The sequence below is a fragment of the Panthera uncia genome (genome assembly GCF_023721935.1).
Source record: "Panthera uncia isolate 11264 chromosome B3 unlocalized genomic scaffold, Puncia_PCG_1.0 HiC_scaffold_1, whole genome shotgun sequence".
Lineage (NCBI taxonomy): Eukaryota > Metazoa > Chordata > Mammalia > Carnivora > Felidae > Panthera > Panthera uncia.
In genome coordinates this window covers 28,353,210-28,424,648 of record NW_026057582.1, presented here as the reverse complement: position 1 = coordinate 28,424,648, position 71,439 = coordinate 28,353,210, and the positions used below count along the sequence as shown (strand labels likewise).

Here is a 71,439-nt window from a genome sequence, read left to right as displayed (position 1 = left end):
AAGAGTAACTAGACAGAAGGTGTTGCCAGAGACTCTTTCGGGGAGTAGCACACGCGATTCTGGCGTCACCTTTCACTCCTTAGATACAAAGTGGAAAAAATTTGCCAATGAAAAATCCGGTATGACCCGAGGCGTTCAGAGTCGTGTCTGCCCCCAAGTCATTGTGAACTTCTCACTGGTGAACCCCCGACAAAATTGGGAGACTTCTGTGGAGCCAGGCTTCCACTGGGCATCCGGGAAGCTCCCGGTGGATGAAAACCCACTAAATCATGAATAGGGGCCTCGTTAGCATACAGAAATCTGGCTAACATCCCAAAGTTGTTTAATCAGGTCAAATAGCTAAAATAGAGGAGGAGGGGTAAAAGGGGGAGAGGAGATGCCAAACTGCCAGTTCTTCAGGGCTGTGCCCTCTCACTTCCTTTCTCAGTGGCAATAAATAAATAAATAGATAGATAAATAAATAAAGTTCCAGAACTTTCAGAGTTCAATTCCATACACTATTAGAGTTACAGAAAAACAGAACAGGGCTGACTGGGTATGTTTGTAAGGCTTGAAATTTTTAACTCCTTTTTTCTGCCTAGTTAATAGCATAGTCAAGTCCTATAGATTGCTTTGTAACTCCTTTGCATGGCATCTTGCCATTTGAAAAAAGTTACCCATTTTTCTAAAATTAAAGTTTGAAAAATCCTTTTCTTACTGATTTGTCAAGGGACTCGTTCAAAAACTAGTTGTTGGCCTGGAATGGGGTTTGACAACCTTAAAAAGCAAACACTGTATTCAACCTGCCCCAAGAACTATGATGAGTTTGAAGTATCAGCCAGAACTCCCACCATCCTCTTTGAGATATCAAAACCGCAGCAATTCAGATTGGAAGACAACAGTGTATTTTAATATATATATATTTAATATATTTATTAATATATTAATATCATATTATATTAATATCATATACGTAATATATGATAAAGGAAGCAGGAAACGTAGAACCTGCTGTGCATGAGGCTTACAATTTTATAAGAGAGGGAAAACAAATTTATATTAAAAATTAAAAAAATATATAGACTCTCAGCATGTATAATCATTTACTGTGTTAAGGCCCAGATGCAGAAACCAGCATAATTCCTAACTACCTGGCACAGCTGAAAATGGCAGGTCAGATCTGTCTTCACTTTGAGAAATTTTAACTCAGAACTTAAACACTTAAGTTGCATTTTATAATGATTAAATTGCAAAAAAATAATGAGGATTTTTTTTAATTTTATTTTTAATGTTTATTTTTGAGAGAGAGAGAGAAAGAGAGACAAAGCATGAACGGGGGAGGGGGAAAAAGAGAGAGGGAGACACAGAATCCGAAGCAGGCTCCAGGCTCTGAACTGTCAGCACAGAGCCCCACATGGGGCTTGAACCCATGAACCGTGAGATCATGACCTGAGCTGAAGTCCAATGCTCAACCGACTGAGCCACCCAGGCACCCCAAAACAAGATATTTTTAAAGTAGGATAGCCTTGCTTTTTATAATCTAATGGAATGTCTTTTTAAGTCTATCAGTGGAGTAACTTTTGAATAAACAGAATTGTTGTGAATTCACCTTTTATAATTCTAAGACATATAAGAGTTATTTTAACTTTGGTTTTTATATTATAGATCAAGATTATTTTCTACAATAAAGTGGGTTCTATCACTTTGCAAATGGCCTGATCATTCAGTGAGGCCAGATTTTCCAAATAGGTCTTAAAATGTACTGATTCCATCCCACAAAAAGGCAGAATGTTCAAAAGCAAGGAAGCTTAAAGTGGACATGTTTATTTTTATTTATTTATTTTTTTTAGTGTTCATTTATTTTTGAGACAGAGACAGACAGAATGTGAGCAGGGGAGGGGCAGAGGGAGAAGAAGACACAGAATCCGAAACAGGCTCCAGGCTCTGAGTGGTCAGCAGAGAGCCTGATGTGGGGCTCGAACCCATGAACTGGGGGACCATGACCTGAGCTAAAGTCGGACGCTTAACAGACTGAGCTACCCAGATGCCCCCTAAAACGGGCATGTTTAAAGGAGACTGGAATCTTGAACAATCTTGGAGAATGTTAAGTTTTACGTTAATTTTGCAAAGAAGTGTGGGCCTTGGAATCCACTTGTAGCTGGGTCATCTTGGGCAAATTTACTTAGCAACTTGAATGTTTCAGTTTCCTCATCTGAAAAATGTCAATAATAATGGAACCTACTTCATAGGGCTCTTTTTCAGGACATATGTCAAGTGCCTGGCACATAGCAAGCTCTCAATTCATGCTGATTATTATTTTTCATAGAGATGTTTAATTATTTGCTGATGGCATAAGGAATGTAGGGAATCTGAATAAAAAGACACAACAAAAGGTAAAATGTCTATCAAGTTTAGTTTTTTAAATTCACTAACTCAAGAAAAATAAGCAAAGAACAACTTTCATAACAAAATAATAGGACTACTTCAGTTAGGAGTCATATAACTACAGAAGCCCCCAAAATGTCTTCTTGCTGATTGTGCTATCAAGACACCTTTAAAATCCCATCTCTAAAGCTCTATAGATATTCTATAGAAATATAGATATAGATATTCTCTATCGATATAGATTTAAATACACTCCATCTTCCCCCTATCCCTTTCTATTTCTTTCTTTCTAATTTTTTTTCTTTTTTTCTTTTTTTAGTATAGTTGCCCACCTCTTTCATCTTGATTTAGCTGGTTGGGTAGCTTAATTTGGAGGTCAGAGTGGGCCTGGAATAACCAATCTCCACCCCACCTGGAGAGTCAAGAGCTATGCTCTCCAACATGGGAGCCATGAGTCGCATGTAGCTACAAAGCACTTGAAATGTGGCTAGTCCAAATGGAGATGGGTGGTAACTGTTAAGTACGTACCAGATTAAATAGTACAAAAAAAAAAAAAGAATGTAAAATAGCTCATTAATGATTTTCGTATTGATTATACATTAAAATGACATTTTTTTTGGATTTACTAGGTTAAGTAAAAAATGTTATTAAAGCTAATCTCACCTGTTTCTTTTTACTTTTTAAATGTGGCTATTAGGAAATCTAAAATTACTTACGTGGCTGGTGTTGTATTTCTATTGTATAGCATTGCTCTAGACAGTGTGTGTGACCAGGGAAAGGAGGAGGAAGGCTTTCTCAATCATGTTAATCCATCTTGTGGAGCCCGTTCTCAAATTCAGCCTTAACATCAGTTAGCAAAACTCCTTGGCCCAGCTCAAGTATGTGTTCAGCGCCACCATCCAAAGGAATATTTGGGGGTGTGGCCAAGGACCCAAGGACCCAAGGACCCAAACCACAAGGGGCACCCAAATCCATTTTCTCTTAAAAAGTTTGAGGGCTGTTTCAGCAGACAACGAGTCAAAACTGTGAGGAGATGCCCATGCAGAAGCAGGGAAGAATGGCATTTCTGTAACAAGTCTTGGCCTTTGCAGCTGACTTTTTTTAAGCACATCAAAATAAGAGAGAGAGAAGGGAAGAAGATGCAGAAATCACCAAGAGCCAAAGAGTTCGTTTGAAAGAGGAAGTGTGCCACAAAAGCTATCCAAAATAAATGCAGTACCTAACAGTCTCTGGGAGCTGAGGAGTTGTAAGTCCTGTGAGAGCTTAAAAAATAAGAACAAACTCACCATCAATCCCTCTATTCATTCATCTGCAGAACAATCGGTCACGGCCTTGGCGGTCGATGGGCCATGCAGGTTCCCTGAGATCCAGAGCTAGCTCTGGTATGTTCTAGACACCAAGCTGAAAAGGGGGTATCAGAACTATCATCTGGTTTTCTCTCCGCTTGGGAATGTGGGTGGGAAGGTCTTACTCCCTTCACAACATCTCAAAGCACAGAAGAAAAAAAGTCAAGTTCTGGGTGTGTGAGATGCTCCTAGGGCCAGACCTCTGAAAGCTCTTATTTCAGAGTAAAGCCAAAGTAGAAACCAATGCTTGCTGCTTCCCACTAATTCAGTTCATTCATTCACTCATCCATTGGAGGCTCTCTTTGAGGGAGGCATTGTGCTAGGCACAGGTGGCGAAATAAAAATAAACCAGACAGGGAAAAAACCCGCAAAAAGCAATTCCCATCCATCTGGAGACAGAATAAAGATAGTAGGCCCAACCCTACAAGCAAGCAGAGTAATTACTTGATGTGACTTAAAAGGGAAAAGCAGCCTGCCCAACCAGGCTCTCCTTTTCCTGGCACGGTGCCCATAATCCCAGTGGATGCATCCTTGGGTGTTTATTGAGTGTATTCACTTCTTTGGGTTTTCAAGGTTTCGTGGTATCGAGATTTTCACAAATTGGTCTAAAACAGGGGAGAAGTGATATATGTCAAAGAACCTTAGTGGAGGGAGAGAGTACTTCCAACATTGCAGGGGAGGGAAAGGCTTCGTGGAGATGGTCACATTTAATTTGGACCTTGGTTGGGTAGACGTTAGAAATGAGCCAAGGAATGAAAAGCTTTTCAGACCCAAACCATAACCTAAGGACAACTAATTCATACAGCAAATATTTGCAAGTTCCCTGCCCTGTGCCACCCTGCCTCCTCTATGCTGGACCTTGGGATACAGAGAGAACGAAGACAGTTCCCACCTTTAAAGGTGAGGGAGGGAGAATGCAGAGCCATGAAGCAGAGGAACAGGGGGCACTGTGGGATTGGATGACGCACACTGACCAGACAGGAAGGTCAGGGTTGTCTTCACAGAAGTGATGCCTGAGCTGAGTCCTGAATGCCCTGTAGGAGGAAAGATGTCCCCACGGAGCGGCAGCATGTATAAAAGCCCTCGGGGAAGTGAGAGAGAGCGTCATGATTTCAGGGGATCCCTTTGGTAGGCAGGTAGTTGCAGGGGTATGGGTGAGACAGAAAAAGCTGGAGAGACAAGCAGTGGGTGCCAATGCTAAGACGTGCAGAGTTTGATCTGGAAGGCAATCAGGCAACACTGAAAGATCTTAAGCTAGAGGTGGAAATGAAGAGGCTGCCTTTTTAGAAAGCGCTTTTCTTCAGCAGTGTGACCATAAATTGGAGGGAAGCTGAGCTGGAGGCCTGGGAACCTGTTAAGCAGCTGTGGCATGGGGGTGAAGATGAGGGGCAGGATCAGGGATTTCTAAGGAAGTAGAACATGCAGAACTTGGTGGCAGGCACGCTGTGGGCTTGAGGGAGGTGGAGGGCCCAGGCTAATGTCTGGTTTCTGGCTTCTGGGAAAGGACACCAGTCAGCTCCAGTTGCCCAGAGAAACATGAAGTCAAAGCCAAGGCCCGAAGACTGGAGGCCAATGAAGCATTGAGACGTTCCATTGTGGGAGGGGGGCTTGCCTTACTAGAATACCTTAGTCCCCCATCCCCTAATTGCCCCCTGAAATTGATATAAATCTCTTCCCCTGGCAGAACAGTGACCTAGGCTGGGATTCTCTCAAGCCCCCCTCCTATGGCTCTTTCCTTGAGCTGAATGGATTCCACCTTGTATCAAGGGCCTCTTCCAAATCCCTTCCTACTAATCCCACCCTTTCTTTCAGGGCATGCTCTGAATCGGCTTAAAGGACTCTCCCTCCCGGGTAGTTGCATCTTAATAGGGGACTCTAGGACACCCCGAAACCTTCACAAGGAGGGGATCAAGACTTCATGAGACACATGGTATACACACACGTGCATGCGCACACATACACACACACACACACACACACACACACACACAGGCACACAGAAGCAATGACTTGATTAGAATCTCATGCACCAGGAAAGACAGCGAATGAGATATGTTGATACAGAAGCTTTCTCCACTCAGATCACACAGAGTAATCACAGTCTACTCTGAGGACCAGCCCAGCTCCCTTTTCTCCCTCGCTAATGCTAGACAATTGTAAGTGCGCCTCGGTTCTTCTTCCTGGTAGAGCCACTGGTTATAGAGCTCTTGCCGTGTCTATTTTTCTACAATAGCTAACTCCTCTCTCTTATACCCTCCTCTACCTGCCAATCCAAGTCCCCCCATGTCCCACCTACATGGACACCGGATCTGAAATTCTGCCGCCAACCAGACAGGAAGGGCAGGGCTGCCTTCATAGCTGCTTCATTGCCTGGCAGCTACTGCATCCTAAATCAAAGCAACTGGCAAGGTCCTCCCACAGAGAAGGACAGCATGGAGCAAAGGGGGAAAAAAATCCCACCACCATGGGGAGGGACTGGAACCACGTTTGGACCAAGACATACATGAACCAATTTCTCTTAAGACTGAGTCCACGTGTAAAGAAATAAATTAACCCCCTTAGGCGTATCCTGGGAAAAGAAACTTCTTTTCATCTGCAAAAGTGGCTGCCCCAAGAGCCCCCCAAAAGGCCTGTCTGTAGGGTATTTCTTTAAGTATGGTGACACTTCCGAGGCACCTGTCTCTCTCACTCACAACATTTATGTGACCTCAGGCTTCTACTCTGTCATTAGGCAGGGCTCATCCAGGAGAAGTCTGAAAGCCAAGCGCAGGAGAACGCGTTAAGTCTGGTTGTTCTGCAGATATTTACGCCACCATATAAAAATAGGTGTCCACAAGCAGGACAGATGGACGGAAGCCACGGGACCTAAAATGTCCCACATTCTGGCAAAGAGGGGGACTGAGTCCTGCTGAATTGCATGCAGCAGGTGTTTTCTATTCTCTGACAACTCTAGGTGGTGAACTCTGGTCTGCCTAGCTGCAAAAGGACAACTCTGTGTTTGTTCCACTCAAGAGGGCAGAGGGAGGTGGTGAGAAAATGTTCCTGAGGTCCACAGAGGGCCCCGAGCAATTTAATACACCTAAGCCTACAGGGGCAGGCACCCTGATGACAACTTCTCCAATGCGGCTTTGGATTCTGGGACAGAGGCACAGCCCAGGAGGGTCTAAGACCTCAAAGAAAACAGTGATAGAGGAACCGAGCAAGGAAATGAGTGAGGCAGACTTCTGGGAGAGGAGACGAAATGGATGCAGTTGGTTCTGGTAAAAGAAGTAAAGTACAAATCCAATGAAATGGGATTATTAAGGTCTAGGCAAGAAATGAAATTTATTTTGGTACCTGGATTCCCAAAGTCACCATATGTTCTCGTCCTCTGTTCTCACCAATCAACTTATTTTATCCCTGTTCAACAGGCAAAAATTTGTATCATCGCCATATTGTAATAGTTGGAACTCCGTGACAATTCTGAAAAACAGGGCTATTTTCTAGACATGAGTGGGCTCAATAACGATGACTCTGAAAGCCATCATGTTTCTAGAATGGCTTTTCATAAAGCTGATATTAAATATTTTAACCTCATCTATTCCATAGCTTGAATGTGAACCTATGCAGATTAAATGGATCTCAAATTCGTCACTTACTACTTTTGGCTTTCGCAGAGTTTTATCCACAGCTATATTAAAATACTTCGTTCCTCAAAAAATTAAAAATAGTAATGCCATATGATCTAGTAATTCCATTACTGGTATTTACCCAAAGAAAATGAAAACACTAATTTGAAAAAGATACACGCCACCCCTATGTTTACTGCAGCACTGTTTACAATAGCCAGGATATGGAAGCAGCCCAAGTGTCCATCGATAGATGAATGGATAAGGAAGATGTGGTGTACACACACACACACACACACACACACACATATACACAATGGAATATTACTGAGCCATTAAAAAAAAGAACAAGATCTTGCTATTTGCAACAACATGGATGGACCTGGAGGGTATTATGCTAAGAGAAATAAGCCAGACAAAGACAAATACTCTATGATTTCACTCATACGCGGAATCTAAAAAACAAAACAAATGAACGGACATAGACTAATACATATGGAGAATAAACTGGTGGTTGCCAAAGGAGAGGTGGCTGAGATGATGAGTAAAATAGATAAGAGAGGGAGAAATACTTATATTTTAGTGTCTCTCATTGTCCATCTCCCTATCCCACGAAATGTGGAAGGCAGGTGTGGTAACTTTAAATCTCCTCAGCCTGGCCCAGGGCCTAGCAGATGGTTAATAAGTGGTAGATGAAAGAATAAATAAAAACATAAATAACTACATAGTGATTTAAAAAAAAAAAACCCTCTACTTCACACTCACTAGGATGACTAGAATCAAAAAGGCAAGTGACACCAAGTGTTGACAAGGATGTGGAGAAATCAGAACCTTCACCCAGTGTCGGTGGGATTATAAAATAGTCCAACTGCTTTGGAAAATAATCTGGCAATTCTGCAAACAATTAAGCCTAAGTTACCACATGACCCAGCAATTCCACTCCCAGGTATATATCTAAGAAGAGTAAAAACATACGTCCACACAGAAATTTGTACGTGAATGTTCACAGTGGCCTTATTCCTAATGGCCAAAAGTGGAAACACTTAAATATCCATCAACAGATGAATGGACAAATAGGCAAATGTGGTATATGCAGACCATAGAATATTATTCGGCCATAAAAAAGAATGAAGGACAGATAGGTGCCACAACGTACATGAATCCTGAAAACACCACATTAAGCAAAAAAAAAAAAAAAAAAAAAAAGCCAGACACAAAAGGCCACCTACTATATTATTCTATTCCTGTGAAAATCCAGAATAGGGAAATCCATAGAGACAGAAAGTAGATTAGTGGCTACTTAGGGCTGGATGTGAGGGTAGGTATAGGGAGAAAGGAGGTGACAGCTAAAGGGTCCAGGAATTCTTCTGGAGGTGATGAAAGTATTCCAGAACTGACTGTGGGGATGACTGCACATAAGCTGTCAATGTACTGAAACCCGCTCAGTCATACACCTTGAATGGGTGAATTGTATGGTATGTAAACTATATCTTAATAAAGCTGTTTTTGAAATATCTCCACTCATAATAAATGCCAAGCTAACTTGCTAATCCAGACATTTCTACAGTCATTTTCTCCTTGAGAACTGCAGGAGACATGTTGAAATCCTAGACTACAGGAGGAAATTCAATTTCCAACTTGGTGATTCTATATTCATGTTAGCCTCTTGTTTCATACCAAGTAACACAGAAATTCCTTGCCCTGAAAAACTCAAAATGTGAAAGCTATAACTATGACCAAACAAATGAGCTCATTGACAGAGATTCTGAAAGCCTTCAGGTTTCTAGGAAGTCTTTCGATAAAGTCAAAGCTAAGTGTTTTAATCTCGCATATTCGCCACTCTGGGGTGATTCCTAAAGTGAACTCTCATAATAAAAGGGCTGAACAGAGAAACTGCTTTACCTAAGGACCAAAGCGACTCTTATCTCAACTTTGGCTTCTTTTTAATTCTGAAATATAATGGGGGTAGGAGAGGCAATATCATCCAAATTGAGGTCCATTTTCATGTTTATATTGTCGTTAGCTAGTTTTTATCATGCATTGTGAATTTTGGTTAAACTTTCCCATGGTAAAACCAACGAGCATGACAAGGACAAGGAAGGATACAAGCGGAAACTGATGACAATACCAAAGAGGATGAAGGTCTGAGTAAGAAGGGCAGTACAGAACAAAGCAAATCAGAAAATCTCAGAACTGGATCCTGGCTTGACTATTTACAAAGTACACCATCCCCCCCCCCCACTTAATCCTGATCCTCAGTTTATTCATCCGCAAAATGGGGAGATTGGTACCAGCTTCTAAGGGTTGTTGTGAGGAATAGATGTGACAGTGCAAGTGGCATAAAGGAAAAGCAACTGACACATAGTGAGCACTTGAGAAATACTCCTCCCTTCTCCCGAGATAGAGGATGGAAGACTGAGTACTGGTTGGTGCTTAAGAGGTACAAAAAAAGGAAAGAACAGAAGATCTGGAATGGAGGAGTTAGGTGGAGTCCGGAGTTAAGAGAATGTGCTCCGTTAAATCAGCTGAAGCCAGAAAATCCTGGGCCAAAATGGGAGGCCCCTTGACTGTACCCAAGGGGAAAGGGCATTGGATGAAATAGCGAAATGAGAGCCGAATTGGCCTGTCGGTAAATTCTTTGAATTTATACAGGAGTCCCTCCCTCCAAGAATTTCTTTTTGGAATATCATGGAACTAGACGTGGGGTATGGTAGACAGCAACAGGATGTGATTAAATGTCACATTCAGGGTGTGCCGTTACTAACAAATTATTCACTGTTAACAGGGATATTTCCAAAGTCCGGATTTTAAGGAAACGAACGTCTAGTCCACATTAGAATCTCTCCTTCATTTGACATCCCATTAGGAGGAGAATGGCGTCGTGCAACCGTTCTTTACTGAAAAGAGTAAAACCAAAGTCTTGAAATAGTGCACAAAATCTAAGTATCCAAATTTGTTACTGGCAATTGGCCGCCCTCTAGCGTCAGCCAGTGGAGAAGGCACCTTCGAAAGCCATAAAACAGGGAAACCCTGCAGGGTTCCAGCTCTGGAAGAAACTGCCAAACACAGCAATGTTCACATGGATACCTCGAAGGCAAAGAAAAAGAAAAAAATGAAAACGCAACAGTATGACACAATTGAGTCCTTTTTTCGTGACGTTCTGGAACATAGTAGAATTCACAAGATTTTGCTGAATGAGTGAATGGCATTAGGTCCATGGCAAAGAGTCCTGGATTAATGCCACACCAGGGCATTTACATGTAATGAATACACCACCTGTCTAACTGATGCAGCAATGGAAAACTTGACCGTTTGATTTTAGGATACTTTCTGAGTGATACAGTTGAGTAAGAAGTACAGCTGGGTCACCTGGTTGAAATTAAGGAAACTGCTCCACTGGGTCAACCAAAATGTGCTTGTCATAAAAACAAGTCGTCCTTTCCTCTCTAAGCTCTGGTGAGTCCATCTGCAGAGTGGGGAACATGGTTTGCCTCTGAGAAAAGATTACCCATGATCCCACATACTGTTAGAGCAGTAAAACGTACTTGATTTATTTATCACCCATGCTGAGTCAGGTGGAAAAAACATGCTCAGTTCTATAGCCAAAGCTGTTTTGGCATCAGATCTGTTATTACACTGAGAGGAGAAGAAAAAATTAACCACACAGACTTACCTCAAATTGCTTGCCAGTCCAGTTTCTTTTGTTATTGTTATGCAGTTACTTATATTCAGTATATTCGACATAATATGCAGCAACTATTTCCCAGGCTATGCCAACGTAGCCCAAAAGGATTGCAAGTCTTAAGAGAGGTTTAAAAAAAAAAAAAAAGGCCCTAGCATGCAACGATCCACTTTGATCAAAGTGCCTGGATTTCTGGGAAAGCCAGCAATGTTATTGGGACCTGCATTCCCCCTACTTGGAAAGACATGCCCTGTACAATTCCAATGCAAATGTATGATATGGCACCATGCTATTTTCTTCGCTTACAAAATCTGCAACACCTTCTGTTTCTTCCTAGGCGAATGGCAGCCTATTATACCTACATATTGTATCTACAGCCTGTATTTATGTCCCCTGAATGGTCGATTACTTGAAATGGAACATCCACGCAGAACTGCCTGAGATGCTGTTTTACAGACCAAGCCTGCCCTGCCTTTTGGAAAATCCCCAAAAGCCCTACCTAATGACCATTGATGCTTCCGATGAATATTTGGCCTAGAAGTCACAGACAGATTTATGCCTCAGACACTCTGGTGAGAGGTGCCCAGAGCACAGGCTATGAAAACTCAAATGATCATTCCCCATGTGCTTTCTAGGACCAAGAGGATAAAGGGAGACCAGATGCCTTAAGTGCCTCAAGGGCACATGGTATCCCGGGAAGGGGGTATAAATACCTGGTCCCCAGATAAAATCCCTTAGGAGAGGGTGCCAAAGAGGCTGGCACTTACTCGACATTTCCAAAAGTGAGGCAGACAGGTGAGCATTGGGAGTAAAAATTCAGGCTACCACTGGCCACCACATTTAACTGGTTACTATTTTAAGTAAGGACTACAAGGAACGAGGTCAGAGAGGGGCAGAGTCCTCCAGCATCCGCTCTGCACTCATACAATTGTCATTAGGCACCAGGGTGCTTTTCAAATGTGGGAGCCCTGCAGGGGGGTTCTTTTTCTGGCTCACAGCTAATGCAGAGGAATGAGGCCTTCTCTTCTCCAACCTTCTTTTCAGGGCTCCTGACCTTCCCACACCAGGAGTGCTCTCCCAGTGGGTGGGTCAAAATAGCTTATCCAGAGCTCAGGGAGGGCGAAGGAGACAGAAAGAGTATGGCATTCGAAGACTTTGCCGTCAGAGCTATAGAGGTCATACAGGTGGTGGGACATTTTAACAAGATGAAACGAAACACCAACCCCAAAAGCAAAACTCCTTAACTCATCCTCATCACATGATGCTTTAAAGGGTTCTTTTTTTAATTATTAGGAAAAGACATCCTTGGCGAAAACTGCTGGATATCCCAATAAAGCTGTACTTTCTCTGTGTCCTGTCCCAAGCCGAGAATGAGCCACACCTGATTTTATTGAAAAACACGTTTGTTTTTAAAAATCAAAAGTATTGTTAATATCCTATTAAATCACTAAGTGTCATTAGAAGGTGACTATAAGTGACTGTTGATTTAATTCTACCATCAAAATAGAATACAGTGCCCTCAGGTTCACAGTGTTGGGTGAAGTATCATACACAAAGTAATTCATACAGCATGTCAGAATCTTACACCACATCAATGCCTTATATTATAAGCCATTCCCAAAACAAAACAAGTGCTTCCTATGTAAGCAGTCGAGCCCAACCGATGAGAAAAGATTAATGACAGCAATAGTGATAATAATAATAAAAGCAACACTTAGATAGCACTTCCCAAGAGCAGGCACCATTCTAAAGCATTTTCTCCATCTTAGCCCATTTAAACACACTCTCAGCACCCCCATTTTACAGGCAGGAAAGATTGCCCTCACTTTCTCGGTTTGTAAAGGAACGATTGGGTAAAAGTGAACCCATACTAACTAGCAGCCTCGACTTAAAACTAGGTCAACACCCATTTCCTATTCTCTAAACTCCAGTGCAAATAACTCTCCTCTCAAGTCCAAAATGCAAAAATGAATTTCACCCCCAAAAGCTGGGTTTATAATATCACATAATGCTATTTTCATTAGCCATCTGAAAAATAAGGAGCAGACCTCCTTCTCAAATGGCTAAAACCATACCCTTCAAGGCAGCGGGCAACAACACTAAGCCAGTGCCCCCAGCTGCTGGAGAGGCCTGCCCACCTTTTACTTAAACTGCTCTTTCCCCTCCCGTGGCCCTCCCATCCACACCATGTCCTCCTATGAAGAAAAACCAAACACCAAAATATCAAACGTCTACTCAAAGTTTTTAAAAGTTTACAAAAGGCAGCAAATAATTCTGCTGACACAGTGAAACCATCAAAAAGATGTGCCGTAACATATATATGGGCAACTTTAAGCGTTTTCCCAACTGCCCCGTAATTTGTGATGAGGGTAATACTTCAGAGCAACAGACATTCACTTGGTTCATTCTTTTGCATCGCTTTTTCAAGTTGAGTCCCCTCGAGCCAGCTATAAATAAGAATGTGTGTATTACTGAGGCATATTAGTATTAGGAGTTTGGGGTTTATTTGGTTTTTGCTGTTATTTCATTTTCAAAATGAAAATAAGTTCATCTTCTTCCTGGATATAAAAATAACACATGTCCATTTTAAAGAATCAGAACAGTACACAAAGAAACAATCGTGAAAATGAAAGTCTCCTGAAATCTCACCATCCTAACCAGTAACACTATGTACACACATAGTCACTCACACTTATGCACAGATATTTCCACAATCTTACATGAATGGGATTATATCACACCTGCTGTTTTTATCATGGACAACTCTTCTCTTCTTTTCCTCTCTCCCCCTAACATTAACTAGAGTGTGTCCGTGTAGATTTCCCTTTGTTATCATACACATATGCATATACAGATACATATTCATAGACACCCACATATATAGGGAGGCTTTTTGTTCTGCTTTTTACCATAATGGAATCATATTACACTCATTTTGCATCTTGCTTTTCTGACTCACCAATATCTCATGGAAATCTCTCTCAGACATCTGGTAAGGCTATAATTCATTTCATTTAATAGCCATGTAATATTCTATGGAGTAATATATTTTAATTTTTCAGCCATTCCCTGATTAATGGCCATACACCATGTTTCCAGTTCTTGGCAGCTACAAACAGTCCTGCAATAAACATTCTTGCACACATGTCCTTACAAATTAGCTCTTTTATTTTTATGGAATAGATTCCTAGGAGTAGGATTCTAGGGTCAAGGGGAATATGTATTTTTAATTTTAATAGATAGTGCCAGATTGCCTTCCAAAAAGGCTGAAACGCTTTACAGCTCCAATATGTGAGAGCACACTTCCCCCCACAACACTGTTGGCAACAGGTATTACAGCTCTTTTTAAGTTTTTGCCAGTGTGATGGCGTAGAAAGCAATATTTCGTCATGAACTTGCATTTCTCCGAATCTGAACTACGGCATGCATTGTGCAATATGTGCATAGTTCGTTGGGGCTGAAATCCAGCCCTCAAATGGCTTGCAAAACCAAGCATCTTGGCTGCGTTCAGTGCAGAGGAAGGACCTTTTCTAGTTTATAGGAAGGTGCTGCCAACGGCCCTGTCCTGACCTCAAGAAACTGGAGGATCTTTCTGTGTGGCAGTTGTACGGCAGGATATTTGGACTTGCTCTTCTGTGAATTTTCTCTTTATAATCAATTGCCCATTTTTCTATGGCATTATTTAATATTTTTCTTGTTAACTTACAAGAATTGAAATTTGTAAGGATAATTTTATAGAAATTAATTCTTTGACTAACCATTTCCATTACACAGATGGTAGCTAGTATTTGTCCCTTAACTTTACTTATGGCACCATTTAGGATATGAAATTTTTTTTCATCTTTTTATTTCCTTTTAATTTTTTTTAATATTTACTTATTTTTGAGAGAGAGAGTGTGCATGGGGGAGGGCAGAGAGAACGGGTACAGAAGATCCAAAGCAGACTCTGCACTGACAGCAGTGAGCCCAATGCTGGGCTCAAACTCTCGCACTGGGAGATGTGACCTGAGCTGAAAGTGGCCCTGATTTCTTCCATCTTCAAATCAAATATATTTATCTTTTCCTTTATAACCTCTGGGCATCAAGTCTTATTTTAAAAGACCTCTTCCATCCTTAGAAAACACATGTAGTCTTCTAAATTATCTTGTAACATATATATTTTATTTTTTTACAATTATCTTTTTTTCCATCGGTAATTGACTTATGCATATGAAGTAAGATAGGAACCCAAATTTACTTTCTTCCAGCAGGATAACCAATTGAACTCACATCATTTTATTTATTTATTTTTAAGATTTTTTTTTTTCCTTAAGTAAACCGTATGCCAAGCATGGGGCTTGGACAGGGTACAGGAGATGAAGAGGCACATACTCCACAGACTGAACCACTCAGGTGCCCCAAACCCACATCATTTTAAAAAGTATTTCATCCGGGGTTCCTGGGTGGCTCAGTTGGTTAAACAGAGGACTCTTATTTTAGGCTCAGGTCATGATCTCACGGTTCATGGGCTCCAGCCCCACGTCGGGCTCTGCGCTGATAGCACGGAGCCTGCTTGGGATTCTCTCCCTCTCTCTCTGCCCCTCACCCCACTCATGCTCTCTCTCTCTCTCAAAATAAATAAATAAACTTAAAATAAATAAATAAATTACAAGTATTTCAACCTCTGGGGCACCTGGGTGGCTCAGTCTGTCAAGCGTCCGACTCTTAATCTCAGCTCAGGTGTTGATCTCACCTCAGGCCTTGACCTCAGGGTCATGAGCTCAAGTCTGGCATTGAGTTCCATGGTGGGTGTGGAGCCTACTTTAAAAAAAAAAAGTGTTTCATCCTCTCTCTCTACTGAATTCAAATACTTCCTTTATTATATATTAATCTCTCATATGGTCCGGTTCTAGAACCTCAATTTTCTTCCACTCTTCTAATGATTCCTAGACCAATATCAATGCCTACACCAATAAGTTCTTATATCTGATATTCTTTTTTCCCATGGTATGTCAGTTATTCTTTGTATAAAGTTGAAAGTTATTTTATCTCATTCAGAAAAAACCTATGAGCATCCTAAGTGGAATTGTATTAAATGTGTATATTATTTTGTGGAGAATTGAAATTTTAAATATCACCTCCATATCCAAGAACATGATAGGACTTTGCATTTATTCAGATCTTCATTTGTGTTTTTATCATAATATTTTGTAGTTTTCTTTTCTTTTTTTCTCCTTTTTTTTTCTTTTTTTCTTTTTAATTTTTTTTTTAACGTTTTATTTATTTTTGAGACAGAGAGAGACAGAGCATGAACGGGGGAGGGGCAGAGAGAGAGGGAGACGCAGAATCGGAAGCAGGCTCCAGGCTCTGAGCCATCAGCCCAGAGCCCGACGCGGGGCTCGAACTCATGGACCGCGAGATCGTGACCTGAGCTGAAGTCGGCCGCTTAACCGACTGAGCCACCCAGGCGCCCCTTGTAGTTTTCTTTATATAAGTTCTGTGTCTTGTTAAATTTCTAAATTTCTAAATATCTAAGTATTTCATTATTTTTATCGTTGTTACAAATGCAATACTCTTTTTCCATTTCCACTTTCTTTTAAGATTTTATTTTTAAGTAATCTACCCACAACATAGGGTTCTAACTCACAAACCCTGAGATCAAGAGTCACTTGCTCTACCAACTGAGCCAGCCAAGCACCCTGATCTTTAAACTTACTTAAATTCCATTCCCGTTACCAAATTATCTTATTAATTCTTGTACCTTTTTTTTTAATAGAGGCTGTCAGTTTTTCTAGGTATGTAATCATATCATCAGGAAAACAACAATAGCTTTTCTGTTGTTGTCCAATTTGCCAGTCAAATTATAATAGTGATTTTAATGGAAATTATTTCCACATTTCACCATACAGGACATTATTTGCTTTTAGTTTTTGGTACATAGCCTTTGACATATTTGTTTCACTCTGTTACTATTTTCTTAGGGTTTTTATTAGGAATGAAATCAATTTTATCAAATGCATTTTTAGCATCTATTATAGGATTACATAGTTTTTCCTATTATCTAAATCATGAATTTTATTGAAAAGTCCTGATACGGAATCACCTCAAGAAAGCCTTCCTGGTCCTGGTATATCAGGAGTGGGTACTTTCATTGTTTTGTTGTTGTTTTGTTTGTTTATGTATGTGTGTGTATCCTTGATAAACTAGGTTCTTTTTGCTAGATTCTACTTGCTGGTATCTTATTTAGAGTCCCTGCAAATATACATTCATTAGTGAGATTGGTCTATAATTTTCTTTTGTACTACCTTTATCAGGTTTGGGTTGTAAAATGATGCTGGTTGTAAAACAATTTGAAAGGTTTTGATTTTTTCCTGCAGCTTGGAATATACTAAATAACTTTAGAATCATCCATTCTCTAAAGGTGAGATAAAAATCAGCTTTGAATCTACCTGGTCCTCTTTTTTAATGGTAGATTTTGAATCATCTTTCTGATTTCTTCAGGGGTAAGTCATCTGTTCTGCTTTTTCATTTCTTCTTGGGTCAAATTTGATAGTAGTTTAATAAGATATCACCCATTTTCTCTGGGACTTCCAATTTGCTGCCATAGAGTTATATGTTGCAGTCTATCAAAAGTCCTTAGTCTTTTTCTGTTTGGTACTATGATCATGTTTCCCCTCTCATTTCTAAACTAGTCTATTTTTGCTTTCTTTTTTTTTCCCCCCTTCAAGCCCCTCAAACCAAATGTATACAAGAAATGGATACATCATTATAAACCACATTCAACACTATATTTTTCTAAAGATAAATAAGTGCATATGATATGAAACTTAAAAGGTAAAAAAAAAAAAAAAAATCCAGTAGAAAGTAATTCTTCCTGGTCTTGTCCTCTGGCCATTCAGCAGCCCTCCTAAGACACAACCACTGTAGGGTGGCTCTTTTTCTCACTTCTTGAGATGAATGCTTATCCTACTAATTTTCCATCTTTCTTCATTTTTAACACTTACGTATAAATTTTCCTCTAAAAGCTGCTTTAGCTGCATCCTGGGATTTTAATGTGTTTGTTTTTTACATTATTAATTCAACTTTTGAATCTAATGTCCACTGTAATCTCTTCCTAACCCATATTTTAAAACGTACTTTTCATTTAAGTTATAGATACATTCTTTTTCTCAATTATTTACTCTTTCCTAACCTGTAGTAGGATAATACTTGCCCAGTGACTTTAGACTTGACCATGTGGCTTTCTTGGGCCAACAGATGTACATCTACTGTACATCTGAGCAGATGTACAGACCGTTCCTGACTTACAATGGTTAGACTTACATTTTTTCTACTTTACAGTAGTGCAAAAGTCACACACATTCAGTAGAAACTGTACTTCAAATTTTGAATTTTTATCTTTTCCCAGGTTAGCAATACGTGTAGGATTCTCTCTCATGGTGCTGGGCAACGGCAACCAGCCTCAGCTTCCAGGCAACCATGGTCACGAGGGTAAACAACTGATATGCCAACAACCATTCTGAACCCATACGACCATTCTGTTCGCCACTTCCAGTACAACATTCCAATAAATTACATGAGATATTTAACACTTCATTATAAAGTTGGCTTTGTGTTGGATGATTTTGCCCAATTGTGTGCTAACAAAGTGTTCTGAGCACATGTAAGGTAGGCTAGGCTGAGCTCTGGTGTTCAGTAGGTTAAATGTGTTTTCAACTTACAATGGGTTTGTTGGGACATAACCTCACCGTAAGCCTAGGGAGATGTATATGTTACATTACAGCAGAGTTTGATTGTGTGGCTTGGCTAGTGACTTCAGCCACAAGAAAGTCAAGTCACACATGGAGGTTGTCCTTCCTTCCTGTTACTAGAATAAAAAGATACAGAAAAGAGACACGAAGCAAACCTAAGGCTTGGAGCAGAGCTGTAACAGGGACAACATTAACATGAATGAGAAATTGTTGTAGGGCAAGCAGAGTCTGAGGTTGTTTATTTACAGGATACCCCAACTAAAGGTAACGAATGCAATTACATATGCAAGGAGATTTATTTTCTAGTGATCTTTTGTTATTGATTTCTGGTGTAATTGCCTCTATTTTTCCAACCATTTGAAGTTTGTCAAGAATTGCTTTATAGCCAAATATATACCCAAGTTTTATAAATAGTAAAGAATATGAATATGAAAAGAATATGTATTCTGCAGTCATTGGATGTAGTGGTTTATTTACTAATATACCCAGTAAATTACATTTGCTCATCATGTTGTTCAAATTTTCCACATGCTGACCAAAGTTTGTCTGCTTATCCTATCAGTTATTGAGAGCCATATATTAAAATAGCCAATTATTGGGGCGCCTGGGTGGCTCAGTCAGTTGAGCGACAACTCTTGATATTGGCTCAGGTCATGGTCTTGAAGTTCATGGGATGGAGCCCCGTATTGAGCTCTGTGCTGACAGCACAGAGCCTTCTTGGGATTCTCTCTCTCTCTCTCTCTCTCTCTCTGGCCCTCCCACACACTCCCTCTCTCTGTCTGTCTCTCTCTCTCAAAATAAATAAACATTTTTTAAAAATAAAGTAGCCAATTATTTTGGTTTTGCCCATTTCTCTTTGCAGTTCTCTCCATTTTTGTTTTATACATTCTATGCCTTAATTATCAGGTGATTCAAAGGTAGATTCATCAATTACTCTGGTAAATTGAATCACATAACTCTGGTAATCATTACAAAGTATTTTATTTCTAGTTATGGTTTTTGTCTTAAAATCCATTTTGTTCTATACAAACACACCCACACAAGTATCTCTACTAGCTCACATGGGGTTTTTACTCTCCTCCGACTCTCAAACCTTTTGTATCCTTATGTTTTAGATGTGTCTCTTATAAGTAGCAGATAGTTGGGTTTCATTTTGTTTTTTTTTAATCTGGTCCACTAATCATTGTCTTTTAACCTAAGCACTTAGTCCATATACAGTTAATGTAAATTCTGATATATTTGGATTAACATCTATTATATTACTGTTATGTACTTTCTTCTTTTTTTATTTAACTCCAGTATAATTAACATACAGGGTTATATTAATTTCAGGTGTACAATATAATGATTTGACAATTCTATACATTAGGCAGTGCTCATTACGATAAGAGCACTCTTTTTTCAAATTTTTTTATTTTTGAGAGAAAGAGAGATAGAGTGTGTGTGCAAGCAGGGAAGGGACAGAGAGAGAGGGAGACACAGAATTTGAAGCCGGTCCCAGGCTCTGAGCTGTGAGCACAGAGCCTGATGCAGGACTTGAATTCAAGAACCTCGAGATCAAGACCTGAGCTGAAGTCAGACACTTAACTGACTGAGCCACTCAGGGGCCCCACGATAAGAGTACTCTTAATCCCCATCACTGATTTCACCCATCCTCTACCCACATCCCTTCTAGTAACCATTAGTTTGTTCTCTATAGTTAAGACTCTGTTTTTTTTATTTGTCTTTTTTTTCTTTTGGTTTTTGTTTCTCATTTGTTTTGTTTCTCAAATTCCACATCTGAGTGAAATTATATGTTCCATATATATATATATATATATATATATATATATATTCTTTTTTCTTTTTTTCCTTCTTCTGGACTGACTGAGCATTTCTTATCATTTAATTTTCTTACGCTCTTTAAGAGTGTAAGAAGCAGGTTATATACTATTGTTTAAGGTATATATTATTTTTCTATTCTTTAAGGTTATATATTATTTTTCTTTAAGGTTATATATTATTTTTCTATTCTTTTACTTTTAGCGTGCTACACATTAAAAATTACAATATGCATCTTGATTTGTCAAAATCTAATATAATCAGTAGAATTAAATTACAATATGCATCTTGACTTGCCAAAATCTAATATAATCATTATATGTATATTTTTCCCAGAGAATTCAATATTTCTCCCAACTTATATGTTATTATTGACATGTGGTTTTTTTTAACTTTTTATTTTTAAGTAATCTCCACACCCAACGTACGTCTTGAACTCACAACCCCAAGATCAAGAGTAGCATGCTTTACCAACTAAGCCACCCAGGTGCTCCAAACTGTATTTTATTTTAAAACTCGGGGCACCTGGGTGGCTCAGTCAGTTAAGCATCCAACTTCAGCTCAGGTCATGATCTTACAGTTCCTGGGTTTAAGCCCCACATCAGGTGTTCTGCCATAAGGGCAGAGCCTGCTTGGGATCCTCTGTCTCCCTGTCTGTCTTCCCCTTCCCTGCTCACGTGCACACACATGCACTCTCTCTCAAAAATAAATTTTAAGAAAACAACATTAAAATTCTACAGTTCATGTTTTTCTAGATTACCCATTTATTTGCCCTTTTCTTTATTCCTTCCTTTATTTCAAACCTTTCACATGAGATCATTTTCATTTTGTCTAAAAAAATAAAATGTGCTTTAGAATTTCCTTTAGTGAGTCCATGGATAATAAACTCTCTCAGTTTTTGTTTATCAAAAAAGAGAGAAAGAGAAGAGGTTTGTTTTAATTTTATCCCCATTTTTTTGTCCAGATACTTTGTAAGTTAGAAATTATTGTAAACAGGGGTGCCTGGGTGGCTCAGTTGCTTAAGCAGTCAACTCTTGGTTTTGGCTCCGGGCATGATCTCCCAGTTCATGGGTTCAAATCCCACGACTGTTAGTGTAGAACCTGATTCTCTCTCTCTCTCCCTGCCCGTCCCCAGCTTGTGCTCTCTCTCTCTCTCTCTCTCTCTCTCTCAAAATAAATAAATAAACTTAAAAAAAGAAAGAACTGTAAACATAAATAAGTTTACAAAACTAGAATGAAAAAACTCTTGTTTTCTTGAACCATTTGGAAATAAGTGGCCGACATGATGCCCTATTCACACTTAAACACTTTAATGCATAATCCTTACCAACAAGGACATTCTCTTACATAATCAAAATACAAACATGAAAATCAAGAAATTAACATTCTCCATTACCACCATCTAATCTAGAGAACCACTCAAGTTTTGCCAATTGTTCCAATAATATCCTCTGGAAAACTAGAAGATGCAAATCAGATGACATGTTGCATTAAATTGTCAGTCTCTTTAGTCTTCTGCAATCTGGAATAGCTCCTCAGACTTCCCTTGTCTTCCAGGACCCTGAACTTTTTGAAGATTACAGGACAATTATTTTGTAAAATGTAGACTGTCCCTCGATATGGGTTTGCCTGATATTCCCTCACGGTTAGATTCAGATTCTGTGTTTTTGGCAGGAGTACCACAAAAGTGATGCTATTTTCTTCTTGTTGCCTATCAGATGGTACCCAATCAAGATTTGTGTCATTACTGGTGGTATGAACTCTGGTTACTTGATTAAGGTGGTACCTGCCAGATTTCTCTACTGTATAATTACTCTTTCTCTCCTGGTCATTAATAAGTATTTTTAGGAACCATCTTAATATTGTATATTTGTCCTCACCTCATCAAACATTTGCCCTTTGGTTCCATCATCCATTAATATTTCTTTGCTGAATTAATTATGATGATGACGGTTGCCAAATTGTGATGTTTCTCACTCCATCATCTCTACTCATTGGCACTGTCCTGTAAGAAAAACTTTTCTTCTCTCTTCATTTGCTTATTCATTTAGTTATATCAGTATGGGCCCAATGATTCCTACTTATTCAGTGGGTTAGAATCCATTAATACCATCATTTATTTGGGCACCCAAGTTAGTCCCAGATTTGGCCAATAGGAGCCCCTTCGAATTGGATATTCTAGACTCATCTCAGACGTTCTCTGCCCTAACCCGGGAGTCAGCCATTTGTAAAAAATTAAATTTAAAAAAAAAATTGGTCCCTTTTACTAGAAAATAGTATTTAAGAGCCAAGATCTGAACTTCAGGTATGCTTATTGTTATTAAGTTGTTGCTGCTCCTGGGCACTGTCAGTAGTCAAAGCTAGGGAATACACACACACACACACACACACACACACACACACATTTACATATGTATTCGTTTTTCTTTCTATTGAAAATCATGATTCACTGTAATACCTCGATTCCAATCTAGTTTTCTATCTTTCTGTATTGCTAGCTTCCTTCCTTGACAGTGAGAACGCTGTCTCCTATTACTCTTTCTTTCTTTCTCTTTCTTTCTTTCTTTCTCTTTCTTTCTTTTTTTGATGAAGTTATGGGCTGAACTGTCTCCCCAAAATCCATATGTTAAAGTTCTGAACCCTCCAGTAGCTCAGAATGTGACTGTATTTATGGATAGAGAGCCTTTAATGAGGTGATTAAGTGAAAATGAGGCCATTAGAGTGGCCCCTAATCCAACCTGACTGGGGTCCCTATAAGAGGAAATTTGAGGGCACCTGGGTGGCTCAGTCGGTTAAGCATCCAATTCTTGATTTCAGCTCAGGTCATGATCTCACGGTTGTGGGATTGAGCCCCCATGTCAGGCTCCTCGCTGGGCACCGAGCTTGCTTAAGATTCTCTCCCTCTCCCTCTGCCTCCCTTTCCCTCTCTCTCTCAAAAAAAAATTTAAAAAATTAAAAAGAGGAAATTTGGACACACAGAGAAACACCAAGAATGTGCACAGAGGAAAGACTGTATGAGGACACAGTGAGAGGGTGGCCATCTGCAAGCTAAGGAGAGAAGCCTCAGGAGAAACTAACCCTGCCAACGCTTTAATCTTGGACTTCTAGACCCTAGAACTGTGAGAAATAAATTTCTGTTGTTTAAAGCTACCCTGTCTGTAGCATTTTGTTATGGCAGCCACAGCAAACTAATGCAAATCAATTGCCCTTCCTCCCGCCCTCTTCCACCCAATATGTAATCAGTCTCCTATCACTGCTCCTCACATACTCCCAGCCCACCCCTCAGCCAAGAAGCTATCCTCCCTACCCCACTCAGGCTCCAACACCCCATACTGGGCTGACCCTGCTGCCACTAACATCACTAACATCGCTCCCCCATGTATATGGCCCATCTCACCCTACCTAGGCTGATTCCCCATGATGGACCATCCCAGCCTCTGCTGTACCCTCTCCCCCATACTGGTGCCCTCCTCGCTCCACTCAGGCTTTGCCACCTGAGGCCACTGACGTCCTCATCATGTGGATGTTTACCTTGCTTAGTCTTACCCACTGACTTTTGGACTAAATCTCACCTTTATTCTTGCAAGATATTTTTACCTTTTCCAGGCCAGCTTTCTCTGGGCATCAATGTCAACTAGAAGAACAGATGAGGCTGGATGAGGCTGCAAGGATGTGTCCAATTTATTATATATGTTGCCTAGACCTGAGTCAGCAGGACAGACCTGCAGAAATCAAAAAGGCCTCAAGCACACAGACCTGGCTTGATAGTTATACAGTATAAAAGCCTCTCTTCCTTCTGGTCCCGCTCCTGACGCTACCCAGGTTCCTACCTGGCACCTCCCTCAGGGTGGTCTGACAGTCCTGGTTCCCTCCACTGTGATGTTATTATAATCAGGGGACCTGGACGCTTCCTCTCTCTTGGGTGCTGATGATGCCAGGTGACAGTGAGGAGATCCAAATCTTTCTTCATTTTCCTTCAACTTTTATAGAAAGAGAAGCTTAAACTCTGGGGGTCTGCTTTTTTTTTTTTTTGTGAGGCCTCTTTTCCTATGATTTTAAGTTACATCTACCCATTTCTAAAACATTATTAGACCTTTTATATTTTATTTTACAGCTCATCAGAATGGGCATGAGCCTGCAGAGATTTGTGTCAAGAACAATCAGATTGCAGAGAGTAGCAGAGCTGAGAGATGACAGAGCTCCCAAGAGGTAGAGAGAAAGTCACCTGGGTTCCCGACATTCCAGTTTCTAATTCCAGTGCCTCCTTCCCATAGATACCACGACCACCCCCAGAATTCTTCCACCAACACCTACTTTGGCTTGTGCTAGCCTGATTGGGACTCCGGGGCTTTGCACAAAGAAGCGGGTCTAGGACTTTCATTTATCTGCAAATCTCAGTCCATCCAGCCAAAGACATCCCCATGTAAAACCAGCACCTACAAATGCTTTGTGCTGGAGGGTCCAGCCTGCCTTAAGTGAATTCTGAGAAGCGCCTATTTCTGTAGCAATCTCTTGCTCATATAAATCCAGCATTCTCTGCCAACCAACTAGCCGTGCACAATCTCCGTGTTTGTAGAGGCTGGTTTAGTGAGGGAACCAATGGATTTTTGTCACAACATATATTCTGTGTAGATTGCACCGTGAAGGGCCCTATTCATTCTGAAGATCTCTCCGACGGCTCAGCCAATCCACAGCGCCTACAATGCATATTTATGGAGCACCGGAGAGTGCAGTCTCAGACAAGGAAACCAACTCAGAGCTTGTCCCTTAATAGGGCATCGCTCAGGTTGCTACCCCTTTAGGCAGTGCGCTTTCATTTGTGCTACCATATTACCTTAACTTACTCAAAATTTCGGAAACCTGAAAAATGACTCTAAATCGCAGACCCCAGTTCCCTTATCTCACTCATTTTTATTCCTCTTGGAATTTATGTCCTGACTTCACAAGTCTAAGAGTGATTGCTCTGGCTGCCTGCACCGTACGACCTGCTGGGGGCTGGAAGCCCCAGCTGTGCTTTCTCTGCCGCTCACCCTTCCCCTGGCAATAAACAGAACTCTATTAGGGCTTCCCTAACGGCTCCTGAAGCAATGGGCAACGCTGTAAGCTCATTAATAGTGGCACTATCACCGTGGGGCTGGAGGGAACAAATGTTTATTCGGTTCCAGAAAATGAGCCAACCCCACCATTAGACAATGCCCACGGAGGCGAGGTGAGAAGAAGCAATTTATAGAAAGGGAAGCTTATTTTGCAAGATGAAGTGGTTGAAGCTGTTGCAGCAGAAGCCCACCGTGGCTGACACTGAGCTTTGGAGGCAGGAGCTGCGCCTCTGGAGGGGGGAGCGGGTAGGAAATCACACCCATGCCTCAGACTGGGAAGACAGATCCCTGGACAATCTCCCTCAGCAATTCTCCTTTGCCTTCCCGGCTTTTTCTCAAGGAGATCCAGCTAAGCTGCTGAGATCCCCACTGTGGAGAAGAAGAGTTTTTTGGTTGGGGGGTGAGGGTAGGGTTTGCATTACGTTTCACTGAGCTCTCAAGTGCTCATTGTGGGTCAGGCGTTGTTCTAAGTGCTTTGTATGATACAAGTGCATTTAATCCTCACACTGAAGTAGATCTCTTTGATATCCTCCTTTTTCAGTTGGGGAAACTGAGGCTCAGAGAGATATGCCCAGGGTCCCACAGCTAAATTGTTAATGGAACAGGAATTTGGACTCAAGCCAGCTGGTTCCATAGCACACAGTCTTAACCTCTAGGCTGTATTTCAAGTGATGGCTAATCATAATAGGCAGCATTCATAAAGCATCTTCCTTCCAATACACAAAACACCTTCAAGTATGTTGTCACACTTATCCATAGTGTAATACTTTTCTAATCTGGAAAGGTGGGGTCTAGGTAGTCAAGTAAGGCACAGAACAAAGAAGAACTTAATTTTGCGAAAGCCTGTGGCTTTCGGTATGGATTCATCTGAGAAATGGAGGCTGAAGAGGTCCCTTACTTTAGCCTTCTTGGGTTATCTGATTTTCTACATGCGTGATCCCAGAAAACAAACAAAAGCTAATCCAGTCCCTTATGTCCTCTCCTGAGGATGGGAACAACATGACCATCTGATTTTTTAAAAGCCACTCCAGGCACATGCATGCACAGGTTTCTTGATGAAACTGGTTCTGCTGCTTCGAGTCTTCCTGTAGTCTCCTAAGGCTACACTGAAGCCAGTTCTCCCCTACTCCCTTCCTCACATCCCCTGAAGGCAATCCCTCCATCAGTGTTAAACACAAATTCAAGTGCAGAAGAAACCAGGAATGCAGTTTGGAACAAAGGCATGCCTCGATTTTTTTTTTCTTGCTCTTACTCTGCAGGATCTTTTTTCTCTTCTCTCAGTCTATATTTTCTTATGTCTACAAAGCTGTTGTCACTGATAAAGCCAGTCATGGGAAACAACGTGATTCCTTTTAATATCCTTCCAGCTTGCCAAGGAAATGAGCGATGCTGACAGAAGCTATGGCACAGAATACTCTTCCCGCAGGTCCCTTCTCATTCTCCAACCCAGGCCACCCTGGGAAGACCCCAGGCTTGCAAATGCTTAGCAGGGCGGGAGAGGAGTTTTAGAAACTATTTGAAGAATCCTCTAGATGGAAGCACAATTCTTGGCACAAGTAGACAGGGTAATAAAAGAAGGTGGAAAAAGTAAGCAACGGCTTGTGTTTCCAAAAAAGAGCACCATCGACTCCTAATGACTGAGATCCCTCCCTGGGGGGAGGAGAGTAGAGAAATGCACAGCTGAGGATGAAGCTTCATGAAGGAAATACAGTCCGTATGGGAAAAAAGCCCAAAATGGAATTACTTGGATAAACTGGATGCCTGGGGAGGCGGGGGGTAGAGTCACGACAGTATGCAGACCACCCACTTTATTTTTTTTTTGAAGGTTTTATTTATTATTTTTAAAATATAATTTATTGTCAAATTAGCTAACATACAATGGACACAGTGTGCTCTTGGCTTCGGGAGTAGATTCCCATGATTCATCACTTACATACAATACCCAGTGCTCATCTCAACAAGTGTCCTACTCAATGCCACCCTTTTTTTTTTTTTTAAGGTTTATTCATTTTTCAGAGACAGAAAGACAGAGCGTGAGCTGGGGAGGGGCAGAGAGAGAGGGAGACACAGAATCTGAAACAGACTCCAGGCTCTGAGCTGTCAGCACAGAGCCCAACGCGGGGCCCAAACTCACAAGACGGTGAGATCATGACCTGAGCTGAAGTTGGACGCTCAAACGACTGAGCCACCCAGACGCCCCATCAATGCCACCCCCTTTAAAACACAGCACAAAAAAATAAATAAATAAATAAATAAATAAATAAATAAATAATAAAAAAATAAAACGCAGCACAAGCTACTTAGCCCTCAGGTCTGGGGCAGGACAAGAAATGAATCCATTCTGCACTCAATTCCAGAAAGACAAGCCTGGTTAACGTTTTCCTTTTTTAAGTGATCAGAGTGAGTTTTTGAAAATCATATTGTGTAAGAATACACACCGACCCGAAAAAAAATAGCTCACAAAAACTGTTTAAACAAAAAGAGTCATTTTCTTAAAGAGCCCTTTCCTGGAATACCATGTAGCTCAGAGGGTTCAAGAGACTTGAATGATGGAAATATTAACAAAGGTGGAAGCAGGGTAAAGAGAAACAAGACCATTGGGGCACCCACCCACTAGCCGACAGTGAGAAGCTATTACTACCAGAGGGCTTGAAAGGACAAGAAGAAGATATGCAATTTCTGGAGCCTAGTGAGAGCTGAAGCCCAAGGAGGGGCCACTGCTGGAAAATACATCCCAAAGCAGGGAGATTTCTCTCTCCTTCGCCCACCTATCTCCTACTGGTTGAACTCCATCAGAAAGCAGGCAGTAGAGAAGCCAAATTGATGCATTGTGTAGGTATGCATGGAGCAGGGCAAATAACGTTGGAGAATGGTACATAAAGAGAATAACCCACACATCACCAATCCACAGTAGCACCCCAGTCCCTTCTTATCACTTTATCCTGTTTTATTCTTTCATTGCACTTACCATTACCTGTTTTATCTTTATGTCTTTGTTCCTCCTGCGCCACCATTAGAACGTAAGCTCCTTGAAAGCAAGGATTTTTGTCTGTCCAAAACTATATCCCCACATGGAATGTTGGAGCCCAAGAGTGAGGAAGGCATCCTCCTTGGAGGGGGGTGGAGAGTATATCCCAGCACGGGTTCTCAGAGCCTGTGTGGGGTTAGGAGGGCATCGGCACTGGGAAAGGAATGGTGGCAGAGAATCCTGTATGTATGGCTATATCCAAAAGAGTTGATCAAATAAGTAAGTAAGTTAAAGATAATTCACTGTTAAGAAGATACAAATATGGAAAGGGAGAAAACTTGTATGAGCCCTGCAATGATGGGTTGGAGTTGGAGGCACTGGTATTAATTCATGGTTTTCGACATAGGTAGATAGATAGATAGATAGATAGATATGGAAGTAAATACAGACGTAAATGTGTGTGTGTGTTTGTGTGTGCACTGTGTGTGGAAGTGTGTGGGTGTATATTCCCAACTGTGACCCTGAGTGGGCCCTACAACAGGGACACCCTAATAACAAGTATGCATAGCGCTCAGATCTTGGCTTCTAAGTAACACTGTCCACTAAATGGTACTAGGAGTTCTTAGAGAAATAACTCATTTTAGGCCTGGGGCAGGGAAAAGTATCAGACGAGCCTGCAACATCTTTTGCCAGAAAAGAATGACCAAAGAATAATGAGGACATGTCAAAAGGACACAGAGAGGTCAGTTGGAAGAGTTTCTACTACCAAACTGGGACTATTTTAGCATAAAAATAAGTAATGATGAGAATGGATTTAACCCACGAAGTAATGTTAGGAAACTCTGAGTCCATTAATTAAAATAGATTAATTAATTGAATGCTTGATAAAGAATAGGACATTTACATAGACTCGCAAATACCAAATTACAAAAAAAAAAAAAAAAAAAAGTAACCTTGTACTATGGTTATGTCAGTAAGATGTTACCATTGGGGAAATTATATGAAGGTTACAGGGACTTCTTTATATTATTTTTGCAACTTCCTGTGAGTCTATAATTATTTCAAAATTTAAAATAACCTTTAATTTTATTTTTTTAATGTTTATTAATTTTTTTTATTTTTTTTTAACGTTTATTTATTTTTGAGAAAGAGAGACAGAGCATGAACGGGGGAGGGTCAGAGAGAGGGAGACACAGAATCTGAAACAGGCTCCAGGCTCCGAGCTGTCGGCACCGAGCCCGACGCGGGGCTCGAACTCACGGACCGCAAGATCATGACCTGAGCTGAAGTCGGCCGCTTAACTGACTGAGCCACCCAGGCGCCCCAATGTTTATTAATTTTTGACAGAGACAGAGACAGAGTACAAGCAGGGCAAGGGGCAGAGAGAGAGGGAGACACAGAATTTGAGGCAGGCTCCAGGCTCTCGAGCTGTCAGCACAACGCCTGATGTGGGGCTCGAACTCACGGACCGTGAGATCATGACCTAAGCCAAAGTTGGATGCTTAACCAACTGAGCAACCCAGGTGCCCCGAACTTTTTTTTAATGTTTATTTATTTTTGAGAGAGAGAGAGAGAGACGGAGTGTGAGCAGGGAAGGGGCAGAGAGAGAGGGAAACACAAAATCTGAAGCAGGCTCCAGGCTCTGAGCTGTCACCATACAGCCCGACGTGAGGCTTGAACTCATGGACCACGAGATCGTGACCTAAGCCAAAGTAGGACATTGAACTGACTTTAGGTGTCCCTAAAATAAATTTTAATTTCAAAAAGAGAGTAACTTTACATTAGAGAAGCCTGTCTGACATTACTTTAATCAAGAAGTGAAAGTTAACATCATCCATAATGGGACAAATCAAAATTATGTCCCACCTTACAGGATGCAATGAGAATACAGTGTCACCTCTATGCTTTCCTTGTTGAAGATACAGTCTGAATCTAATCCTGGAAAACATAAGACACATCCAAAATGAGGGCCCAAATTGAGGGACATTCTACAAATTAACTGGCCTGCCATCATCAAAAGCATCAAGGTCATGAAAATTAAAGATTGAGGAATTGTTCTAGACCAAAGGAGATTTGAGACATGACTAAATACAGCATGTGATTCTGAACTGGATCCTTTTGCCATAAAGAAAATTATTGGGACGATGGGTGATTCTTGAGTGGGGCCAAGGATTGGGTGGTAGCAGTATAAAAATATTAATTTCCTGATTTTGATGGTTAAATTGTGGTTACAGTATAACCAATATATACATATTTTAATATATACATATTGGTTATACTGTAGAAAATACAAACTAAGAATATTCCAGTGGGAAATTTCTCTGTATTATAGTTGGAATTTTCTATTAGTTCATGATTGTTTCAAAAAGAAGTTTTTAATTATTAAAAAAATACAACTACATCCCCATTACCTAGAACAGGCATAGCATTCCCAGTACTCAATAAATATTTGAACAAATTAATGAACTATTAAACAACTTCAACAAATGCATGCTTAGAAATAAAGATATTGAAATATTAACCGTAGTTTTTTTTCAAGGAATGGATTTATCATAGGTCATTTGGGGCCTTTATTTTTTTTAATTTTTTTTTTTTTAACGTTTATTTATTTTTGAGACAGAGAGAGACAGAGCATGAACGGGCGAGGGGCAGAGAGAGAGGGAGACACAGAATCGGAAACAGGCTCCAGGCTCTGAGCCATCAGCCCAGAGCCTGACGCGGGGCTCGAACTCATGGACCGCGAGATCGTGACCTGAGCCGAAGTCGGACGCTTAACCGACTGAGCCACCCAGGCGCCCCGGGGCCTTTTTTTTTTTTAAACTTTGTGCTTTTCTGTTTCTTAAATGTTTGCATCAAGTGTGTATTATTGTTGAATTGGTCAAGCTGTTCACTAGCTAAGAATGACATTTTAGAAGCACCACGAGTCTTGTCCTTGAGTTTGGGGGTTCCAACGTTTGATATTACCAGTTACTTGGACCAGATCCTTAGAAACTGCTTCAGTCCATCCAAGTACATAGAATACCAATTTTTTATTATTACTGGGATATATAACTTCCTAGTATCTAGAATATTCTTGCCCATTACCCAAAGCTCCCTCCCTTCTAGAATCATGTTTCCTGGGTAGTAAAAGCAGTCATCAGCAGTTTGGTGAATATAATGGTACAAAGAGGGTTGGAGAGTCTTGTAGAAAATGTAATTCACATTAGGGAAAGGACTGGAGAGTTACTCTGGATGCAGATTTCCAGTGAATAAACACTGAATAAACATAAACTACTGAATAAATATTGACAAATTCTGACTACAAGGATACTTTTTCTGTGCTTGTGGTGGACTGCTATCACTTAATTGATGTGTTAATTTCTGTTTCTCCTGTATTGATTATATTTTCCATTAGTGTGTCCATGATGGGATTTGACGGGTATTCTAGTTCCTTTAGCAAGGCATTTACATTTTTTTTTTTAAGAGAGCAAGCAGGGGAGAGGGGCAAAGAGAGAAGGGTGGGGGAATCCCATGCTCAGTGCAAAGCCCGACTCAGGGCTCAATCCCATGACCCTGAGATCATGACAGGTTGCTCGGCCACCCAGGCACCCCTACATATCACCTCTTAAAATTAGTAACTTTGGCAGTTGGTTGCTGTACGTAATGTTCATTTAACACTTAAATTTTATATATTTTTTAAATGTTTATTTATTAATTTTGAGAGAGAGAAGCAGCACACGTGTGTGAGCTGGGGAGGGGCAGAGGGAGAGGGAGAAAGAGAATCCCAAGCAGGCTCTGTACTGTCAGCACAGAGCCTGACATGTGGCTCGATTTCACCAACCGTGGGATCATGACCTGAGTCGAAATCAAGAGGCAGATGCTTAACTGACTGAGTCACCCAAGTGCCCCATAAATTTTATATTTCAATAGGCACTATATTCATATGATCAAAATTCAAAAGGCACAATGAGACTTTTGGTCATCCCTGTCTCCTAACCATCCAGGTCCCCTCCCTAGAGGTAAGTGGTATCAGTTTCCTATCTATCATTCCAGGGAGATATACATGCATACACACATACACATTTTTAACTGTATATAATACTTTACATACTGTTCTTCACCTTGCTTTTTTCACCAAGTATCTATCTTGGGGGTATTTTTTTTTTAAGTTTATTTATTTATTTTGTGAGACAGAACAAGCAAGGCAGGCACAGAGAGACAGAATCCCAAGCAGACTCTGCATTCACAGTGGGCAGGGGCTTCAACCCACGAACTGTGAGATCATGACCTGAGCAGAAATCAAGAGTCAGACACTGAACTGACTAAGCCACTCAGGGGTCCCTACCCTGGGGGTAATTTTATGTCAGTATACAAAAGAACCTTTCTTTTTATTTTTTTAGTGCATAGTATTCCACTATGAATGCACCATCATTTATTTAACTAGTCTCCTACTAAAAGACATTAAGATGCCTTCCAAACTTTTGCTATTACACAATATTCCATGTACCTAAGTCATTTTGCACATAAGCAAATATATTCTTTGGATCAATTCTCAGCAGTGCAATTGCTGGGTCAAAGGTATATGCATTTTTTATTTTGATAATACTGATATGTTGCCAAATTGACTCCCTTAGAGGTTGTAGGAGAGCCTCACTGAGCATTAACTTCTGGATTTTGCCAATCTGGTTATGAAAAGGTTATGTCAGAGGAGTTTTAAACTACATTTCCCTTATATTGAGTGACACTGAGGATCCTTTCATGTTTTCTTCCTTTTCTGTATATGGCCACTGTTTTTTTTTGTTTTGTTTTGTTTTTAACTTATCTATTTATTTTGATAGGGAGGTGGGGAAAGAGAGAGAGCAACAGGGGAGGGACAGAGAGAGGGAGAGCAGTCAGGAGAGGGGCAGAGAGAGAGAGACCAATCAGGGGAGAGGCAGAGAGAGAGAGACAGAGAGAGACAGAGAGAGAAAGAGAATATTAAGCAGGCTCCACTGCAGAGCCGACTTGGGGCTCAATCTCCCAAACCGTGAGATCATGACCTAAGCTGAAATCAAGAGTTGGATACTTAACCAGCTGAGCCACCCAGGCACCCCACTGCTCATTTTTTCCATTGAGTTTATTTGTAGTACTTTATATATTAAGAAAATCACTTCTCTGTATTAGGAATTATACGTATTTTACATCAAACTGGAGTGCTGTAACTTTCAATAGTTTTGAAATAGTTCCAGAGCACTAACTCTGAAACCAGACTGCCTGAGTTTAAATCCTGGCTCTGCCACTTACTGTGTGACCTTGAGCAAGTTACTTAACCTCTCTATGACTCAATTGATCAGTGAACTAGTGTTGTTAATCGTACCTACCCCACAGGGCTGTTGCAATGAGAAGAATGAATCTATGGAAAGGGCTTAGAAAATATGTGGCATGACAAGGACTATATAAGTATGTTTCTTCCTTTAATGTCAAATTGAATGTTATTAATTTTAAAAAAAAATTTTTTAACATTTACTTCTGAGAGACACAGCATGAGTGGGGGAGGGGCAGAGAGCGAGGGAGACACAGAATCCGAAGCAGGCTCCAGGCTCCGAGCTGTCAGCACAGAGCCTGACGCGGGGCTCGAACTCACGGACCGTGAGATCATGACCTGAGCCGAAGTCGGATGCTTCACTGACCAAGCCACCCAGGCGCCCCAAATGCTATTCCTTTTAGATGCCATTTCAGAGAAAAACTTGTGCCTGCCTTGGCTTCAAATTCTGGAGATAAAATGGAAAAAAAAAAAAAAAAAGGAATTGTTTTTACTTTTGATGGTAACATGCACCATCCAGATACCCAGCCTTCCTCAGAACAGAGGGTGCTCAATCCATGGGCACGTAGGCCAAGCAGTCACCACATCTACTCCTCCTAATAACCCTCTTCAGTAAGGGATCATCGTCACTTTGTGAGGTAACTGAGGTTCACAGACAGCCAAATGACTTGCCCAAGACCAAGCTCCCTTTCAGCCTTGATTTGCAAATGTTCTTTGATCGTTCCGTGGTGCGCCTGTAGCAGATCCCCAAGGCAGAACCAGCTCTCTGGCCGGCTGGCTGCCATTCACTCAGCTCCAGCCCCAAAGCCAACTCCTTCCTGCCATCCTCCAGCAACCCTAGCTCTTCCGGCTTGAAATCCCATTTGACTCCTCCCACAGAATTCATCAAGCCTCGCAGATGCTTCCTACTGGGAAATGTGTCTCCCATCTACCCTCATTTCCATCCCAGCTGCCACCACTCTGGCTCAGCCCTGACTACCTTTCACAGGAACTGTTGCTGCAGTAAAGCTCCTCAAGAGCCTCCCCGCCGACGTCCACAATCTTTTCCTCTCCAGTCTCTTCTGCTGTGCTGCCCTGATCTCTCCGAAGCCCAGCGTCAGTCCTGACCTGCCCCATTCTCAAACCTTCGGACCCCTCGGCCCTGTCCATTCCCTAACATTTGGCCCAACCTATCTGGCTGGTTTTGCTTCCCAGACTCCCCTCCCATGCAGCCAAACGAATTCCTGTTCCTTGAACAGGCTTCCAGTCAGGTTTGTTCAGTTTAGAGTTTTTCTCTCTGCCTTCTCTTGTGGGCCACTCAAGCTTCACAAAGCTGTCCTTTATTGTGACTCTACTCACTTCTCATTCCCCTCGCCACCTCTCCCCTGCTCCACACCCTGCATTTGTTTGTAAACTCCTTGAGAGCAGAAATTCTACCTTATTATGGATTGAAATGCTTTCACATAGAGATACAACTGATAAACCACACAACCCATTTCCTAATTGGTCCAGCCACGCATAGGGGCCTGGGTTAAAAAGGCACATAGTGTGCCAGGCCTGCTAGGGAAAACGACCAACCCTGACCTATTTGTTTAATTTCTTTTTCTTTTTTCAAGCCTGGCCTATTTGGACCCAGATCTTCTCACAGAACCGTCCCTTCTGGCCAAGTGCCCATCACAGGTTTCTAGAAGTTCTGATAGCTGTCAGTTGATACCTGGTACAGAAACAGCATACACAGAACATTCTAGAAATATTGGTATGAACAAACTTTGCGCTGGAGAGAACATCGGAACAGCAGATCAACTTCATTGTTTCATGCAGGCACAAAAGGGTAAAAGACTCGTCCTAGGTCACACAGCAAAGCGGGAAAACAGAACTAGACCTAGGAGCGAGATTCCTAGTGGCAGTTCAGGCCACGCTCCTCTGCACCTTAGAGCCATCTAGGAACAGCAGCCTCAGCCACCTGAGGTCACTGCCCAAGAAGTCACCACCCGTTCCTTTTTCTCCCTCATCTAAGAGACTCCTTTCCCCTTCCCTCAACAAAATCTTTCCTCCTCCCCAAGTCCCAGCTTTGAAGGTAGTAGTCCCGAGCGGCGAGAGGATTTCTCCGGGCTGGACCCATCGGCTTCGGGGAGACAAGGTACCCCTTGGCTGGGTTACCCCGTGGCTGGGTTAGGTACCCACCTATTCCGAGGATGCAGCCTCGGAACTTCCGGGGTCAGAACTCACCCTCCTACCCTGCCCGGCCCCGCCCCAAACGCGTCCGGCCCCGCCCCAGACTCGCCGGCAGACACGCGGCCTCTACGCCAGGCCCGGGCGAAGCCGAACCCCCAATCTCCGCCCCCTCCAAGATCCACCCTATTGGCGTAGACAGTCAGAAGCCACGTCCAATAAGAAGGAAGGGGCGGCCGCCTAGTCCTATCCGCTGCGACAACACAAAAACGGACGCCACTAAGTGGCGGACGCTATACCTGGGTCTTTCCGGGTCCTTCCACGCTTAGCCCGTACTGGTGCCGGTCCTGGGCCCGAGAGAGATCCAGAAGGGACGCTCTAAGAAGTAAGTGTCTGCCGACGAGCGTGACCTTTGGCGTCGGTCCGGGGGCCGCTGCTGCTCCCCTCACAGAGCTCGGGATGGGATGGGCCGCGGGGGAAGGCCGGAGAAAGGGGCGGGGAGCAGCCGAGCACGTGGAACGCCGGCCCGGCCGAGGCGTGGGTGGGTGGGGGGCTGGGCCGGCGAACTACCGTGCGCGGGCTTCGTGGGCGGGCACAGCTGGGCTCGTCTCGTCTGGTAGGTTCTTCTGCTCTGAACACCGGGTGGGGGGGGGGGGCCGCGAGTGTCGCCGCTCTGCGTCGGTCGCGAAGGAGCGTTTTTTTTTTAAGCGCTGTTGCTGAAGGTGGCGCCCGACACCTGCCACTAGGCTGGACCGCGGACCCTTGGTGGCGGTTTTCCTGAAAGTTGAGGTTGCGTGCACGCTGAGCGCTTAACGGAGTGCTAGGCATTGTGCCAGCTATTTTCCAAGCCTTAAGTAAGTTTCCACCCCCACCAGCCCAGTGAGGTGGGCAGGACTACCTTTGTCAGACGCAGTAAGAGGCCTAGTGCGGTTTCGCTCGCCCAGGCTGACTACTGAACTAGTGAATGGTGGAGCCCCGGGTTGAACCCAAGCTTTCCGAGCTAACCTCCGCACCGAGTTGCGTGTTAGCGGGAGAGCCACCTTTCCCTGTTCTCAGGGTCCTGGAAGCCTCATCGCACCCCGCCCCCCCGTTGACCTCAGTGATACCCCTTTTCCCCCAGGTGGGCGTGGGGTAGTCTACACACCTTGTCCTGTGAACCAAACAGCAAGCAGGAAAGAAAACCGGGACAACTTCCTGGGGGAAACAAAATTCCAAAACCCCAAAGTCTGGCTTTAAATAACAATGGAAATTAGAGTTGGAGTGGTGTTCTGTGGGTGACCAAGCCCAGGGGCCTGACCAGCGGGGGTGGGATTCCTTTTCCACCACTCAGTGTGTCCTGCTGGGTCAGATACTTAGCCTAAGCCTCAGTTTCCTCATTGGTAAAATAGTTAAAAAAAAAAAAACTCAAGGTGGGCTTGGCAAGCTCCTAGTAGAGGCCATTTTGTATTCTGATTTACAAACCGTTCAGCATTAGCATTTTCCACATTACAATCCAGAGTCTCTATAACCTTAATTACCCTGTTAGAGTTTTAGGATGTTTCTCACTTTTAAATATCATCCTGATGCGTAGTAAATCTTTGTTTTTGAGATATAATTCACATATCATAAAATCCACTATTTTAAAGGGTACAGCTGGGTGGGTTTTGTAGTATATGTAGAAGGTCGTGCGACTATCCCCATGATCTTATTGCAGAACATTTTCATCACCCCAGAAAGAAACCTTGGCCCCATGCAGCCCAGGCGCCTCAAAGGGGCCTCGTTGGGCTCCAGGCCGAATGCTGAGGCCCAGCTGCCAGGGCCTCCCAACCTGAGGTCTCCAGTGGGGGAGATGGAGCCTGTACCCCATGCTGAATTTTAGCCCTGGGCTGGAGCAAGGAGAATCATGCCTGCTCCCAGTGTGCAGGAAGAGTAGAGGCCCGGGGCAGCCCCACAATCCCACATGGTGTGGAGTTGATCCCACATGGTATGGAGTTGAGCAGGAGCTGTCTTGGGGGAGGGGGAGTGCCAGTTATCAGGAAAACTGGGATATTCCAGCCGTAGGCCTTTTGGAGAGCTGTGCCAAATCTTGGCCGCTCCTTTGGAGAGAACTGCCTGACTGTGAGGCAAAGCCGACCTCCAGGTGAGATCCTCCATCAGGCCTCTACAGAGACCCTAGATTTTGAAGCAGGGCCCGAAAAACTCAAGAACTTGCCCAACTCCTGGATTATCCACAAGTGGAGATTCAGACTTGGAGCCAAAGGAGGTGAACCTTTGAAAGCTTATGCAGCCAAGGCAAAAATGAAATGAGATGACTTTACAGCAACTGTTAACAGCAAGGAATGGGGAAGCTAAGCGGAATTAGAAAGGACAAGTCCGCAAAACCATCTGTTGGGTATGTTGTTTCACAGGCAGAACCCAATTACAGACAGCTAGAGTGGGTGCTATCCAAACAGCTTTCATCTGGAGAAACCTATTGGCAGTTCTGAAAACCAAAAAGTCAAGGATACCAAGACTGTATTTCAGTTCTATCACTACTGAATTCTATTTCACCTCAAAGCGTTACAGATATACACTGCTGCCTACCAAAATACGGCAAAGGTTAATGAGGAAGGTTTATAGGTTTTTCAGAAGTTCTAGGTATCCACCAGATTATCCACCTCATTTAGATAATGTGAGAACATAACCCAACGATCTATCTCAGCCAGTACCTCAGGAAACTAAGAGGGCAGCTTTGGTTCCCTGTGAGGCCAACTGCTCCATCCCTGGGAATCCCAAGGGAGCTTGGCAAATCAAAAGCACACCTCCTGACTAGGTTTGCCAACACTGTTTCGGAACTAATTGGGATAAACTCATGGCAAGAGAAGCCGGTAATAAGAGACAAGGGTTTGGAAAAAAGGGAGAATTTTATTTCCGTGCCGGCAACCAGAGGAGGTGGCAGGCTCCAGCCTTAACTGACGTCCCAGCCTGCAAGATGGACACCTGTAGTTTTATAGGGAGAGGTTCAGGAGGGTGTGTGCAAAAGAGCAGACAGGATGTGATCACAATGGGTGGGTATGTGTATAGCAAGTGATCGTGGCCCGGGGAGGGAATGTTTGGGATGTGGTCTTCGGCGTTCTGTTGCTGTCAGGACTTTGCTGGCCTGGCGGTTGCAATGTTCTGGTCACTGCAAAACATCTTCATCAGTGCCTCAAGAAAGTATAATAAGAAAGAAAAACAGTAGGTTTCAGAGCATGAGTTAGGTGGTCCTGTCTATTTCTGGTTTTATGTGTTGGGGTTTATAGTGCTCGCTGACAGCAGATTAAGAGTTCCTTTTCAGAGATTGCTGTCAGCTAAGTGTATTTGGAAGGGGACAGGTATCTACCTGTTGACTGAGAGAGGATCAACAAGCAGATGATTTGAAATGTTACAGAAGAAGAAAATTAATTTTCTTACACTTTTTTCCATTTTTATCTTAAAATGACTCAGAATCCAGGATTACAATAGTACCCCTTGTCTGGGGGGACCCATTCCAACACCCCCAGTGGATGCCTGAAACCATGGATGGTACTGAAACCTGTATATACTATGTTTTTCCTGTACATACATACCTGTGATAAAGTTTAGTTCCTAAATTAGGCATAGTAAGAGGTGAACAACAACTAATGATAAAGTGAACAATTACAACAGTGTACTGTGATAAAAGTTAATGTGAACATGGTCTGTCTGAAAATTTCTTATTTTATGGTATTCATCCTTTTTATGATGATGTGATGATAAAATGCCTGTGAGATGAATCAACATGTAGGCGTTGTGACACAATAGGCTGTTACTGATCTTCTGAAGATCTAACCAGAGGAAGATCCTCTGCTTCTGGATCTGATGGAGGATAACCAAAGCTGGGGAAAGTGAAACCGTGGGCCTGGGGGTCTGCTGTACTGAATTGTAAAACTTTATACTGGCCTGCCATGTTAAACCTCAGAATGAAATGCTGCTGGAAATAGGGGGGGAAATTAAGTTTGTGCTGACCTAAAATGGAGGTTTTAAAAAATATTACATACCCCCAGTCATTTTAACCTCTTACCTTGTGATAATGAGTGGGTTTTTTTGTATCATTACCTTCCTCTTTTTTTTTTTTTTTTTTTTAAGATTATGGATTTCAAAGTGTTTCATATTGCACTGTTCCTAGTCAAGAGTGCTATAGTAAGTAGATAACAGAAACCAAAAGATCTACCAATTCCAGTTAGCTTCTTTTAGGTCGACTCCAGAAAAGGATCCTATCTAGTTGTTCTGAATAAAAAATTCTATCTCATGAAACATTAAGTAAAAAGACCAAGTTTTTTTTTTAAACTTACTGAAACATGAAGTCTCATCATTCACTCTGTATATTTACCTTTCAATAGGTGTGTAACCAAACAGAATAAAGGAAATATGACACTAGTGTATCAGTGTTTTACAAATGCACAAGCATAAATTTTAATTTAAATGAAAGTCACATTCAACCTGATTCTGGTTTTAAAACAAACAAAACTGCTGTCATAGTAAAGTATTATATATGATACCATAGCTTTTGTTACCAAAGCTAATAATTTGGTGGAATGTTGCCTATGAAAACATAAACAGGTACACATGGGACATCATAAATCATTTAAAATTCTTGTTTTTGTTTTTTAATGTTTATTTTGAGAGAGAGCGCTCAGAAGGGGGGGTAGAGAAAAAGAATCCCAAGCAGACTCCACACCAGCAGTGCAGAGCCCAACTGGGGGCTCAATCTCATAACCGTGAGGTCATGACCTGAGCTGAAATCAAGAGTCAGTCCCTTAACCAACTGAGCCACCAAGACACCCATCATTTAAAATTCTATAAAAATTTACTAAGTCAGCACCTAGATAAAGGGTGTAACAGTGACTCTTATTCCTAAAAATATAAAACAATGTAATCAGAGTCTTTATCAACTAACCTGGAATGACTGAGAAAAGCAATTACTCATAACAGAAAAATAGACTCCCCAAGAAGCTTCTTTTATAAAGAACCTTGTAAGGGAGGAAATCTTTGTACCAGTGAGTCACTCCCCATTCTCTGCCTTCTCTTCCCCTACTCCAGGCCCCCTGGAAACCACCTCTTCCTTCCCCTCTCTCCTCCCTTTCTCTTTGTATCTGGATTTGCCTATTCTGGAGATTTCCTATACATTGATTCATACAAAATGTGGCCTTTTCTGTCTGGCTTCTTTCACTTAATGTTTTCGAGGTTCATCCACATTGTAGCAGGCATCCATACCTCACTCTTTTCATGGTTGAACTCTGTCCTGTGGATGTGGTGTATTTTGTTTATCTGTTCATCAGTTGAATGAGATTTGGGTTGTTTCTACTTTGGGACATTAACAAATACTGCTGTGAATGTTACCGTCCAAATTTTTGCATAGATACAGGTTTTCATTTCTGCTGGGTTTTGCTGAGTCATGTGGTAATGGTTGAAACTTTTGACAAACTCCCAGACTATTTTTCCAAAGTGGCTGCAGCATTTTGCTTTCCACCAGCAATGTTTGAGGTTTCTCCACATCCTCACCAATACTTGTAGTTACCTGTTATGTTTTTTTTTTATTGTAGCCATCCTGATAAGCATGAAGTGCTAAGTGGTTTTGATTTACATCTACTTAGTGACTAATGATGTTGAACATCTTTTCATGTTCTAAGTGGCCATTTGTATGTCTAATTTTTTTGCTCATTATTTCATTGGGTTATTTTTCCTCTTAAGTTGTTTATATATTCTGGATAGCTAGATCCTTATCAAATATATGATTTAAAAATAATTTCCTTCCATTTTGTGAGTTGTCTTATTACTTTGGGGGGGGGGGTTCACTTAATAGTGCCCTTTGCACTAAAGTTTTTGATTTTGATGAAGTCCAATTTATTTTTTTCTTATGCTTCAGGTGTTGTATCTAGGAAACCATTATTCCATGATCATGATGATTTATACCTTTATTTTCTTCAGAGTTTTATAGTTTTAAATATTGAATCCATTAGAGTCAATTTTTATGTATAATGTGAAATAGAGATCCAAATTCATTCTTTTGCAGGTGAATATCCAGCAGTCATAGCAGTTGAAAAGATTATTCTTTCCCTCATTGAATAGTCTTGGCACCTTTTTCAAAAATCAGTTGGGAGATGCATGGCTGGATTAGTCAGTAGAGCATGAGACTCTTATTAATCTCAGCGTCTTCCAATCCGTGACATGGATGTTTTTCCATTTATTTAGATCCTCTTTAATTTCTTTGAGTGTTTTATAGTTTCAATGTACAAGTTATACACTTAACCTTATTATATGTATTTCTAAGTATTCTTTTTGATATTATTGTAAATGGAATTGTTTTCTTTAGTTTCAATTTTCAGATTGTTTATTGCTAGTATGGGATTACAACTCCTTTTTTTTTTTAATATCTTGTATCTTGCAAACTTGCTTAACTCATTTTTCACCCCTAATAGTTTTTTTGTGTAGTCTTTAGGATTTTTTTTTTTTTTACATAAGATCATGTCATCTGCAAATACAAATAGTTTTACTTCTTTTCCTGCTTGGATGCCTTTTATTTCTTTTTCTTGCCGAATTGCCCCTGACTAGAACTTCCAGTACATTGTTGAATAGAAATGGTGAGAATGGACATCCTTGTCTTGTTCCTTATCTTCGGGGAAAACTTGCACTCTTTTCACCATGAAGTATGATGTTAGCTTTGAGTGTTTGTTTTAAGTAGGCTCCACACCCATGTGGGGCTTGAACTCACAACCCTGAGATCAAGAATCCCGTGCCCTAATGGCTGAGCCAGCCAGGCACCCCAGCTTTGGGTATTTTGTGGATGCCCTATATCAAGTTGAGGAAGTTATAACCTTTCTATGTCTAGTTTTTAATCATGAGAGGCATTCTGCATCTATTGAGATAATCGCATGGAGTTTTCCCCTCCATTTATTCTGTTAATATGCTGTAGTACATGATTGATTTTCCTATGTTGAATCAAACTTATATTCCTGGGATAAATCCTGCTTGCTCATCATGTATAATCCTTTTTATATGCTTCTGGATTTGATTTGCTAGCATTTTGTTGAGGATTTGTGTGTCTGTGTCATAAGGTATATGCATATAATAATTTTGGTAAGTATTGCCCAATCACTTTCCAAAAGTAAATCATGTTTCTTTGAAATTAACGTTGTTCTAACAGAATAATGGTCTCTTAGAAATTATTTTTCTTGGGGCGCTTGGGTGGCTCAGCTGGTTAAGCATCCAACTTCGGCTCAGGCCATGATCGCACAGTTCATGAGTTCGAGCCTGGCATCAGGCTCTGCTGACAGCTCAGAGCCTGGAGCCTGCTTCAGATTCTGTGTCTCCCTCTCTCTCTGCTCCTCCCCCCGGCTCGAGCTCTGTCTCTTTCTCAAAAACAAATAAAACATTTAAAAAATTTTTAAAGGGGGGCGCCTGAGTGGCTCGGTCAGTTAAGCATCTGACTTCAGCTCAAGTCATGATCTCACGGTCCATAGGTTCAAGCCCCACATCGGGCTTTCTGTTGTCAGTGCAGAGCCTGGTTCAGATTCTGTGTCTCCCTCTCTTCTCTGCTCTTCCCCTGCCCTCTCTCTCTCAAAAATAAATAGATGTTTAAAAAAATAATATTAAATATTAATATTTAATATTAATATTTTTAAAAGAAATTATTTTTTTTCTTCAAGTACTTACAAGATTCTCTGAAAGGCAAAGCCAAGCCCAGCCTTCCACAACACATCTTGCTTAATGCCTGTCTGGCAAAGCAGCTGCAAAGAAGCTGGGATTCAGCATTTTCATCTAGCAAATTGTTGGTGAGCACTTCTATCAAGAATAGTTTCTCGGGACACTTGGGTGGCTCAGTCATACAGGCATCCGACTCTTGATTTCGGCTCAGGTCATGATCTCACAGTAGGTTCAAGCTCCACACGGGGTTCTGTGCTGACAGCATGAACCTGCTTGGGATTTTCTCTCTCCTCTCTCTGCCCCTCCCCTGCCCATGCTCAGTCTCACAAAACAAAACAACCAGCCTTTAAAAAAAAAAAAAAAAAAAAAGTTTCTCTACTTCAGCTCTATTTGGAGCTGGGTTAATTCATTGTAGGGGACTATCCTGTGTATTGTAAGATGGTTAACAGCATCTCTGACTTCTCACTAACTGGTAATGTCATCCACCTCCATCACTGCCCCTCCCCTCAAGTTGTGACAAACAAAACTGTCTCCAGACATTGCCAAAAGTCCCTGGTAAATAAAATTGTCCTCAGTTAAGAAACACTGATCTAAAAACTGATAAATGTGAATTTTCTATTACTATCCAATAAACTATCTCTAACTTTGAATTCAGATCTTCACTGTATATTTTGCTTTGGATCTACATTTGTCTCAGTCTGTGTCCTCACATGTTGATGACTCTCAAATCTGTATCTTTAGCCTTGTTTCCTCTCTGGATTCCCAGACGCTTTTTACAGCTGCCTGCCTCTGTTCTGCTGGCATCTTGAATTTGGTGTGTACAAAACGAGTCTCATTGTCTTCTCTCCCGCAAACTGCTCTTCTTCCTTTCTTCTTGGTCTCCCAGGTCAGGACCCTACCAGTTAGTCACTTACTGGTTCCTCACTCCTCTGTCTCCACCTGTCACATGAAGTTCACCTGAGTCTGTCTAAATTCAAGATCCTCTGTCCCAAGTGTCACTTCCATAGCCGGTGAGTTCATCTCATCTGGTTTGCTGCAGCAGTCCTTAACTTCCAGCTTATTCTCTGCGCTGCCTGTATAGTGCCCTTTCCAACATGGATGTCTAATCATAGCAGAGGCCTCATGGGCTGGCCCTGCCTGCCTTTCCAGCCTCATCCCTCAACCACTTGTACTTTAGGCTCTGGCCATAGCAAACTGCTTGCTGCAGGCTCCTCACCCCCTTGCCTGACACTCCAACCGCAACTCAGACTGTCTCTCCCCTCTAGCCCTTCCACTCAGAGCAATGACTCTCTTCTTTTTTGCTACACCTGGAGAGACCTGAGTCTTCACTTTTGAGGCACTGCGGGAACCGGTTCATACATCTACGTCCCTAGTGATCAACTAGTGTCTTGAGAATGGAAACCACAGTTTATTTCTCTCTGCCTGCTCCCCAGGGCTCAGTGGGTTCTCTGTAAATCTGTGTTGAATAGCAAATGAAAGTGCCTAGAGCAGAAAGGGGCTACCTGGGATTTTAAAGTAGCTGCAGGGTTGTTTTGGTGTTTGTTTAGTTCAGTGAACATTTACTGAGAACCGGCTAGGTCATAGGTGCTAGGAACAGAGGAAGGAACAAGGCAGGATCTTTGCTTAGAAAATTCACATCACAATTCACATCACATTTAACATGAGATGGGAGTACAAAGTTCGGTACAGAGTGATAAGGACAAGTGTAATGCATAAAGTGGATACTGAGAGTGAACTAGATCTGTATTTGGGAAGATTCTCCCCACCCCTGAAATAGGCTTCTTAAAAGTACAAAAAGATCCCTTTTCACCGTACTCTAATCCTTTCTGTGTTTAGTCTACTTCTATTTGTTGTGACTTTTTAAAATGACTTTGGCTTGGGGCGCCTGGGTGGCTCAGTCAGTTAAGCATCCAACTCTTGATTTCAGCTCAGGTCATCATCTCACAGTTTGTGAGATCGAGCCCAGCGTTGGGCGCCATGCTGACAGTGTGGAGCCTTCTTGGGATTCTCACTCTTTCTCTGCCCTTCTCTCCTCCCCCCCCCCCCCCGCCCAAAATAAATAAATGAACTTGAAAAAAATAAAATGACTTTGGCTTGATGTTGCTTATCAGATTGGTTGATGTTGTCAGCCTCTCATTCTGTTGCAGAACCTGAACCTGTATTTGTGTGAGGTGATGGTGTAGAAATATTCCAAAATCAGCACTCACTAGTTATTATTTACTGTGTCCTCGTCATTTTGTGCCCTTCTTTTGAGAATAAGGTTGCAGGTAGGCCATGCTCCTGCCTCCTGATCTGAAGCCTTTGACTTAACCATTACTGTGTTCTTCCCTGGAGTCATGCATTATTTCATAATTAAAGCAAACTGGGGTCATATGTATAGAATGTGCAGTCTACAGAAATTTTTATCCTTTTATGTCAGTATGGCATCTTTTTCTTCTGTTTTTTGGGGTTTTTTTAATGTTTATTTTTGAGAGAGAAAGAAGAGAGAGTGTGAGCAGGGGAAGGGCAGAGAGAGGGAGACACAGAATCTGAAGCAGCTCCAGACTCTGAGCTGTCAGCAAGAGCCCAACTTGGGACTCAAACTCATGAACCGCGAGCGAGATCATGACCTGAGCCAAAGTTGAATGCTTAACCAACTGAACCACCCAGGCGCCCCTCTTCTCATCAATTTTCTTAACACTAGTCCTACCTATTTCCCTTTGTCTGCACAGTGCCTCTTAGCTTGTAACTTAACTAGTTAGTAAATACAACTCTATTCTTAAACGAAGATTAGGAAAATTGATCCTTAGGGAGACCCATATGTGTGGTGTCCAGGAGCCATGAAAATGGGTTGCTTAGGAAGATGAATAAAGTTGTTACACTGTTGAACAGAGGTGAAGGCGGCGGTAGTGATATTATTTACAGAGAAGAGAAAAAGGGATAGGTAAAAGCAGAGGGGGAGCTAGGGAGAGATCTTGGGCTCTGAGCCTATTGAGTCTGCTGTCACTTTGGAAGGAGGAGGTGGTGGTGGAAGAAGTGGATGCTCAGGAGGGATGTTAGGGCTTGGAGATGAATCTGTGTTGGCAGGTGAGATGATAGAAGTATGAAGAGGATCTAGGACAGAACAGTAGAAAACCCACTTATGGGGAAACCAGAAAAGGCTGAATTTGACAAGAGGAAAACCAAGAGAAAGATATTCCAGAAGCCAAAGAAAGAGTGAAGCTTCATGGCATCACATGGTAGGAATGGACTAAAAAGAGCCCACTGGCTTTGGCAAGTAGGACCTCACAGGAGCGTCTCGGCAGAAAGGCGAGGGAGGCGGCCTGACTGTAGTGGGCTGAGGAGTGACTGGGAAACCAACAGGTGGGATGTGTGCACATAGACCACGTGCTCAGAATACGCCTCTTCCTTTTGGGTCGGAGAGGGAGCTCATACAAATGAAAAACCTGGCCGTGTTCGCGAGCCGAGAGAAGGACGGGAAATTGATTGAACATGCGTGGGAACGGGTGGCCGCAGAGTCTGAGGAATGTGAGCATCAGCCAGGTGGTGTGGGTTTGCCAGGAAGAGGCCCAGGGACGCCTGTTTCTCCAAGACCAGAGAGAAAACTGTTAGAAGTATGAAAGGCAGATGTTTGTGGAAGGAAGGGAGAGAAGTTGGGGTGTTCGTTCCTGGCCACATCTCTCTTCTCTGTGAGGCAGGGACCTATGCTAGCAAGTAAGGGCCGGAAGAAAGTGGGAAGAGTGTGAGGACAGTGGCAACACCCTGCGTTGTCGAGAGTGACTCCAACTGGGTTAATTCATACTGTCCCAGCAGAGGATGACAATTTAAGACAAAATAAGACATTTATGATGAGTCCACATCCGCAGGGCTACAGACTTTGCTTCACTAGTGCTCCATTCTGACACAGGACTGGAGAGCGTCTGGTGAAAGTAATCCGGGTTATGGGATGACCCAGTGGGGGAGGCAGACTGACTGTCTGAAGCAAGCAAACTGAGGACTTTGTTATAGAATTCGCAAAATGATTGGGTAAGTACTAGACCAGAAGTCCAGACTTTTGGTGCTCTGATGGTAATAAGCATTCCCCACTCGGAAGTATAAGTTGGAAAATAGAGGCAAATAGATTTCTAGCCTATTCTTTGGCTGCATTCAGCCCTCGAAATGTTTTTCTAATTTTGTTATGGCATTTGAATATGGTTTTAAAGTATATTCAGTAAAAAAAAAAAAAAGTATTCGGTAAGATGTCATCATTGTCTCCCATGGGTTGGAGGTGGGGGGAACCACCAGGTGTTGGAAAAGCATGAAACTCAGAGCAGCTGGTCCCTGTACCACAGTTTGATCTTTTTAAGACCTCTTACTGTGATTCCCAGTGTTGAAACTTGTGATTCAAGTGCTGGTTTCAGGCTATATAAGATTTGAAAAAGTCACTTGAAATATGGCAATACGTGTCATTAAGAAGTGTTTTTATTTCATTTTTATTTTTGAAAATGCATGTGCACACCTGTCCCCTTAACAGCTAGCATACTTCAGGAAGTTAAAACCTTTATACGGCATGTTGAGAAGTCCCACACACTAGCTCTCCTTTAGTTATTTCACAGTTTTCCCTGCTCAGTGCTGGAATTGTGTAGGAGAAAGTGTTCACTGTCAACTGTTCTCTATGAATAGGGATGTGTGTGGATTGAAAGAAAAATTATATGCTCTGGTGTTACCTGGTAAAGAAAAGAAAGAAGAATAACCTAAGAATTTCCATGCCAGCCTCAACTGCCATCTAAAGTAATTGTGAGAATCTGTCATCACCTCACACAGTGACCCAGGGAACCAGAGGTTGGCAGATTGGCAGGCCAGGTGTTAACTGTGAGGTAGGAGAACTGTAGCCAAAGAAGTGGCTTCAGGAGCATGGGATTTTTTCGGTATCTCCTATAAAGGAGGCAGCCTTTATAGGCGAGGCTTGGTGTGTTGGCTCTGGTGAGAACCCATTTTGAGCCATCCTTTTGCCTAGCTCTGAGCATGAAGGAACTATCAAGAAGCAAGAAGGCGCCTTGGGTGGTCAAGCGTCAACTCTTGATATCAGCTCAGGTCATGATGCAGAGCCTGCTTGGGATTCTCTCTCCCTCTCTGTCTGCACCTCCCCTGCTTGCTCACATGCACTATCTCTCTTAAAACTAAACATTAAAAAAAAAAAAAAAGGCAAACGGGCGCCCGGGTGGCTCAGTTGATTAAGTGTCTGACTGTGGCTCATGTCATGATCTCACGGTTCGTGACTTCAGGCCCCGCGTCGGGCTCTGGTGCTGACAGCTCCGAGCCTGGAGGCTGTTTCAGATTCTGTGTCTCCCTCTCTCTGCCCCTCCCCTGCTCTCACTCTTGTCTCTCTTTCTCAAAAATAAATAAAACATTAAAAAAATATTTTTGTTTAAAACAAACAGAGAAGTGGGGCGCCTGGGTGGCTCAGTCGGTTAAGCGTCTGACTTCAGCTCAGGTCATGATCTCACAGTCCGTGAGTTCGAGCCCCGTGTCGGGTTCTGGGCTGATGGCTCAGAGCCTGGAGCCTGTTTCAGATTCTGTGTCTCCCTCTCTCTCTGCCCCTCCCCTGTTCATGCTCTGTCTCTCTCTGTCTCAAAAATAAATAAAGGTTAAAACAAACAGAGAAGTGCATACACACACATATTTGTATGTAAACTTTTTTTTTTCTCTTTTAGGAGCAGAAATGCATAAAAACAACAGGCAGAATAGAAGACGTGTGCGAAGGGGCCACCAGCAGAACCCTTGGTTCAGACAACACGTTTCTGACGAGAGGCAAGTGCTGCTGCCCAGTGCCACCCCAGCACGTGCAGCCTGTCCGTGAGCGGGAGTCACAGGGTTCTCATCAAAAGGCAGGGTCTGAGCCAGGGCCCAGTGCCACTGCTGCAGGTCAGCCTGCCCACCACCGATTGAGTAGTTAAGAGATATGGCCGGACTCTTTTCTTCTGAGAGTGACCATGACCTCTGTACAGAGTATTAGCCAGAGGCTTAGAAGGAGACCTTAACAGATAGAACTCGAGAGCCATTTTTCTGTTTTGCAGTCTTTTTCTCTCTCTCTCTTTTTTTCTAGCCAATGAAAATAGCTTCCCGGAGACCTAATTTCATTTAGCCTAAGTCCTTAGAAAGGCTAAATATGTAATATTGTATATAATAAACACAAAAAGGTGTAAAGAATAATACAATGAATGTCATGTACCCACTACCTAGTTTAGAAAGTAAAACTTAGTCTGTACTCAAAGTCCCCAGCGTAAAACATGTTCCATTCTCAACTTATTTTTCTTATGGCCAGAAGTCCTGTTGGCCTTGAGCTGTGGGGAGTGTCTTATCCTGCTGTAGGTGGGCATCTTGTTCTGGGACTGGACTGTGTTTCTTTCATGCAGAAATCTTTCCACAGCCCCCTCCTCACCAGAGAAAGCCTGCATGCCAATTTCAAAATTCTGCCGTACTTCAGACCTCCTTCTAACCTGGACAGGTGTCTTAACTACAGGGTCAGAAGATGCCAGATACCAAGAAGCTTCTCTAGAAGAGATTAACCTAAACAGTAATAAAAACCACCAAAGTGTTGTGAAAAGAACAAGGGCTTTGGAATCAGAAGGTCTAGGTTTGACACTCTGCTTTTTCCTATGTGAATTTGGGCAAGTTACTTCACTCTGAGTCACCCTTGGACAAGAGAGCTAGTACAAGGTTTGCAATACTGTTATGTAAAGCCTCTGATGGGCTTCCTGCCTCTGAGCAGGCCCTTCATACATGGTGGGCCTCATTAGGTGCAGGATAAAATCGGTGACTCTGAGCCAGAATCCCAGACTTGACCCATATTGTGGAAAGATCAGGACGGTGCCCAGTGTTTGTATGTTTTGTAAGGAGAGCTATGGATATTTTGGGGGCCCCGGGCCTTTGCACAAGAGTCCAATGTGCAGCGAAATGTGATCTGTGCAAAAAGAGCACTACTCTTCCTGGCAGGTACTGTGGAAACACGCCAGGCAGCCACCTTTTGGGCTCCATAGACAGAATGGAACAGCATTCCTTGGACTAGAAATGTAGACGTTTGTCATGATGCTTAATCCTTCTCTTGATGCTTAATCCTTCTCTTGCGGCAGCCAGATGAGCTGCCTCAGAAAGGTCCAGGCCATAAAAAGGGAGAGCAAATGATTTTCTCTGAAATGGCATAGTTAGAATTCACAGACAGAAGAGAAAGTTCTTTCATTCCTTCAGCCTAGTGATTCAGTTTGTATTCCTTTGAGGGATAGGCAGGAAGTTCTTGATTGTAAAGTGGATTTTGTCAGGATTCTAAAATTAGGTGTTTTGCTGTATCGTTATATCCTTCAGCCTGTAATTGCCACAGAAGCTGCTTGTAGTTTTGCAAATCAGGTGTTTAAACCATGGCTCTATCCCAGTATTAACTGAGCAAATCACCTCTGTGCCCTGAACCCCGGTTTCTCCATCTGTAAGCTTGTGTAGCTAGGTAAAATTTAAACCCTTTGTACTGCCGAATCCAATAAAGAATGAAATGCACCTGGCCTTGTAACTGCTGTTGAGCTGACAGATGAGCCCAGCTGGTAACATTCTCATTGGCAAAGATTTCTGTTCCCCTTTTCATTTGGAAATTTTGAAAAGATCTCACAAAATGTTCACATGAGGAGACAAGGAAAGGGAATTACTGTGACCCGTGTCCTGTTAAGGATGAGGAACCAAAACCTTGCCCTGACTTCTGTATATTTGTAGTAGGTAACACTGCTTTCCAGGAAAAGAGAGGTCAGAGCTCCCCAGGCAATCAGAAGAATCAGAGGGTTGAAATGAAGGCCATGGAACTGCCTTGACTGACCCCAGCAGGATCCCACAGTCAGAGAATGACTGGGACTCAAGCTCCTCACTGCAAGTTATTGTGACTGTGTGTCAACAGGTGTAACACAGTGGCACAGCAAAGCCCACAGGATTCTGGCCGTGCCGATGATGACGAGGCCCCATCGACCTCATCTGGCACAGCTGGGAGTTCTTCCGCGCCAGGTGAGGCGTCTGCTGGATGGTAGACCTCCTGTGTCCCTGCCTGTAGAAAAGATGAAACCTCATCCTGCCTCATCATCTGGTTCTGTTTTGGCTGCGCTTCTTAGCCATGTGTGTCTGCGCTTGCATGTGGGTGAACTCCGTGTGTGTCAACAGCGCCCGTTCCCGGCTTGGAGGAAATTCTGGAGCAAATTAAAACACTGACTAAACATCCTGACTGTGTCAGGAATGGGGATTCTGAGGCAAATGGCTCCGCCAGTGCAGGACCGAAATGGGCATCGGACGGGGAGTGACAATGTTAGCCCACCTCCTGCCCCTCAGAAAAGACAGGCATCTGTAAGGGGTGGTGTGGACAGATCACTGGGTTCCTTCATAGGTAGGTCAGTGCAGTGTCTAAGTGGATTTCATTTCTTTTTGACTAAAGATCTTCCAGGGTATTACTTTGACCCGGAAAAGAAGCGCTACTTCCGCTTGCTCCCCGGACATAACAATTGCAACCCCCTCACAAAGGAGAGCATCCGGCACAAGGAGATGGAAAGCAAAAGGCTGCAGCTGCTGGAGGAAGAAGACAAGCAGAAAAAGGTGGGCTCCACACTCGTGATGGCCACATCCATCCACTGCTGATAGGAGGTGCCGAGCAGCTGCCTCTGTAACACTTAGCATGGTGCACTTCAGGGAATGTGACATCAACCTTCCACCATAGTAATCTGATGAAGCGAGTAAGAAGGCAAGAAATCTCCCACCCCCCTTTTCTTATCTGCAAAGTTTCATCAGTGATTCTCACATCTTGTCCTTTCTCAGAAGAATCTTGGGAAGTGGCATGAAATGGTTTCAGTACTTGTATATTTTAAATAGAAAACCGAGGGATATGGTTTGGATATGAGGAGTTCCTGCATCCCTTCTGGGGATTACATCCCAGCACATTTCAGTGGTTTATGGGGGCCCCCGGGTCACTAGTAGTCGAACAGAAAGCAGACATGAGTGACCAGTGCCATTCTTGTGTTCACTAGTGGGGTGGCTTCATCTCCCCAGGCATAAATTGATGGGGAGTCTGGACGTGGGCACCAAACCAAATTCCTAGCTCACACGTTCTTTCTTGTGATGGACTTTTCCTCTTGCCAAGAAGAGGAGACTATTAGAACTTTATGCATATAGTTTCTGCCAACTTAGTACGCTTGCTTTTTCATTACATCCTGTGGAACTGAAAACATTCTCCATTATCCCATAACATAAAACTTCATTACTCTTCTCTTCTCTTTTAATTTAGAAAATAGCCAGGATGGGCTTTAATGCATCTTCATTGCTCCAAAAAAACAAGCTGGGTTTTCTCAATGCCACCAGTTATTGCCGGTAAGACAATGCCTCGTTGTTAAGTTTCCTTCGTGAATATTCTTTTCCTATTTCTTATTTCCATGGTCCAAGAAGTCAGTCAGGAGGGAGTACATAACCACTCTGTAAGGAGTCTTCACAGTTGGGAGAGGGGGGCTCAGCTCACAGCCTGCCTTCTGCTGCTAAAACCAGCCCTGAGTGAAGCATTCTCTCTGTAGAGCAAGGGAAGTGGCTCATGTAGGAAGCCAAAGAGAGAGAGGGGATCTAGGCAGAGATACTGAGCAGAAATTTCTCAAGATGTTTCCTCTGTGTTACTTGAAATCATTTTTAGTGTAATAGGAGGCCCTATAGCTTCATTCCCATGAGATTTCTGCTCCCTTCTCCTCTTCCAGCAAGTTGTCACCCAAAATAGAGCATTAAACAGATGTATGTGTTCTAAACTTTATACACTTGTAATGTCTGATATAATTCTAACCAAAACTCTTGTGAGCTAGGTTGATATTTCCCCCAGTTTCCAGAAGAGACTGAGGCTTAGAGTTGATTGACTGGCTCAAGGTAAAGCTAGAAAGGGTGGAATTGTCTGACTCCCAACATCTGAGCTCCTAACCCCTACATTCTGCTGTCTCCCTGCTGTGCACGGAACTCATGTTATGAAGAAACAGCTTGAGTTTGAGTGCCTTATAGCACTTACCGTGGAACAAGGCCCCCTTCAGGGAAGGCCAGCCATGCAGGAGGTATCTGCCAAGTCGGGTCGGGTATGCCTCTCCAAATTTCCCTCCTGAGAGGGAAAGGAATTAAAGGTCTAGGTAGAAATACCTCTGTTCACCCTAAAACATGCTTTGTTCTTAGTGGGGTTGCGGCCATGATGTGGAGAGAGAAGGGGGTCCATACCTGGTTCTTGCTAGCTGGGTGCTCTTTGGCCTGCTGTTTCTTGCATTTTTCAGGCAAATTCTTTTTGTCTCAAGAAAGAGTTGTACTAGATGATCCAAGAAAGAGTTGTACGAGATGATCCAAAGACAGATTGGTCTAATTCATCTTCCTTTGACCCTGTGAACGGGCCACCCATTTCTTGGCCTTAGTTTTCCTAAGAGTTCTACAATTGAGGTTATTTAGGACCCTACTCAACTCCATTGCTGAGAATTACTTCGGAGGAGAAGTGGCTGACTAGGGGAGGCGGTCTCCAGGGTGTGGGCCAGGGCAGAGGCTCTGAGTCTGCTTCACGGGTGTCTTGTTACGACATCCATGCCCTCCCCGTCCCTCTTTCCCTCTGCAGTTTAGCTCATGAGCTGCGAGTGAGCTGCATGCAGAGGAAAAAGGTCCAGATTCAGAGCTCGGATCCCTCCGCTTTGGCAAGCGACCGATTTAACCTCATACTGGTGAGTGGGAGGGAGCGCCCTGCGGGTGCCAGAGGTATAGCTGCTGTCCCCGGACACTGCATGGCTTAACATTGGCTTTCATTGGGGCTAGCCGTGCGGAAGCCAGTGCCACAAAAGCAAGTGGTGTCCTCTTGGTTTTATGGTACTAACCAGTGCCTACTGGCTACCTGCTGGCAGGCGCTGAGCTGGCAGGGCAGGCTGTGCCGACCATCGTCACCCCCACTACAGCTCTTGTCATCTAATCTGAGAGCCTCAGCCCACCCCACATTGAGAACTGTCACAACGTAATTTTCCCTTTGGTGTGTTGTCTGCAAATTGAAAAGGTACACAGTGGACCAGGGGCTTCTAATCCTTTCTATACTGGGCATAATCTGGTGGTCAGACCTGAAGCACCAGTATCCTTTAGTAGCGACTATGTGTTATTCCCTTGCTTGCTGGCTCTGACCTCAGTGGCAGGGTCCTATAGGGTCTGTGCTCCTGGACCTGCACGTCCAGCACAGCTCTGTCACGTCCTTTACAGGGAGCAGAGCATCTTCTCTGCTTTAGGTTAGACCTGGGCTGGAAGCCAAGGTTAAGGCCAGAGATTGCTGGAACCTAGGGTTCAGGGAAATGTTGGCAGAGGACCGAGAGTCCACTGCAAACAGAAGGCGATACACCACTGAGTTAGACCAGAAGCTTGAGGCCACAGGAGATCATGGCCTGTCCTGTAAGCCCTGTCCTTCCTGGAGGCCAGGAGACAGCTGAGAATTCGAGAAGGACACAAAATAGAGAACCTCAGCCTGGTGGTCTGCTGAAAGGACTGGAATCTGAAGCGACAGTGCCCACCCTTGAGGTCTTGCCCCAGGAGACCTCAACAGGAGAGCCCTTCTGCAAGGGGTATTCCAGGACTTGTATTCTCTCCTGGCTTTACTCTCCTGTGTGTTTGGGGGCACAGTTTGACCTGAATCGCTGGAAAACTTTCTTGCAGTACTTTCCCCTCAGAAGCTCCTTCCCTGGGGTTCTTCCATAAAACTGGGTGGTGATGCCTGTGCTGTTGAGTATGGCCTGAGCCCCTGGTCCTCCTACTTCATCTCACACAAGGCTGGCACTAGTGCCCAGATCTTCCCAGTCACCCAGGGTTAGACGTGACTGGCTGGCTGTGTGACCAGAGTATTGGGAAGGGAGCTTTGCCACCCAGAGATCAGCTTTTCAGATCTGATTCCAGTCTCTGTCATGATTCTTCAGGAAACTGTGCTTTCCAAGTAAATTTGCAAAGTGAATACAGTTTCACCAACATCCAAACCCATGTATGTGTGTATGTTGTATTTATAAGTATACATAAAACACTTAAATATGTAGGGTTTTGCTTTGAAATAGTTATTAACTACATTAAAAAATTTTTTTAATTTGTTTTAATGTTTATTTTTGATAGGGAGACAGAGCGTGAGCAGGGGAGGGGCAGAGACAGAGGGAGACACAGAATCGGAAGCAGGCTCCAGGCTCCGAGCTGTCAGCCCAGAGCCCAACGCAGGACTCAAACTCACAAACCGCGAGATCATGACCTGAGCCAAAGTCAGATGCTTAACCGACTGAGCCACCCAGGTGCCCCTAAAAATTTTTTTTTTATGTTTACTTCTTTTTGAGAGAGAGAGAGAGAGTACAAGCAGGGGAGTGGCAAAGAGAGAGGGAGACACAGAATCTGAAGCAACCTCTTGGCTCTGAGTTGTTGGTACAGAGCCCGATGCGGGGCTCGAACCCACAAACTGTGAGATCATTAACTGAGCTAAAGTTGGACGCTTAACCAACTGAGCCACCCAGGCCTGGCCCCTTTAATTTTTTTTTAACATTTATTTGTTTTTGAGAGAGCAACGGAGTGCAAGGCGGGGAGGAGCAGAGAGAGAGACACAGAATCCAAAGCAGGCTCCAGGCCCCGAGCTGTCAGCACAGAGCCCAACGTGGGGCTCAAGCTCAGAACTGTGGGATCATGACCTGAGCCAAAGTTGTACACTTAACCGACCGAGCCACCTGGGCGCCCCTGTAGTATTTTCTATTGTAATTTTTTCCTACAATGCAGTGGGTTTTTGTTTTTTGTTTTTTGTATCTCATTGAGGGGAAAAGTGCCCATGTAATGGGAATCCAGTTTTGTTTCCTCCTTTTACCCCTTCACAGTTATAACTAGCATTTTCCACATCGTTGTATGGCTTTCATGATGGCTGCGTGTCACCATGTGGCTCTTCCGGATGGATGTAGGGACTCTGCCAAACCGAGTTGTGAGTGGAGTCACTGTGCAGACCTCATGCCTCTTGACAGTTCCCCCTCATCGCCTTCACCCCCACTCCTGGACTGCGAGATCAGATGCCTGTTAGCTTTGCCCAGTGACAGCTGGACTGAGTAGGTGCAAGTCAGGTTACCTCCATGCTCCCTCATGGGTGGGAGCACTCACCAAGTGAAAATGCTCAGAGCATGGGATCTAAGACAGATGGCAGGTGGTCTTAGGCAGCTCACCTGGCTCAGCCTGGGAGGTCACCTATGGTCTCCTTTCCCCTCCAGGCCGATACCAACAGTGACCGGCTCTTCACGGTGAATGATGTCAAAGTCGGAGGCTCCAAGTATGGCATCATCAGCCTGCGTGGTCTGAAGACCCCCTCGCTCAAGGTGCATATGCACGAAAACCTCTACTTCACCAACCGGAAGGTACATTGCCTTTCCCATTAGTCTCGCGACCCCCTTTGCCTTGGATGCAGGGGGCCTGCAGTAGTTGGCCCAATTTAGAGTAGAGGAGAGAACCTTGGGTACCTCATTCTACCAAGAGAAAATGGAGTTTTAGATCTTGATAACCTATAAGGGAAGAAAAGGGCCTCAGGAGTTTCTTATCTTAGAAGAGAAATAACTGTCAATAGTTGGGAGAAGCAATAGTTGGGCTTCTTTAGGCTTGAGAGGCTTCTTTAACTGCTTATACAGACCTTCCCTCCAGAGGATCGAGGTGACCCGAAGGAGCCTATGCCAGGCACCGAGTTCCTGGCAGTGGGCTGTTGTAGTCTTTGTGGATAGTCCTCCAGTACATCAGTCACTCAGCCAGTCTGTGGCCTACCCAGAAGTTACATAAATAAAAAGAGGTTACATAAATAGAATATACATAAAGATGAGAGGTTACATAAATATAATACAGCACAGCTTGCCGTCTAGGGAGCAACCTTTAAATTGCACTTGGGTGATGGCTGCATGTGTAAAAAGCTGTGTGACATTCTATTCATTTGGGACATGAGCCACAAGATGGATACAGGTTGAAAATGGTTTCTGAATGAAATGAAATACAGTATGCCTTTCAGAGTTGGGTTTTGTCCCCTTCTGTTGCCGAGAACCCGTCCCCAAATCAGAAAGTTACTAGATGTCTCACTGTGAGGTCCATACTGATGACAAAGGACCAAAGCCTGGGGGTTACTTCCTCCCTGTTCCTCTCAAGGTGCTACATGGTGGAGCAGGGAACTTCCCTGTTCTGACGCTTGTTCCAGCGTCTTTAAAAGGAGTGAGACCTGAAGAAAGAAGCCCCATGTCTGTATCCCTACTAGTTATTCCATAGGCAAGCATTGTCTATTTCTCTCCATGAGTTGGCAGTCAAACCAGTCTTTCTGTCTTGCTGTGTGTTTCCTCACCAGGTGAACTCTGTGTGCTGGGCCTCGCTGAATCACTTGGATTCCCACATTCTGTATCTTTTGGCAGACGAAGAGGTTTGGTGGGCAGGCCAGGCCCTGATGAGGAGCTGAGTGTCTGTGGGGTTTGTGAGGTGGCGTCCTAGGGGCCAGAGAGGTCTGCACCATTTTGTGTGCACATCTCACCCTTTAGGAAGGAGCATTGCCGCTAGGTAGAGAACAAAGATTCCCATGGAGCACAGAGAAGTAGTCGAGGTCCCAGGGTGACATTGATGTCACTATGTGCCATCACTGTTAAGATCTGTAAAAGAACTGGGGCGCCTGAGTGGCTCAGTCAGTTGAGCGTCTGACTTCAGCCCAGGTCATGATCTCGTGGTTCGTGAGTTCGAGCCCCACATCGGGCTCTGTGCTGACAGCTCGGAACCTGGAGCCTGCTTCGGATTCTGTGTCTCCCTCTCTCTCTGCCCCTCCCCTGTTCACACTCTGTCTATCTCTCCTTCAAAAATAAATAAACATTAAAAAAAAAAAAAAAAGATCTGTAAAAGAATAGTAAAGCCTTAGGCAGAAACCCCACATCCTCCTGAGGTGAAGGAGGAGGAACTCAGAGCTGCAGTGGTTTGAGGGTGGGCTGGACCCCTTGCGGGGGAAGGCTGAGGGCGTACATCAGTAAAAGGGATTCCTTTGGCATTGGACATGAGTGTGTGGGCTCTGTGCCTGGGGTCCCTGCCAGACATGGCCTTCTTTAGAGCCCTCTTCTTGTAGCCTCTTCCCTCTCAGAGAGCGATCAGGGTTCTTCTACTAGGAGCACTGGAGCGTAGTTTCAGGCTAGCTAGACCCTTCCCCTGGAGTCCCTGAGGGCTCTTGACGCACAAGACACCTGTCTGTCTCGTGCTTCTGAGAGTAATATTGTTTGAGCCAAAGCCACACATTCATATGTCTTGTCCTTGGTTCATTTCCATAATAAATGAGTTCTTGAAACTATGTGACCACTCATTGTACCTAACACCTATTTCGTGAGTTGTCACGAGGCTAATATTAGTTAATATCTGTGAATGCACTTAGCACAGTGCTTGTCACATCATGGGTCCTCAACAAATAATGGTTTCAAAAAATTGGAACCTGTTGGGGTTTTTTAGTTTGTTCTATGGCACTCTGTCTCTCTTTTTTTATTTTTATTTATTTTGAGAGAGAGCGTGAGTGGGGAAGGGACAGAGAGAGAGAGAATCCCAAGTAGGCTCTGTGCTGTTAGTGCAGAGCCACACGCAGGGCTCAAACTCACAAACCGTGAGATCATGACCTGAGCTGAAATCAAGAGTGAGATGCTTAACTGACCGAGCCACCTAGGCATCCCCACGGCACTCTGTTTTTAAAACATTTTATTTTATTTTAAAACACTCTATTTTAAAAACATTAGAGATTCTGGTTATACATTTTATATAAGACACACAAAATTGTGTGTGTTCTGTAAATCGAAAATTCTATGTGGCTTTCATTTGGTGGGATTCTGTGGAAGGATAAGGCCACCTGTTACTGTGATCTTACAAGAGGACAGAAGAGACCAAGTCTTAAAGGAGAGAAAACAACCTTGCTCTCATTTCTGATCTTAAAACAGGATAACATTTTCCCATGTTTCTCTCCTTAGGCTAAGGAGAGGATAAAAATCCATATAATTGGTTTTAAAGATACGGTCTGTGGTAGCTTCATCAGCTACTTGCCCTCTGGTGATCATTTCAGGTAATCTTCAGGCTTCTGTGCACCCGCTGCTTCTGCGGAGGGTCCTGGAACTCTTTTAGACCTGTCCTCTGCATTTTCCCCCCAAAGAACGGTGGGAGGTTCGATCGAAGTTGTACTTAACTGGGCTTTTCAATAACCCTTGGCCTATTAAAGGGTTAAATCTAATACTGACCCCGTTAGTATCCTATAGGGTTTAAGGGTAACCTGGGTCTTAGTCCTAGTAACTGAAAGTGCATCTGGGTAGGGACTCCCTCCCCGCATCCTCACCCTCCAAACCCAGAAGGAAAAGAGGTTTCTTTAGGAAGGGCTAAAGAACACTGGGCTGCCCAGCTCCAGTGTTATTATTTATGGCTTCAGCACTCTCCATACTGCTATATTTAACATGAGGCTTACCACCCAAGGCAGTGTGATGTGTACACATCACACATTCAGACAATCAGTAATGTTGCTTGATTGCTTTGCAGGTATTTACATTTTTCACTGAGGTATGTGTTCATTCCTCCAAAATCTGTTGAGTTTATATGCGATCCCTGTGCAAGGTGCTAGAAATGGCAGCGCAGCAGGTGCTCAGTCTGTATAGTGAGTCTGTGGGGCAATTGGATGCAAGCGGGAGAAAGGGATTAGGGTGGCCTTCCTGGAGGTGATCCCACACAGAAAGGAGGGGACAGAGCTCACAGCAGAAGGAAGCAGCAGGAGGGAGCTTGCACATTGCACAGTAGTAAGTGGTCTGATGTCTGATGTCTCTGGCAAGGTGGGGCCTTGGCTGCTGGAATGTTCTAGAAGATTGTGGCCATGGAGGTATTTCTTACGAAGCAGTGTGGGCAAGAGACTGGCAATGGTGAGACCTCAGGCAGAGAGCTGCTGCAAGACTGAGGGCAGGGGAGAGGGTGTGATGGATGAGCAGGAGTGGAGGAGAGGCATGCGTCCAAGAGGCTTAGGATCTAGGCCAGGGAATGGAGGTGGAAGAGAAGGTCTGAGGAGGGAACTCCGAGAGGGCGGTTGTGGAGGCCACGAAGGAGCGTGTGGTTGGAAAGTGTCGTGTGGCCACAGGCAAGACTGGAAAGTGTTGATGAGAGTGAGAAACAGTTCGCTGGAGACCTTGGGGAGAACACCTGATTGGAAGAGGAGTGTCAGACCTGGGTTTCAGTGAGCTGAAGAGTGACAGGAGGGCAAGGAGGTAGAAAAACACAGACTCCTGTCGAGAAAATTCTGCCTGTGAAGGGAGAGGAGCCAGAGCAGTCGGAAGACAGATGGCCCGGTAGACATGCGGAGGCAGTTCAAAGGAAAGGAAACCCAAATGGCTGTGATCTGATGGATCAGCACATCCAGTTGTAGCCCAGGAAACTCAAGTTAAAATGAGATGTCACTTTATACCCGTTCAGATGAGCAAAAGTTTTAAAAGTCTGATAGTGCCCGGTTCGGCAGATGGGGGAAACTGCTGGTGTAAGTAAATTGATAAGACCCCTTTAAGTTGCAACCCCTTGTGACCCCACAGTTCCACACTGGGTTTAGACACTAGAGCCTGTTTGCAAACTGCAAGTCGTGACCTCTGCCGGTGGGCCATTAGATCCGTTCGTGAGCAGCACTTTTTTTTTTTTTTTTTTTTTTTAATGAAACAGACTAGAAAATAATCGGTTCCATATTTAGTAAGAGTAAATATTTTCTAAAACTTCTGTTTCAGTTATTTGCGTGAATGCAGTGCGTGGTAGCATAAAATCAAACTCCTAGAGTGGGTTCAAGAAAACACTGCTTTAAAGCAGCCTCCCACAGGGGCGCCTGGGTGGCGCAGTCGGTTAAGCGTCCGACTTCAGCCAGGTCACGATCTCGCGGTCTGTGAGTTCGAGCCCCACGTCGGGCTCTGGGCTGATGGCTCAGAGCCTGGAGCCTGTTTCCGCTTCTGTGTCTCCCTCTCTCTGCCCCTCCCCCGTTCATGCTCTGTCTCTCTCTGTCCCAAAAAATAAATAAAAAACGTTGGGAAAAAAAAATTAAAAAAAAAAAAAAAGCAGCCTCCCACATATGGAAGAAGGACAAAGGAACACTGGAGGGGATGCTCATTCCAGCAACAGAAAAAAAAAAAAAAAAAAAAAAAAAAACAGAACAAGTTAAGTACCCATCAGCAGATGAATTGTATATTCATCCACAGTGAAAGTGAAGGAACAGGAGCTACAAGCTTCAATACAGATGAATCTAGAAGACAGCAAGATGGAAAAGCTGTAGAAGATACTCTAAGGAAATAGAGCATGGCCCAGACCTCAGACCAATTTTAGAATGGGATTCTGGGTAGGGGAAGCGTTGGACTGGGGAGGGGTCAGAGAGTCTTTTAACTGTGACATATTTTTCCTTTTAAAACATCGGAAACTGGGGTGCCTGGGTGGCTCGGTTGGTTAGGTGTCCCACTTCGGCTCAGGTCACAGTCTCACAGTTTGTGAGTTCAAGCCCTGTGTCAGGCTCTGCTGACAGCTCAGGCCTGGAACCTGCTTCGGATTCTGTGTCTCCCTCTCTCTTCCTGCTCTTTTTCTTTCTCTCTCTCTCTCTCTCTCTCAAGTAAACAAACTTCAAAAAAAAGTTTAAAGAAAAAAAAATCAAACTAAATCTAGAAAACGTAAGCGTGTTAAATCTGGCTCACGGCGTTACAGTTTCTTGAAGGGTACTAATGCCCATTCTCTTCCCAGAGGAGAGCCTTGTACTTGACTGCCCTTAACAGCTTTCTAGGCTGTGCCTCATGGGAATCGCAGAGACTCCAGGCTGTGCCACCCTGCTCCCAGCATCGCTGTTTGTCAGTAGTCACCCAGGTACCGGGGCCTTTTCCTTTGGATAAGGAGGTGCTCTGAAGGAGGTCTTGGTCCCTGCCTCCTAGGAGCTGCAGTCACAAGAACGGTGTAGACTCCGTGGTGAAGGTTGGGACAGGAGGGGTGGGGACCGCAGAGTGGGTGGGGACAGCCTATAGAAGCACAGTAGGATTCTGTAAACTGGACCCAGGATTGGTACTAGAAGCAGGTGCATCTTTACACACCCCTCCATTGACCCCTTCGTTGGGGTCCCCTCAGCCAGAACAGTTAGGAAGAGTATGTAATGAGTGCAAGAGATCAGAGTATTGATTTGGGCTTCCTGCACGGACCATGCAGAAAAGCATGGCAGGTGCTGCTGGGGATGTTGGCATTCTGTGTGCCTGAAGGCAGTTGGACTTCTCCTTCCTGGCAGCATTCTGGATATTAAGTTTTCAGTCTTTCAGAGAATTAGGATCAGTTAGACGAGGGTCAGACCTCTTAAGAGTGCAGGGCTTCGGGTAGACCTGGCGTGGGTCCCGGCTCTGCCCCTTACCAACTTGAACAGATTGCTTAACTCCGTGAAGAGAACACCTACCGCAGCAGGTTACGTGGAGGGTATGAGGCACACTTAGCCCGCTGCCTGCCGTTTCATTGTACAGCAAGCTTGCGTGGCAGGAGCGTGTGTTATCCCGTTTTATAGATGAGGAAAGTGAGGCAAAGAGAGGTTCAGAATTTGCCTTACAAAACTAATCTATGGTGTCATAAGTCAGGAGAGTGATTCTCTTTAAGGAAGAGTAGGGAGATGGTAATTGGGAAGGTTATCAAGGGTACTGGAATATTTTGCTTTTTAACCTAGATGATGGTATAGCTATACTTACTTTGTGCTAACTCATTAAACTATATACTTGGAATTTGTTATCAATTTTGTTATCACTTTAAAAGCTTATTTTACAAATGTTTTCCTTGAGATCACACATCTAATAGTGTGATGTGGGATTGAAACCCTCTTGTAAAAACACTACACTGCTTTTCTGATGGCAGTTAGTAGTTCTAATGCTACTACTGGGAAGTCGGGAAAGATGTGCTCATTATCAGAATGACCACTTTTGAGCCAGGTACCCCAGTGGAGTGTCTCTTTTTTTGCTACCACAAAACCCAGAATGGGGCCAAGATATAGATCCTTCTGAGCAGTCATTCCTGGAGGTTTCCCAGAACTAGTGGTCACTGGCCTGGCAGCATAGAGAGGAGATCTTCGTCCCTCCAGGGCAGCGACCCTTTATAGTCACTGTTCCCATCAACAGGAGAACGGCCCGGCATGCTCTGCAGTTTCCGGATCCCTGGGGCCTGGTCCTGTGCATGGTCCCTGAACATCCAGGCAAATAACTGCTTCAGTACAGGTGAGCCATGACTGACTCCACAGGTTCCCAGCGTAAAGAATTTCAGACTTCAAACTCCCTGTCCAGGCTGTGAGTGATCCTCGTCTCTCTGCCCCATCCCTATTTCTGTCAGGCTTGTCTCGGCGAGTCCTAGTGACCAACGTGGTGACAGGACACCGGCAGTCATTTGGGACCAGCAGCGATGTCTTGGCCCAGCAGTTTGCTCTCATGGTTGGTTGGATTGGGAAGGGGGCAGTATAAAGTTTCCCAAGATTGGAAATTGTGCTGGACTGAAAATGATTCCTGTGTGGTATCTGGTTGTCCCTCTCTTTCAGGGGAAAAAAGGACATCAGAGAGGATTAATGGTTTACTTGGTGATTGTATGTGCACTGGAGGAAAGTTGGCTGATTCAGAAAGGCCTGGCTAAACTGGCTTTTGGTTTTGGTTTTGTTTGGGTTTTGGGTTTTTGGGTTTTTTTTGGTTTTTGGTTTTTTTTTTTTAAGTGCAAAAAGGTGATTTTATTAAAGCACAGGGACAGGACCAACGGCAGGAAGCTGCCTAAACTGGCTTTAAACAACTTCCTATTTAAATGAATTGTTAGTACTTCTTAAGTACTGGGATTAGCCATCAGGACAAGTAATTTTTTTGACATATAAATAAAGTCTCAATTCATAACACTAAATAGCCTCATACCTAGCTTTCAATTTACATATTTTAAATTTTAACAAAATTCTAGTCATTCCTACTTTTCAGAGACTTCCCCCGTTAAAAAATGCCATCTTTGTTTAAAAGCCTGGAGGAGTGTGCAGACTGCCAACCTGCCGTCTTCTGGAAGCACAGAAGTGTTTCTGCATGTTTCATGTTTCTGCAGCCTTCTGCCCTCTGTTTGGGACTCCATGACTTCCCTGGATGTCTCATCTCTCCTACTCCATACTCCCACCCTCGCTTCTCACAAAGGACCTTCCTTGGTGGAGATAGGGCACCATCACATGGGCTTCACAGAATGAGGCCTAAGGGTCCAGTGCAGCCAGTGGGGAGGACACTGGAAGACACGTGGGGTCCAGTTCTCTTACCCTTTCCTAAGGAACTCCTCCAGCTACCCTGAGGCTCAAATCCCCACCAAGCCATCAACCCACACCTCTGATCCAGGGGCTGGGAGCGGGGTGCGAGACAGGCCTTCTGTTCTGGAAGGCACACCCCTCCCAGCCTTAGAGGAGGAGGTACCAACCAGTGCCTTTTTCCATAGGCTCCTTTGCTGTTTAATGGCTGTCGTTCTGGGGAGATCTTTGCCATTGATCTGCGTTGTCGAAATCAGGGCAAGGGCTGGAAGGCCACCCGCCTGTTCCACGACTCAGCAGTGACCTCTGTGCAGATCCTCCAAGAAGAGCAAAACCTGATGGCATCTGACATGGCGGGAACGGTAGGGTAGCACTGACTCTTTCGGGCCACTGCAGCCACTGGCCCAGAGTTCTGCCAGATGAAGGGCTCTTCAGAAGAGACCCTCATGCAAGACAGTAGCAAGGGAAAGGCAGTTGTGGGCTGTGCAGAGGTGGGAGCCCAGACCGATCTAGACAGACACAAAACTGGTTTTGATGCTTTTGAAACTTAAGATTTTCCTAACCTGGAGAGGTGTTTGGACGCCACCTTGTCCTCCCTGGCTTCCGCGCCTAGTTCGCTAGTGTGCCTGCCAGACTCTTTCTGATGGCCCCTTGTGCTTTCCACAGATCAAGCTGTGGGACCTGAGAACCACTAAGTGTATAAGGCAATACGAAGGTCACGTGAACGAGTACGCCTACCTGCCCCTGCACGTGCATGAGGAAGAAGGCATCGTGGTAGCAGGTACCTAGGGAGGGGGAGATATTCTGTCCTGTCAAATAAAACGGCAGAGGGGGAAATTACTCCAAATCTGAACTGAATACTTGGGACTGTGGACTCCTGAGGTCAGGGGGACCAGATGGGACGTAGAGTAGGACATGAGTAAGCAGCAGTTAAACATCCACCAGTTGGACAGCCCTTTGTCCCCATGTTAATGGGACAACATCACCTCAGTAACAGGCAGGTTAGGTGCAATAAAATATAGCAGCTTGGGAGACCTGGGTGTCCACCTGGTCAGCATTCAGTGGGACCCTTAGCCCATCCTGTTGAAAAGCTTGGGCTCCCTGTTCTTTGAGCTCACTTTCTAGCAGAGGATGCTGAGAAAAGAAATTAAGGTCATTGTAACAGCACTGGTTCCTGGTCCCCTTAACACTGTCCATGGGGATCCATGATCTGCAGAACAGGAGCTGAAATGTCTAGCCGCTGCTTTGAAAGGAGCTACAGGTTGATCACAGGTTTTGAGTTTATGGGCTACAAAATGTTCTGATAGCATGAAAGCTCAGTGGTTTGACAAATTAAATAGTAGGCCCTTGACAGAAGGAATACGTTGTTGGTCTTGACAAGTCCTCACATTTGCAAATATGCCTACAGAATGTACTTGTTCCCCACACCCAAGAAGCGTCACTTGGTTAGGACTTTCTCAGGCTGATTTACTACTCTCACCGCCAGCAGCAGTTAGCTTCCTGCTTAGGCCTAGTTTCCATAAGTTTTCATCTAAGAAGAACTTCTGTGTTCTGGATAATATAAAAGAGAGAAGCCCCGTTGAGAGGCAGACCTGGGTAGGTGGGCTAGCTGCAGTAATCGGTGAACTGCGCGGCCTGAATCCATCCACAGCCGAGGCAGTGCACGGTCTCGGCCGACCACAGGCACAGATGTGAAATCCGGGAAGCCCTAAGGTCTGCCCTCCTTTCCTCGGAAGCTCTCCAGTAGTGTAGACCGAGTCTGGCCTGCCGCAGCCAGTGGTTGTTAGGTGCCACATCCCTCACAGCTCTGGGCCCTAAAGACTTACGTGGTCTGACACACTGAGCCATCGAACCAGAAACAGCACAGGGCACCTGGGTGGCTCAGTCAGTTGAGCGTCCGATTCTTGGTTTTGGCTCAGGTCACGAGCTCACAGTTTTAAGAGCTTGAGCCCCACATCCACGCTGCCGGCAAGGAGCCCGCTTGGGATTCTCTGCCCCTCTCTCTCCACCCCTCCCCTACTCACGCCCTCTCAAAATAAACTTTAAAAAAAGTTTTTTTTTTTTTAATGTTTAAAAAAATTTCGTTAAACTAGAAAAAGCTCTGGGGAGCGTCATCACCTGGTTTGTCCCCGGGATGTATTAAAGTGAAGAGGTCTTCCTGGCCACTATTTCACAAACAGGAAATCAGTTGCAGTCACCCTCTTGAACAGCCCTTGACAAGAGAAGCAGAGCGCCCACCTGTTAGCCGACATGCCTGGGGCACCATCCGAGGCGTCGCCGGCCAACGTATTTGGTCGCTTGGAATACCTGCAACTGGTGGTGCTTGTAGAGCACAGGAAGACCTGGAACTTTGATTTTCAAGAAGTACACGTTATCGACAGAAATAGTTTCCATTTGCATTTGTGCTTTGGGTCCCGTGGAGTCCTTTTTAGCCTTAGGAATTGCGAGAAGCCATGTCCACATGTATACACTTTCTTCTGTGCATCCTCTCACTAACCTGCTGTGTATCTTCCCTCTTTCTTAGTGGGCCAGGACTGCTACACGAGAATCTGGAGCTTCCATGATGCCTGCCTGCTGAGAACCATACCTTCCCCACACCCCACCTCCAAGTCTGACATCCCCAGTGTGGCCTTCTCGTCTCGGCTCGGGGGCTTCCGGGGAGCCCCAGGGTTGCTCATGGCCGTCCAGCAGGACCTTTACTGTTTCTCCTACAACTGATTCCACGGGGTGCAACCCAGAGGGATGTGGACTTGACTTACGGGAGTGAGGAGCAGCCATGCCTCTGCCACAATTCCTGTTTCCAGTGAGGGCATTTTAAATGGGTGCTCTGTGTACACAGATCCCATCCATCCGGCTGCTGGGAAGAGGTGCTATGTTTTAAGTGGAGACACTTCAGTAAAGTTATTCCAGTTAAGTTGTGAGCTCAGAGAGCTCAGAAGTCCTTTTCATAAAAGGTACTTGTTTCCTGTTGAATTCCTTAGAATAGCCTGTGCCCCACTCCCCTCTCCTCCGCCCCAGCCCTTTTCAAACAAAAACTCTGCTAAGGGCTGAAGATTGGCAGTAACTGAAGTTTTCTTTCACCAAAAGCCCTTTCAAGAAGGGTAATGGGATTGGGTGAGACTGTTAGTGTAGTCAGTGCTTGGGTCCCAGAAAGGTGTGCGCCTGGACTGGAGAAAGCTGGGGAGAAGGGGAAGCAGGGAGTCCTTTCTCTGAGTCTCTCGAGAAAGATTGAAGGCTGGATTGCGGGGGGGTGGTCATTAAAAAGCCTTCTCAGACTCATTCAACATCAGTGGCAGATCTTGGATCCCCCTTTTATTACCATTCATAGGCATTGGGAGGAAAAATGGACCTTTCTAGATGCTAGAAGTTTTAAACAGGCCCTAGCATGCATGCCTTTGTTGAGGCACCTCCCAGCATGTTAGGTACAACAGTTCCTATTCCTGTTATGGTGATTTGAATGGCAGCTTCATGGGCCTCATCTCAAAGAAAATTGGTTTTCATTTTTTGTAATCTAGGAGAGGCAGTTTGTGAGCTGTTTATACAAAGTTTTCAAGAGCCTGTCTTTCTACCGAACAATAAACCAGAAAGAACGATGCGTAGTGTGTTGCTCTGTCAACGGTTTAGAAGATCATGATGCTTGGCCACTACAGCAACGAGCCAGCGCAGTAACGTCTACTCAGATCTTAGACGAGGAGTAGAGACCAGCTTCGATGGCTTTGCAAGAGAGCTTTCATTTTTTGTGCCTGCTTGAGGTGCGTGCCTCAAGAAGCTGACCCCCTATGGGCTACAACAGCAGGCTCCCCAGCTCCCCTCCTGCTAGGCTGTGGGGGGCTTTGCTGTGTTCCTCCACCCCAGGCCGCAGCCCCTGTTAGAACATAGCTCTGCACGTTCCAGCAGCTTCTACTTGTCTCTTCAGACCTACTAACTGCACCTCACTGTTGCTAGCCCAGGAACTTCAATTAAACTCTTCAGTTACTCCCTTGAGTGTTAGTTACATCTTGTTTCCTGCCAGTACAATTTAATATACAGAAAACCAAATCTGCCCCCCAAAAAGATGAGCGTATCAGGTTGGTCATCTGACAGGTGAGCTATTTACATGCTATATTTAAAAAAATATTTTTAGTGCCTCATATTTTATAAAGATTTCCCCCATCTTACTTGATCCTTACAACAACACACAAAGGAGTTACAGCAGTAGTAATAAAAATCATTAGCATCATTTTACAGGTGAAGAGGCCTGCGCGCACAGACCTGTTCAGCAGGAACTGGAACTTGGAACTAGAAGACTTGAGACCGTGTTCCGTGCTGCCCGTGCACCTGTAGTCACCGACAGTACTTGGGTATTACGGCTAGTGCTGCCGAGAAATCAGGAAGGGGCGTGGCGCACATGGGAGCGTGCAGTGCTAATCATTCACGTTTGATCACCCGGTAAATTTTTCTGGCGCTCACCAATGATAAGCTTACTAATTACCAGCATTCTGAAGCGTTTAGTTATTTAGACTTTGTCCCTGTATCTCTTCAACCCTGGCATATTGACCTGCACTTCGGTCCCAGGAAATTACATACACAGTTGAAGAGTTCAGGTGGCCACCATCACTGTGGGGTCTTCTGGAGTAACTTTGGTGGTGTGCCCCTGCCCAAGAGCACAACTAAGCATAAATGCTGAGCCATGAACCTAACATGCACTCATACTTTTGTCCCCTCAAGTTCAAAGTTAAACCGGTTCGTTCATTGCAGGACCTGCAGTTTAAAATCCCTGGTCCAGTTCATCTAATGCAGTTTTCCTCACAGTTCTACATTGTTTCTGTGGAGCCGAGAGCCCATGGGTGGCTCTTCAACCCAACTTTGATCTCCCCCCAAACAGTGGAGACAATAGGACCCCTCAGGAGAATACCAGGTGAGTTCTGACACGTATGGCCCCATCCCTTCTAAACTTCTAAACTCTTTATTTAACACCCGTTTCATAGCCAAAGTTTCTTGTTGGTCAATCATTTTAATTTCTCTTAGGCTTTTTAAAAGGAAGGGGGTGGTTCTTTAAAACCTCTAATTTCAACTCAGCAAATTGGTTCTTAATCTCTGGTTAGCAGTCACTGCTAATATATTTGGTCTAGGTTATATGAAAAGAGGTCAGACTTAGCTGAGAAGTATTTTGGTCTCTTTGCTTGTGACATAGTATCCCAGAGAGGAGTACATTACATAGTCTCAGTGAAGCATTTTTCACTTGCAGGTGTCTTGGGGCATTTTGCCCTGTTCCCAGGTGACAACCAAAAGTAGAGAATGAACAGGTGGTGGGGGCGGCAGCACTGAGCTATGACGAACTCCTACCTACGTGGCCTGGCGTTTGCTTGCTTATAGCCTAGCAAACAGAGATGAGCGAACAGTGACCACGAGGGGTGCCTGGGTGGCTCAGTTGGTTGAGTGTCCTCTTGATTTTGGCTCAGGTCATGATCCCAGGGTGGTAGGACAGCCCCAGGCCAGACTCTGTGCTCTGCAGAGCCTGCTTAAGATGCTCTCTCAAATAGAGATATATTTTTTAATGCCATGAGGTAAATACCTGCTTCACATCCCATCTCGCTGTGCAGCCACCTTTGAATTCAGCTGGCCCAACGTGTTCTGGAGAGCACAGACAGCCTGCTTGGTGTCCCCCTAGGAGGGTCCCCAGAAGTGGTCTTTGAGACCAAGTTAGCCACACTTAGTGGTCAGCCCTTGATCTGTCCTGGTCTGAATCCTCCACAGTAAGCCATCTCTGAAGAAAATGGCAGGCTGAATTTCGCCTCCCCTTCCTTTGGTGTATGGTGCCGTGTCTGCCTCTCCAGGCTGCCCACCGCATGGCCCCTGCTGTGGGAGTGACCTTCCTAGATCCCTGCATTCAGAGGCTTCTTGTGCCTTACAATAAAATGGCCTCTGGAGACTAAATCATGTGTGCCTTACCCCTTTGGCCCATCTCTGCCTCCCGCCTGGCCTCAGGACACAAATGTTTCAAGATCCACCTTCCCCTGGGCCTCCAAGCTAGCCGTACTGCCCCTTGCCATCTGTAAAAGTCCCAGTTAAGTCTCAGAAACCTCCAGAAAACTTAGATTTCCCAGCACTTGCCACAACCAGGCGTTCATTATACGGAATAAGCAGTTTTTGCCAACATCACTGCCTTTTAATTCTTATAACCCTGTGAAGTAGGTGATGGTCACTCCAATATACTGAAGAAAAATAGAAGTGACTTGTTCCAAGTCTTCTAATAAATGACAGAGCCAGCAGGGTCTTGGCTCAAGTCTGAGAATCTACTAGGCCCCTTGTGCTTAAAGGAATGGGATTTTTACTTTTCCCCTGGAAATTTAAGGTCTTGGGTCCAGTTTGACCTGATTTCCCCTTTTAATATTTACTCATTTTTTTTTTTTTTAATTTTTAGCGTTTATTTATTATTGAGAGACAGAGCATAAGCATGGGAGGGGCAGAGAGAGGAGAAGACAG

The 71,439-nt window shown here is 43.8% G+C and overlaps 1 protein-coding gene across 5 annotated transcripts; it reads left to right on the top strand.

Moving 5' to 3' along the window:
- Nucleotides 1-36,194: 36,194 nt before the first annotated feature.
- Nucleotides 36,195-68,569, top strand: DCAF4 (DDB1 and CUL4 associated factor 4). Of its 5 annotated transcripts, XM_049612517.1 has the most exons (15): nt 36,195-36,432; nt 47,596-47,714; nt 49,382-49,478; nt 51,604-51,707; nt 52,129-52,286; nt 52,972-53,054; nt 54,307-54,409; nt 56,939-57,082; nt 58,045-58,094; nt 62,485-62,564; nt 63,842-63,937; nt 64,050-64,147; nt 65,163-65,336; nt 65,641-65,755; nt 67,499-68,569. In XM_049612517.1, exons 3-15 carry the CDS (start codon nt 49,390-49,392, stop codon nt 67,690-67,692), a joined length of 1,488 nt encoding a protein of 495 aa, XP_049468474.1. In that variant the 5' UTR covers nt 36,195-36,432; nt 47,596-47,714; nt 49,382-49,389; the 3' UTR covers nt 67,693-68,569. The 5 variants fall into 5 exon arrangements, with proteins under 5 accessions (XP_049468474.1, XP_049468473.1, XP_049468472.1 ...); XM_049612516.1 differs by lacking the exon at nt 47,596-47,714 and having other exon boundaries at nt 36,196-36,432; XM_049612515.1 differs by lacking the exons at nt 36,195-36,432; nt 47,596-47,714 and adding an exon at nt 36,461-36,663.
- The last annotated feature ends 2,870 nt before the right edge of the window (nt 68,570-71,439 follow it).

Bases quoted from the DNA above. Each gene is read 5' to 3' on its own strand.
- DCAF4 (XM_049612515.1), top strand. From the start codon at position 36,507: ATGGGATGGGCCGCGGGGGAAGGCCGGAGAAAGGGGCGGGGAGCAGCC. The intron at 49,479-51,603 runs GCAAGTGCTGCT...GTGTGTCAACAG, and splicing joins CAACACGTTTCTGACGAGAG to GTGTAACACAGTGGCACAGC. The intron at 57,083-58,044 runs GTACATTGCCTT...TTTCCTCACCAG, and splicing joins TCTACTTCACCAACCGGAAG to GTGAACTCTGTGTGCTGGGC.